Genomic DNA, 56,697 nt, shown 5'->3' on the forward strand with positions numbered 1-56,697 from the left:
AGTCTCTCCACTTGTGGGATTGACAAATGAGGATTTGATTGTTGGAGAGACAACCTTCAAAGTTGCTTCATGTAAAGTGGTCAAACATGAGAGAACGTGTTCTGACAATCAACATGCGTTTATACTTTTTGCATTTGACACATTGATTTCCTAACACCACATACTGTGAGCATTTTAAAAAGAGTTCAAAAAGTCATGCATAACAATGTGACGTCTCCAAAATCTCAAGATGTAGTGTTTAAGATGATTTATTTAGTGAGATAAGGATTCTTCCGTTTTATTTAGTGACTCAACATATTAATCTCTACAATTATATTAAAAAAATATTTCTGTTTTTTCTTTACTATGAAGATATTTTGCTGACACAAAAAAGTTTAAAAACTATATGTAAAACAAAAACCTTATCCAACAATTAAAAAGAAACACATGAAATAAATATAGAAAAATGTTAACATTCACCTTAATTTATATATTAAGGAAGTAAAAAATAAAAACAAGTTTCCTACCAAAAAAATGAAAATAAGTATTTTTTTACGCAATAAAAACAAGTATTTTTTTTTTTTTTTTTTTTTTTTTTTTTTTTTTAAACATTAAATTTATTTTAATATTAAAATGAAATTTAAAACCGACTTACCCATAAATATAAATATGCATCTCGTAATAGTTGTAATAATTAATTAATTGATTCATCAAAAAGTTGCAATATTCATAATATTCATTTTCATCTCACAAAAGTGCAGCATCAAAACTAGACTTCATCTCCTTCTCTGCGTTGGTGCATCTTCTCAATTCTCAAGGTTAGTCACACTACTACGTTCCATTATTTACTCATTTTATTGATTTCTGAATCAGTCTAATTGGGACTGTTTTGTGTTAGTTCTAGTTTTTCTCATTCTTAGAAATGAGTATTGGGTCTAACTCATCCTTACAAAATCGGCTTATAAGGTGAGAATTGCCTCTAGTTTATATACACTTAGCCAGACCATCTCTCAACCGATGTGGGACTTCTTAACACACCCCCTCGCATCCAGCGCTATTGGGCTTGGTACGCGGATATAAATAGTAGGTGGCCCGATATCGGGTGGCCCAACGGATCTTGGAGAGGCTCTGATACCATCTTAGAAATGAGTATTGGGCCTAACTCATCCTTACAAAACCGGCTTATAAGATGAGGATTGCCTCTAGTTTATAAACACTTAATCAGACCATCTCTCAACCAATGTGGGACTTCTTAACGCTCATGATTTCAGTTTCAACATATAAAGTTGTTAATCTAGTATCAAGTGAATTTAATTTTTGAGATTAATTTTTAAGCTAGAAGCTAATTAACCACTTAGTCAAAATTTGTTCGTTTTTGTTGCAATCAGTCATCGAGTGAGAGTGAAGTTGAGAGATTACTTGATTTTGGAAATTTTATGCCTGGACTCTAGAACTGTTGTTTGCATTCAATTTTCATTTTTAATTTTTGAAGATCATATATTTTGAACATTCTGAAAAATGCCCTATTATAAAACACTTGACTTGAAATTCAATTTTAAGTACCATTATCAAAATTCAATTGACCAAGTGATTAATGAGCTTCCACTTAGGATAAATTGTTTGGGAATCCGAGTTTAATTCTTAATAGCAGAGACGGATTTAGTGTGGGGCAGTGGGGTCAGTCGACACCACTTGCCTATTATATTTTTAGTTAATACTAATATTATTTATGCAATGTGACCTCATATATCTGGTATTATCGTTTTTATATAGTTAATTTATTACACTATAACAAATATAAAATTAATAAGACTAATTTATAATACTAATGAGTATCTTGAGTGTATTGACTAATAAACCAAAATAAGCAATTTTGTATAAGAAAATGTTAAAATTATATAAATAACAATTTATATTTTTTTACGTTATAATTTTGACCCCACTTACTAAAATTCCTGGATCCGTCCCTGCTTAATAGGAATGGTTATTGGACAGACCGTACTCTTTTTTTATGAAGTTGATCAGACTATAGAGTACGTTTTTTTAAGCTTTAAAAAAAATGATTTTGTTTTAAAATAATTTTGAGATTCCTTTTTAGAGATTTTTAGGGTCTGTTTGTTTAAGCTTTAAAAAAAATGATTTTTTTAGAGACTTCTAGATTTTTTTTGTAGAGATTTTGAAGAAAATCTAAACTTATTTTCCGTTTGTTTACAATAATAAAAATCTATTTTTTAAGAAAATGATTTACAAAAAAAATAGATTTTGAAGAAAGCTTTTCATTTTGAAGAAAAAAATAATTTTTTTATTAAAATGATTTTTGAAAAAATCTGAAACAAACACAAGTAAAATAAAAAAAAAATAAAAAAAAACAAATTTTGCTAAAAAATCTGAAACAAACATGACCATAGTTTGTTTACTATTATAAAAATCATTTTTTAAGAATATGAAGCTCCTACACAAGTTTCTTAGTTTTAAAAAAATAGATTCTAGAAGATTATTAGGATTAGCTTTTCATTTTGAAGTTAAAAATGATTTTGTAACAATCATTTTCTACAAAATCAACAAACACTATTAAAATGATAAAATAGATTTTTTTTAAGAAAAAATCTTAAACAAACGGACTCTAAATTAAACATATATGATTTCTTAATCAGTGTGCTAAACTCACTTGTAAGCTATGAATCACAGACACTCATTGGATTATCCATGCCCCGGAGTCGGTGTCCGACACCGACACTTGTGTTTACATTGAATTTGTCCTATTCTCAAATTATTATCGGTGTCAATGTGTCGGTGTATGTAATAGCTTGTAAGTATCCGTGTATGTATCCATGCTTCATAGCTTGTAAGTAATAACCTGCAACTCAATCAAATGAAACTAAAATTGAATTGAGAATTAATGTTTGTTTGGTTTTCGTTTTCAGAATTCAGACAAAGGACACACAGGAAAATCAATGTGCTCTGTCTCCAAGAACCATAAAATTGAATTGAGAATTAATGTTTGTTATGCCATTTTACCTTTTGAATAGACAAATGTTAGTGATTAGGTTAGATTCCAAGGTTTGAATCCCGGAACTCCTATTTGAACCTCCTTCAGTGTTGCATTTAACAAATTTTGACTAGCCAAGGAAGTACTATGGAGAATAGATCAAAATCAAAAGTCTTGATGAAAAGATATGAATTAGGAAGATTACTAGGCAAAGGAACATTTGGAAAAGTTTACTATGGAAGAAGTATAACAACTAACCAAAGTGTAGCTATTAAAATGATTGACAAGGATAAGGTTATAAAAAATGACCAAGCTGATAGCATAAAAAGGGAAATATCGGTCATGAGACTCGTAAAACATCCGAATATCATACAGCTTTTTGAGGTCATGGCTACAAAGAGTAAGATTTACATTGTTATTGAATATGCTAAAGGCGGCGAGCTTTCAAGAAACTAGCAAAAGGAAAGTTCAAAGAAGGTGTTGCACACAAATATTTCAAGCAGTTAATTAGTGCAGTTGATTATTGTCATAGTAGAGGTGTATACCATAGAGACATAAAGCCAGAAAACATTCTATTAGATGAGAATAAGAATCTGAAAGTATCAGATTTTGGTTTAAGTGCTTCTGCTGAATCAAAAAGGCACGACGGTTTATTGCATACAACTTGTGGAACACCTGCTTATCTTGCTCCTGAAGTCATCAAACGGAAGGGTTATGATGGTTCCAAAGCTGATATTTGGTCTTGTGGAGTTGTTCTTTTTGTTTTGCTTGCTGGTTATGTACCTTTTAATGACATCAATTTGATGGACATGTATAGGAAGATAAGTAATGCAGAGTTTAAGTGTCCTAATTGGTTTCCGAGAAATGTTAGGAAACTATTGTGTAAGATGTTGGATCCAAATCCTGACACTAGGATATGTATAGATAACATTAAGCAATGTTCTTGGTTTAAGCATGGACCAAATGGTAGACAGAAAAAACAAGTGGAAAACAATACTATCTCTTCCTTGGCTACAAACTCTGTAGCATCGACACATCTGATTGAAGGTGTGTCGGTGTCGGTGTCCGACACCGACATGACACCTACACATGTGACAAATCATTCTGATGAAAGGGACGAAACTGAAAAGCAAGAGTCGGTTGTACCTGTGAGCATAAATGCCTTTGATATTATCTCTCTTTCAACTGGTTTTAATCTATGTGGATTCTTTGAAGACAGTTTTAAGAAAAAGGAAGCTAGGTTTACTTCGAGAAAACCCGCATCGGTCATTATTTCGAGGATGGAAGAGATTGCTAAGAGACTGAAGATGAAAATAAAGAAAAGGGCTGCTGGTTTATTGAAATTAGAGGGAGTTGATGAAGGTAGGAAAGGGATCTTGTGTATTGATGCTGAGATTTTTGAGGTTACTCCATTTTTTCATTTGGTTGAAGTGAAAAAATCAAATGGAGATAGATTGGAATATCAGAAAATATTGAATGATGATATTAGGCCTGGTCTTCAAGATATTGTTTGGGTTTGGCAAGGTGAATTACAAGAACAATCTCAACAGTACGAGCAGCAGTAGCATCAGCATCAGCAACAAGCAAAGTCGGAAGAGCCTTAATTTTTTATTTTTTTTTTTGCATTTCATACCATGCCAATTTTTCAAAAATAATGTTGTTTCTGCTTATCTTTCATGTGTTTAAGGATGCCATGACCTTATTGTAACATAATGTATCTAATTTGGCTTGTAAATGTTGATTTTCGCGTATTATGTATAGTTTGATGGATAACAACCAGTCCTAGTGTCTTCTCATGTGTTAAAGACATCGAGGCTGCATCGGCCGCATTGGCCCATATTTTGCCACAATATTAAGGTTAACAGAATAACCACATCTACAGCCACAATTTAAAACTACGTTCATGTAGTTAGTACCAAAATATTTTTCCAGACAGTGATTATAGTATGTAACAGATTAACTAGACACTAGTTTTAAGTTCTCTATCAATCATTATCTTTATTTGACTTAGATTTAGAGATTGGAATCTAATTTTGTACCACTAATCTATCCCAATATAACATGCTGCCAAACCATGTACACAACTTTAGATGAAAACAATAAGAAAATGAGAGAGACACTATCTATAAACCATATTCAATACCAAATTTTAATAGAGGAAATAGTCTTATTGTAGTTATAAATATCATCACCCTATGAAAAGGAGAGTTGGGTTTGAGTTTCCAATATTACTAGCATATATCATGAGATGAAAAGTTCCTATAAACTTTGTGTCTGTCATGAATATCACAAAGGTATGAGATCAATTATTGCTTTGAAGGGGATTGGACCAGTTGCCTCCAAAGATAACGACCAGAAGCCATGTCAACAAATGTCCAAAATCCTGATTCTAATGCAACCTTAACCTGTTGTGAACACCAAACCAAAGCAGGATTTGGAAGGAACATTTTTATACAGAAAAATCTGATGCAGTAAAAGGGCTGAAGAGGAAGGAAGAAGAGCAAACCTTGGATTTGGAAGGTGCGTTTAAGGTTGGTTTAGAAGAATCCAAGGTTTCTGTTTCTGGTGTGTCTTCATTGTTTTGGTCCAACTGATCAGTGAGTTGAAGTTGAGATCTGAGGTTTCTGAGGACAAAGAAACAAGCAAGAGTAGCTGACAAGAATATAAGAATGAGTCTGAGAGGACACATTTTTTAAATTCTATGTATCTGAGGGATTAGTGTAGTTGTGGATAAATGGAATGTAAAGTGGGTGAAATGATGGAATATTAAAAAAGATAGTTGCAATATATGTTTACTTTGGATTGTGTGTGAACCTTGGACCTGGACAATGGATAAAAGAAAGTGGTTGGTGGTTTGTGCTGATCAACTTTTGTCATATTCTTTTCTTTGGTATAAGTTGATGTCTTCATGATCTTCAAAAGGAATATAAAATGAACATATGCTTCAAATTTTCTTCTTCAAGACTTCATAAGGTTTCTCAAGACTAATAAATATCATGCATTTTACCAATGATCAATTAGTGTAAGTGGTTAGAGTTTTATCTCCTTAAGTATGTGCTAAGAGGTTCGATTCCTAGTTCATGCATATGGAGAAAATTTGATTGGGAGGGGAGAACCCATCTTGTGTGCCCCACAGATTACTCGACGGAAATTAGTCATCGCTAACGACGGTGTAAACTTCGTACCAATATCATGGTAACCCCAAAAAAATGCATTTTTTACGAGTAGGAATCAAAACAAGTCACTCGACTGACCCGAGTTTATAACATTATTATATATGGAAAAAAAATGTCCCTATAATTTTTGACTGATCTATTAATAGAGATATCATATTATATATGCAAAAGTCGGAGTTCGAACTTAAATATTTCATTTATTCACCTTAAAATTGGTATTATACTCATTAGACTATTTAACAAAAAACATGAAAAATAAAGTTACGTTCTTCAATATAAAATAAATTAATAAAATTAACAAATCCTAATTTAGTCTCCAACTACAATATCTAGTGATCGAGCCCGTTTAGTTGTTTAGGCATTGTGTAACTTTGTTTTCTCGATTGATTTTATACTTAACGTATCTGTAAACTATTGTAGTCTCTTTCGGCACACTTTGTAATGAAGGGACTCTTTGATCGATTAATACATATCTCATTTTGACTTTTTAAAAAAAATAATAATAAATTAATAAAATTAACAAATCCTCCAAAATAATTTACTCAAACAAACGCTCACCTGCTAAAATCAAAAGCCGAATATCTAATATAGTTTTTTAAAAGAAATGTTTTTTTCAGCCCATATAGAATTAATTAACAGAAAATAAATAATCAGCCTTTCGTGTGTAGATTTGTTAAAAAATATAAAATATTCCGCAGCTGGGAGTCGAACCCAGAATTCAATGCAAGGAGAATTTAACCAATGAGCTACTGCGGATGTCATGAAAATATGGTGCATATTTAATTAATTAATTAATTATGCTGTAATATTATAGAAGGATGAAAAGTTATAAAATTTGAATCACTCGCAGGTTGAAAAGTTGTTAAGACCAACTAACATTCTTCTTTTCATAAATAAACTAGTCACCAACCCGTGCGATATAATAATAATTACAAAAAGAATAAATAAAAACAAATTAAAATATAGTGATGATAAAAATAATAATATCTTTTACTAGTAAAAGGAAGGTTGAGTTGCTCAAAAGCAAGCATTGTGATGATGTGGCATGCTTTAGAGAGCTTCTCATATCTATTTAAAATTTGTCCCACAATTTATTTTGTGTGTCCATTCATCCTCCAAAATAATTATCTATATGTTACAATAATAATGACTCCCAATAATAATGAAAGAAAGAAAAGAAAAAAAAGATCAAATTACAAAAGAACAATGAATAGATATATGTTCTTTCATATTTTACACTACCAAACATAAAATATAAATCATGCATGCGTAAATATGATTTGCAATTTGTAAAATTTTACTTTAAATAAATAAACCAAATAAAAAAATTACTCCTCAAAAAAATTCCATGCTTGACAAAATAAATAAATAAATTTTATGAAAAAAAATACTTTAGTTATATTGTTTATTAATTAATTACTATTGTGCTATTATTTAAAAAAAAATTAACTTTGTCACACCAACTTTTAAACTACCATTCTTTCGTATTCCTTAACTCTTATTCTTTAACTATGACAAATAAATTTATCAAACAATCCTTTAAAAGGAAGATTGAGTTGTTCACAGGCAAGCATTGTGATGATGTGACACTCTATAAAAAAAGTTTACAATCTCTATTAAAACCTTTTCATATTTTTTCATATAATAGAGTTACTCTAATAATAAATAATAAATAATAATAATATATTAAAAAAAACTAACACAATTTATTGTTGTTGAATTGAGACAAAAATGAATTGCAAGCAATGAAAGGTGGAATGATGCATCATGTTATTGTTTTAATTGCATTGCAATATATTATTAAAATATATATTGTATGTTACAATTCTCTATTAATGCAATTGAAAACAAAGAATTCTTGGAGACACTAATATTGAATATGTTAATTTAGCTAATTATCAAACACAAGCTCTATATAAAGTTAACCCAAAAGCTAATTATCATCACCACCATATCAGGAAGTCTACCTTCTATGTTTTAACAAAATTTTAATTTATCTATCTCATAGCAAAAACTCTATGGTTTCTTTGTCTAACATCTCCATGAGAAAAAGTTATGCTTCTTCACCTTCCATATGTTAAAGTTACACATTATAGTGTCTTGAATTGATTTAAAAGCTATTGTGTGCATATATATAGTTACATCATAAGTATATTGGTTTTGTCCTTGGTAGGTGATGGTGTCTAACCTCTTAGAGTATCAGGTATGTCTACATTTGATTGATTAAGAAATTGATATACATATATGTGATAGTTGCCTATTAATATGTTTGTAAATTGGAATTTTTCTATTACTCTGAGTTTAGAACATCTCTAATCATTTTTTATATTTCTTTTTTAGGTTGGATATTTTTTTAAATATCAACCGGTGTTTTGTTCGATGATTAATTAAACTTTGAGTTGAATCGATTAATATGAATATGACTATTTTTTCATGTGAAGGAGGAGAACAGGATAAAACATACTTCTATTTTTGCTTACGTTGCATCCTATGAATGTTTGTAAACCTATGAAATGGCACCTCATGTGAGGGTGTGTATTTAACTCTGATGGCAGTTTGTAAACCATCATTTTTTTTAATTGATATAATGTTTGTAATTAGACAACTTTCTTTTTTCATTTATTATTTTATTAGTCTAATGTTTTAGCTTATTTGTTTCTTATTTTCTTTTTCATTTATTATTTTATATAAGGTAAAAGATTTGTATAAAAAATTGTTGATTAATGGGAATATAATTAATTTTTTTTCATGTGAATAAGTTGAAGAGGATAAAAGAGACTTCTATTTATTGATTTTGAAGTCCCTTAAAATTTATATAGATCGAGGGTATATTGATGTTGGAGGCATTCAATTAAAAGAAGACAATCCAAATAATTTAGAAATATAAATATGTGTCTCATTTTTAAATACTATATTGTCTACAATGTGTAGGTAATCTACTTGATCTCAATCAAGAGAAATATAGAAATAATAACAAAGTAGAAATTAAAATAAATTTTTTTTTTTTGTAGTTGATACTCAAGTCATGTGGTTCTTATAATTGTAATACATGCAAGAAGTATATTGATTCAACTTGACTTAGAGGTTGTCCAAATATATAATCTTCATGCATTTATCGTATAACACTTGCCTAAATCTGGATGGTTCAATATGAATATATATGAATTTTAATAGATGGTCCTATTTTAATCTACGCATGACATCTTATTCTTACAACCATAAAATGAATCGATGAAAAGAATTGTGCTAAAAACATGTTAGTTTAGAAATTGTGCTAAATACTTTTTCCTCCCACTTAGAATTGTACTAAAAACTTTCTAAATTAAATTAAAAAAAGACAAAAATTATTAAATAAAAATTGTTGATGCTCATTTGTCAAAATAAATTTTAGAAATTATTAAAATCGTAGATGTTAAAATATATTTACATATATTTAGAAAATATAATCACACATATATTTAAACATATTTACACACAACTAAAATTCACCAATAATTCAAAAATTATTAATTTAATTTACGTAATAATATAACTTTTTGGATAAATTAATTACATATTCTAAAAGAATGTTTACGTTACGGCTGAAAATAAAATAGTGGAATATTTATAAGAATAAGATGACATTTTTTTTAAGCAAATAAGAAAATGACACATGTTAAATCTTAAATTCATCTATAAGACTTTCTTTACCTTAACCAAATAACTAAACCTAAATTCAAATATATAAAATCTTCGTCCAAAGTTATATATTGACAACAACAAATATTCAAGTTTATATAATATAATAAGAAAAATAAAATAAATGTTCAAGAAAATATTAAATAAGAGGGACAAAAACTAACAATAATTTTGAAGAGACACAAACCTCACCAAGAAAAAGAAAAACAAACCAAAAACAAAAGGACCAAGCAAAAAAAAATGTGAACCAAACAATAGACTAAAAAATTGGGACTAATAAAGTTGGAATAAAATTTCAACAAGTGAATAAGTGAGAATAAACTCCAAGAGAACGAGAGATGAGTAAGTAGATAAGCTATTTGGAACCTTAAATTGCATAGAACGTAGTAAGCAAATACGCTGTTTGAGACATAATTTTCAAAAAATGAGATCACGTGGAACAAATAGTCAAAGCCACCATATATGAATCATATTCTATAATCAAAACTTATTTTAACATTTCTCATGAGCAATATTGTCTACAAGTATAATTAGGTATGCCTCCAACTCTTATTGAAAATAATAAAATAAGGGATACATCAAAAATAAAAAAACAAAATGACATTTGACTATAAAATTGCAAATTTTTTTTTTAAAAGTTGATGGTTTATAAGTACCACCAACTTATTTACAAAGAAAATACTACAATTGCTGCTGCCAAGGATCGAACCCCTGACCAACAGCCTACACCCGCTCAGTCAGCAAGTGTCAACTGAGCTACCCCCACCCACCCCTAAATTGCAACTTATATAAAGAAAACTAAAATCTTATATGATTACACTAATAAAATAAAAAATGATACATCCTTTCAAACTTATGAAATATTATAAGAGATCTATTACATTAAAATATGAACAAACTACGATATAAATTAATAAAAAGTCTAATATTTCTAAGCAACTTTTTTTTTACCCATATACTAATATTAAATATAATCATATTTTAAAATAATATCTATTATTTAAATATATGTGATTATAATTATCACAATTATTATTTTTTATTTATAAAAATATTTTAATTATATATTTTAATCAAACCCGTGCAACGCACGGGGTTACCCCTAGTTCAGTATAAAGATAGATATAAATAAATAATTTACAAATTAATTATTAAACATTATAGAAAATTTCTTTGTAAACCACATTTTCAGTTTCGTCTGTGTCTTCCCTTTTTCATCGGTTATCAATATTTTCAAGCATTTCCTTGAAGTTACTCTTGACAGTGCAACATATAGTTGGCCATGGGAGAAAATTGACTGTGGAAGATATACACCAACATGTTTAATTGACTATGGAAAATTGATAGTCGTAGCAAATGAAACAACCATTTGAAACTGTCGACATTTAAACTTAAAAGATATTCTTTTATATGATAATCTAAGAATAAAAACTTTCTCACCAATATTGTTGCCGGTTATCACTCTCCCTTCAATGACATATGTTCCCATTTTTGTATTTATCAATCGGGTATCATTGCATAACCCTAAAGATTGTTCAATGTTTCTCAGCAACATTACCGACACTCCCACTTTTAATCTTAGTTTGTGATTCGGAATTCCATGAGATTTGATGGTGTTTAAGAATTTAGGGGTATGAATATCATCTGGTGTGTCAACATTTGAGTTGACGTGACACGGAGAATCACAACTCAAATAAGTTTTTTCTTCTGGATGAATTAAATCCAACACATAATCATTAATTGCATCAACAATTTAATTTTTAGGAGCTAATATAGCTCTATCTTGAAAAAAATTTGGATCATTCAAATTATGCAATAGATCTTGATAAGTGCCCTAAACAATAGATGAAAGAGGATCACCTAAGTTAGGAACCAACAGATCCGGTGGTATAAAAAAGGAAAAAAAAAACGGGTTTTCTATAAAAAATGTTAAAAAAATGCAGTAACATATTTGGTTTTGTAAATGAAAAAAAAAAAAGATTTTTGTTTTTAGAAAGAAAAATAAAACGTGTTAAGTTTAAAAAGTGTGCATTTAAATGATGTTGATTACTTGTTGGTTACAAAATTATTTCAACATAAGTGATATGGCTTAGTGGTAACTATATAAAGAAATATAACTAAAGGTCATGGTTTCAAATCTTAGTAACTTTTATATATATAAAGATAATGATAAATCTGGTTACATCTCTTTTTGGCTTCGGCCCTTGGCAATAAAAAAAAAATAGTTACATTCCTTTAGCATAATTTTAGTTAACATTTTAATCCATTATCTTTTTTCATAATATTTTTGTTCTTTTTTATGTGTGAATATGATTTTTTTTTCACCACTAGTATTTAGTTTACGAGACCGCATAATATAGTTTGAGGGTCAGTTCTAACATCAAGTGGTTTTAGCCCATTCTGATCGCAATTGCAGTGGATTGAAGTGTGGTCCTCTCTACCAAGTCTAATTCCAAAACATTCATCACTATACCAATTAACGATCGGTTGAATATGAATTTTAAGCTTTAAATTTATAGTTTTTTTTTCTTCTCTCACCTTTAATCATAAATATATTTTATAACCTAAACGAAAATCATAGCTATGAAGCTTGAAAAATCATATGCAAACATGAATTAAAGATAAAAAGGATAAAAATAACATAAAAACAAATAAAGAACAAGTTGTTACCTAAAATTAAGTTAAAGGAGTAAATATATAACTTTTCCATTAAAACTATATACCAACAAAAAAAAAACTAAATACATTATTGAAATCATATTGCACGATACTTATTTCATACACACTAGGTACATACCCGTGCATACGCACGGGACGCGCCTTCGGCGCGTTATATTGCGTCGGGGCGTTAGGTCGTAAGGAGTATTCGGCGGGTTGCACGCGCCTTCGGCGCGTTAAGAAGTTGGTTTCTCAACGAAGTTAATTTTATAATAAACAGAAAGAATTAGTTGATTTAAATTGTTGTGTTATAATTCATATTAATTTAAATAGGCCGGTCTATTAGGCTAAAAAACATTTTTAATAGTCTGCATCCTGACCTATTTAACTAAATAGACTTATAAAAATATCTTGGCCTGAGCCTATGCTAGGCCATAGGCCCGTGTAGGTATATTGAGGGCTTATATTAATTACGACATATTGTCAAATTTCTTTTTATATTATTAACTTATGTGTATATTAGTTTTTTTTAATTGTTTTATCAAGAACAAATTTTTTGTGTATAATAAATATTTTAAATTTTTTTAATAGTTAAAATTGTTAATTTCTTTATCGTAAAGCATGAAGGAGAAGGAGTGCAATGTGTTTTTTTTTAAGCAAGAAGTAGTGCAATGTTACCAGTTTTGTTTCTTCTTGTTGCATGAGAAATGAGTAGTAGCTACTGCAAAAGTGTTTTAGAGTGAGACTTTAACCGCAACAACTCAAATCATGCGATAAATTTTAATCTTATCATAAAAAGTCATCAGTATCCCTATTTTTTTCTTCTACTTATCAGTAAACGATTTTTTTGTCTTGTACTTAGCAGAGGGCATAAAAGGACCTATTTAACTAAATAGACTTATAAAAATATCTTGGCCTGAGCCTATGCTAGGCCATAGGCCCGTGTAGGTATATTGAGGGATTATATTAATTACGACATATTGTCAATTTTTTTTAATATTATAAAATAACTTTTTGTAAAATAATTCTTTCTTTTTATATTATTAACTTATGTGTATACTACTCATTTTTTAATTGTTTAATCAAGAACAAATTATTTGTGTATAATAAATATTTTAAATTTTTTTAAAAGTTAAAATTGTTAATTTCTTTATCGTAAAGCATGAATGAGAAAGAGTGCAATGTGTTTTTTTTTTTTTTAAGCAATAAGTAGTGCAATGTTACATGTTTTGTTTCTTCTTGTTGCATAAGAAATGAGTAGTAGCTACTGCAAAAGTGTTTTAGAGTGAGACTTTGACCGCAACAACTCAAATCATGCGATAAATTTTAATCTTATCATAAAAAGTCATTAGTATCCCTATTTTTTTCTTCTACTTATTAGTAAACATTTTTTTTTGTCTGGCACTTAGAAAAGGGCATAAAAGGACCTATTTAACTTAATAGACTTATAAAAATATCTTGGCCTGAGCCTATGCTAGGCCATAGGCCCGTGTAGGTATATTGAGGGATTATATTAATTACGACATATTGTCATTTTTTTTAATATTATAAAATAACTTTTTGTAAAATAATTCTTTCTTTTTATATTATTAACTTATGTGTATACTAATCCTTTTTTAATTGTTCAATCAAGAACAAATTATTTGTGTATAATAAATATTTTAAATTTTTTTAAAAGTTAAAATTGTTAATTTCTTTATCGTAAAGCATGAATGAGAAAGAGTGCAATGTGTTTTTTTTTTAAGCAATAAGTAGTGCAATGTTACATGTTTTGTTTCTTCTTGTTGCATAAGAAATGAGTAGTAGCTACTGCAAAAGTGTTTTAGAGTGAGACTTTGACCGCAACAACTCAAATCATGCGATAAATTTTAATCTTATCATAAAAAGTCATCAGTATCCCTATTTTTTTCTTCTACTTATTAGTAAACATTTTTTTTGTCTGGCACTTAGAAAAGTGCATAAAAGGACCTATTTAACTAAATAGACTTATAAAAATATCTTGGCCTGAGCCTATGCTAGGCCATAGGCCCGTGTAGGTATATTGAGGGATTATATTAATTACGACATATTGTCAATTTTTTTTAATATTATAAAATAACTTTTTGTAAAATAATTCTTTCTTTTTATATTATTAACTTATGTGTATACTACTCATTTTTTAATTGTTTAATCAAGAACAAATTATTTGTGTATAATAAATATTTTAAATTTTTTTAAAAGTTAAAATTGTTAATTTTTTATCGTAAAGCATGAATGAGAAAGAGTGCAATGTGTTTTTTTTTTAAGCAATAAGTAGTGCAATGTTACATGTTTTGTTTCTTCTTGTTGCATAAGAAATGAGTAGTAGCTACTGCAAAAGTGTTTTAGAGTGAGACTTTGACCGCAACAACTCAAATCATGCGATAAATTTTAATCTTATCATAAAAAGTCATCAGTATCCCTATTTTTTTCTTCTACTAATTAGTAAACGTTTTTTTTGTCTGGCACTTAGAAAAGGGCATAAAAGGACCTAGTTAACTAAATAGACTTATAAAAAGATCTTGGCCTGAGCATATGCTAGGCCATAGGCCCGTGTAGGTATATTGAGGGATTATATTAATTACGACATATTGTCAATTTTTTTTAATATTATAAAATAACTTTTTGTAAAATAATTCTTTCTTTTTATATTATTAACTTATGTGTATACTACTCATTTTTTAATTGTTTAATCAAGAACAAATTATTTGTGTATAATAAATATTTTAAATTTTTTTAAAAGTTAAAATTGTTAATTTCTTTATCGTAAAGCATGAATGAGAAAGAGTGCAATGTGTTTTTTTTTTTAAGCAATAAGTAGTGCAATGTTACATGTTTTGTTTCTTCTTGTTGCATAAGAAATGAGTAGTAGCTACTGCAAAAGTGTTTTAGAGTGAGACTTTGACCGCAACAACTCAAATCATGCGATAAATTTTAATCTTATCATAAAAAGTCATCAGTATCCCTATTTTTTTCTTCTACTTATTAGTAAACATTTTTTTTTGTCTGGCACTTAGAAAAGGGCATAAAAGGACCTATTTAACTTAATAGACTTATAAAAATATCTTGGCCTGAGCCTATGCTAGGCCATAGGCCCGTGTAGGTATATTGAGGGATTATATTAATTACGACATATTGTCATTTTTTTTTAATATTATAAAATAACTTTTTGTAAAATAATTCTTTCTTTTTATATTATTAACTTATGTGTATACTACTCCTTTTTTAATTGTTCAATCAAGAACAAATTATTTGTGTATAATAAATATTTTAAATTTTTTTAAAAGTTAAAATTGTTAATTTCTTTATCGTAAAGCATGAATGAGAAAGAGTGCAATGTGTTTTTTTTTTAAGCAATAAGTAGTGCAATGTTACATGTTTTGTTTCTTCTTGTTGCATAAGAAATGAGTAGTAGCTACTGCAAAAGTGTTTTAGAGTGAGACTTTGACCGCAACAACTCAAATCATGCGATAAATTTTAATCTTATCATAAAAAGTCATCAGTATCCCTATTTTTTTCTTCTACTTATTAGTAAACATTTTTTTTGTCTGCCACTTAGAAAAGTGCATAAAAGGACCTATTTAACTAAATAGACTTATAAAAATATCTTGGCCTGAGCCTATGCTAGGCCATAGGCCCGTGTAGGTATATTGAGGGATTATATTAATTACAACATATTGTCAATTTTTTTTAATATTATAAAATAACTTTTTGTAAAATAATTCTTTCTTTTTATTTTATTAACTTATGTGTATACTACTCATTTTTTAATTGTTTAATCAAGAACAAATTATTTGTGTATAATAAATATTTTAAATTTTTTTAAAAGTTAAAATTGTTAATTTTTTATCGTAAAGCATGAATGAGAAAGAGTGCAATGTGTTTTTTTTTTTTAAGCAGTAAGTAGTGCAATGTTACATGTTTTGTTTCTTCTTGTTGCACAAGAAATGAGTAGTAGCTACTGCAAAAGTGTTTTAGAGTGAGACTTTGATCGCAACAACTCAAATCATGCGATAAATTTTAATCTTATCATAAAAAGTCATCAGTATCCCTATTTTTTTCTTCTACTTATTAGTAAACGTTTTTTTTGTTTGGCATAAGAAATAATAAACAGGTTTCAATTTAAAAATCACATTCCAATGTACCTGTCTTTGATCAAGACAAGATGTTTACTTGTATTATTGTCCAAGAACTCAGTTGCATTAAATGCTATACAACTTTATCTGATTTTACTTTGGTAGATTGCAGGAAAATTTGAACTTGTATAGGAATAGGCAAGTATAGCAAGTTGGCGTGTGATCTCCATATTTCCATCCATCAAACCTCACAAACTTGTTATTATACACGATGGTAATATGCATTATTCAACAAATAAAAGTTAAAAGTTAAATTATAGGTTGAATAAGAAACTTTTATAATATGTTGGAGCTAATATATATTATTCATAAATTAAGGAGTTCTGTTTTTAAAATTAAATAATATGAAAACTTAGTGAAATTAACTTACTATAAATTAGTCAAAAATAAGTAGTAACCCTATGTAAATAAACTTTATTATACGTATTATGCCAATATTGGGTGGAATAAATTAAGGGAATATGAGAATTTAGACATAAGCATGTAAATAAAATTATTGGTTTACTCGCCTAATTCGGGAAAATCCATTTCGAGTAAAACAATCTGAAATGTGAATGGTGCACCTGGTTTAGTAGAAAGAGTGGGAATTTGTTACGGATATCTGCTCATCCAGTTGTTAGCCTTGGCTTTTCAAGATAACGATATGAAGAAACAACATTTAAGTATAAACTATCATAAATTTTCCATTCATGTTGTAGTTCATCACAAAAGTGATGTACAAAGAAATGATCAAGTTCTTCATATTGCTGAAAGTAAAACATATGATGAAGTTAATCCAATAGCTGATGAAAAATAACCGATAAGGAATGAGTTTGAGAGAAATGTTGAAAAGCTCGTCAAATGTTTGGTATGAACAGTAAGGAAAAAGGAATTTGCTTCCATGTACCAAGAATGTTGCTTATACATTAGAAATTGGCACAACACTTATATTTATAGATAGATACAACCAAAGAAGCTTTATTGAGTTTGAAGGATTTGGTAGGATGAATTTAATTGGAAGTTGCTGTGCAATAAATATTGGCAAGGTTGCATTAAATTAATGTTGAAATAGTATGAACCATATTATGACATAATAGTAAAAACAGGTATCAGTTAATAGCTTAAATATCACACACATAATATATCATACATCATCATCATACATAATAATAATCAAAGAAGATAAAGTGTGCCAAAATTTAACAGCACAACTTAAAATAGCAAAACATAGATGACACACATCAAATGTGTTGTTCATGTGTCACATATTTTGAACATCATAAAGTACTTCTCAAAAGGATAGTTAAAAGCAGTTAGTTCAAAAAAAAGGGACTGATAATAAGTTTTACAGTACATAACCCAACATGAGTCACTCAAGTTTGGGAATCTTCATCAGTTTAGTTGAAGACAATTTGACAACAATAACATATTTCTCTTCATCATTTTCCTCATTTGTAATAAGAATTTCCCCAATTCATTTTGCAGGTGTCTTCAAGTTAGCTACGGCAGGATCAATCTCATCAGTGTCGGATAAAGAAGCCTACAAAATATAAATATGATATAGTGTTGCCATAATATAGTGTTCATTAAGAAATATGTCAATGACTAAAAGAAATGTTTCCTCATCTCATTTTGCATATGCAAGTAAAAATTCAATTGTAGATATATGACCAAAATGTATATATAAGAACTAATTATAGATATCTGAGCTAATTGTGATAGAATAGCGTGCATCGTCTATGGCACATAAGATTATTACTAACCACACTGGTAAGTAGGAAAATTAAGGCATAATTTGACCTTCAACAAAGACATAATTGCATCAACACTTTTCTTAGATGAAGCTTATAATATTATAACCCTCTTTAACTTTATTGCTTGTTGAAACTCCTCCTTCTCAATGATTTTACAGATACATACATACACAAAAGATCAAAAAAGAAAACATATTGATTTGATTTGAGATTATAGAAGAGAACTTCTTTTAGCACTATAACTTGTGAATGTGAAAGAAAACAATCCCAAATGAGTTTTAAGCAAGAATACCTCAGACCCAACCACATAGTAAAGCTAAAAAATAATCTTGATGGTTCAAGGAAGGTTTCTCCAACACACCACTCACCTATCCAAAAAATGCAGCAAGTATACTTCCTCTCCATAAGATCGTCCATAGCTTCAGGATATACTTGAGGTTCGCCTAGACCGCACTAAAAATGTAATTAAATAATTATGTCATAGTGAGTTGGGAATTAAAAATTATTGAAAACAGAATCCATATTATTCTTAAATGAAACCTTTTCCATTTTCTCAATTATAGCGGTAGTCATGCCAAACAACTCATCAAGTGTATTATCCCAAAACACAAACTTTGCTTTCTCTAAGCTAGCCATCATAAACCTCAACATCCAACCTATACCTTTCATTGTTTTCCTTCTTTTCCAATGCATCATGATCAACCTGTTAATACAATATATCAGTTTAATATCTGATGAACTTAAAATAGGCATAGTTCAAAAGTATATGTACATAACAAAAAATATATAATTTGTAAGGTTGAGTCTAATATATGTAGGTTTGTACCATATTATGAAAACAAAAGAAAAATAAGGTTCAACACTCGGCTCAAAAGATAAATTAGAACTGCTCAAAAGATAAATTAACATGCTATAGATCTCAAGCTACCATTCAATGTTTGCACTGATAGCAGAACAAAAAATACACATACACTCTTTATAGTATCATATATTTTAAGCATTAAAGGTATAAAAGACGGATTTTATTGGGAGCTTTAAAGGTATACAAATCATACCTTTTACCTTTGACGAATGTGATGAAAGATTTTAAGCGTTTAAGGTTGAAAACATATATTTGAAGCGTTATGGCTAGAAAACTATGATTTTAATCGTCGTAAAACATACCAACAGATGAAAAATCAGACCTTTTTATCGTAAACGGCGACAATGAAAGATTGTTAACGTGAAAACATATATTTTAAGCGTTAAAGCTAGAAAACACAAATTTTAATCGTCGTAAAACTTACGAAAAGATTTAAAATCAGACATTTTTACCGTAAACGACGGCAATGAAAGATTGTAAGCGTGAAAACATAGATTTTAATATGGTGTCCATATCAATGTCTATACTTATAATCAATATAAGGACATAACTAAACATTAAAATGTAACATTTGAGTTAAAGATGTAGGTAAGAAAACTGATCAGTATGGACACAATGAAGGAAGAGCTACCAAGAACTTGTATGTATCATAGTTGGATATGAGAAAGATAATCATATTTTACCTTTTGTAACTCACTTTCCATGGAAGAGCTACCAAGATTCAACTTCATAGACATAAATTAAAAAATGTTAATTTCATATTGGAGAAAATATTTATATAAAAACCTGCATTAAAAGCAAACTTTGGTTAAATGTTGAACAAAAATGCATATGAAAAACAACCTCCTTATCTTCTTTAGCTCCATTTGCGCAAGCTTCATTCCAAAAAAAAATGAAAAGTTAAATTTTCAAGGTTTAAAATGACAAAGGAAAGAAGAATGAATGAAAGGGAGAGAAAGAAACCTTACCTAGTATTTGCAGATTTTTTTCCAAAGAACAACAACAACTAAATTCATGTTTGATAACCCTTTTCTAAAAGTCATTGATTTCTAGTATGTCTTCATTGATAAGCAGTCTTGTACCATTCCATCCATTTGATACTTGTACAGGATAATAATGCATATTAAGTGGAATAACATGTTCTCTTTACATTACATACTAATACCTTGCATTGTGCTTATCTTAGCACCTTGCATTTTTCTTCCCTCAATGGTGGCCAATTTAAATTTTTTTTGAAATGTTAGCAAACAAATTCCACAATAATAATCAATGAGTTTATCAAAGTACTCATAATTCAATAGTCATAAAAAGAACATGTTATAATATTGGGAAATCAATATAATCAATGCACTTAAATTTCAATCTCCAACATACAAAACAAAATGGAGGTGAAAAACAGAAAAAAATTATAACAAAATATGAGAGACAAAAGCAATGAAAAGAGATTTCACAAACCAAAGCAAACTCATAATAAAACTTAGGTAAAGTGGAACAAACTTCATTTTAATTATAACATATGTTCAAAGTTTAATCTTTGAAAACAAAGTTTAATCTTGAAAACAAAGTTTAATCTTGAAATCTAAACTCCAACTTTGAAAAATATGTTATGAAGTTAAGGGTTAAAAAAAAGTGTAATCTTTTAAAATAAAGCAAAACTTTCATTAAAAGTCTATTTCATGATGGATCTCAACGACACAACATAAATTTACCTTTTGCATCCCAATTTCCATCGAAGAAGTAGCTCCGTTCACCTTAAAAAATAAAAATAAACACTCTATTAATGAAACATTCCGCGTTCAAATAGCGATAACGAAACGCGCGTTAATGTATTGCAAAGTTAGTAAATAAACACGTAGGTGTAAGGAGGAACAACGAAAAAGAACAAAACATGTTGATCTTTAGCCTCCATTTCTTCAACCTGCATTCAAGTAAGAAAAAAGTTTCATTAACAGTAAAAATTTCATTTCTTCAACCTGTTGATTTTTGTTAGACATTTTATCAAACACATTGTGTGCTTGTATGAATCTGAAACAAACAACATAAAATTGTAATATGTAATTAAATTCTAACACACCAAATTCCAATAAGAAGAAATCACAAATTTTACACACACACACAAACAGAGATGATTTTATAGAAGAAAATGACTAACCCAATAGTTCTTCTTCCTTCCTTTGTATTATTCTTCTGCGGAGTTTCTTCTTTCTCCGTTCTTTCGCCGATGTTGTTTTCTTTCTCGGTCTCCGATTGACTCTGAGAGAAAGCAAAAGAAAAAATGAAGAATGAGAAAGAAAGAGAGGAAGAGAGAACACGTGAGAAGAAAGAGAGGAAGTGGATCTTGGATTTGACAAATCTAAAATTTGAAATTCAAAATAAAGTGAATGAGTTGGTGGGAGATGAAATATTATGTTGGGTAGTGTGAAACAAATTTGTGAAATACCATTCAAGGTCAATGTCTTACCTTTGAAACAAAAATGCCAATGTGATATGAGAGAAGGGCAATGAGGTAAATGCGCTTCAAGGTGGGGCCAGAAGCAATGAGAAAATTTGAGTCATCTAATACCAATATTGCCCTTATTTTTAGTAGTAACAAAAACGGAAAAAAAAAATGCCAAAAGGGCAATCTCGGTTTTTTAGTGGTATCTTATTTTCTTATATTTATAGTAGATTTTTGAAAAATTAAAAATATAGAAAAATATAATAATTTTAAAAGATTAACCTCATTGTTATGAAGAGTTTCACATTGAATAATAGATTGTGTGTATATATATATATATATATATATATATATGGGGTTTTCTAACTTAGACCCTAGTTAGGTCTAAGTTAGCAAGGTGCACCTTTTGAGTTGGACAAAAATACCCATTTTTTTTTTTTTGAAACAATAGAGCAACTAGGGCATGTATGTAATTTGCATCATAAAAATACCCTTTTTTTTTTTTTTGAAACAATAGAACAACTATTACATTTTTTAAATTTCTTCCAAATTTCGACCTCATTTTACGTGCGAATCGAACGCCGATTTCAAAAACTAATACCGGAAACCTTTGTAAAATTGAAAAACGATCAAAATCCATATAAGGAACGTCGAGTTTCGTTGAGTATTGAGGGAGATCGAACCGGGTCAAAAACCGGGTCGCACGACCCGTTTCTGCATAAAACGGGTGGGAGGGACGATGAACAGTGCGCGTCGCCCACGCCCACGCCCACTCTCACCGGCGGCGCGTGGGGGCGCGTGCGGCCTCAGGGAGGCTCTATTGTTTTTTTATTTTTTCATAATAAAATAGTAGATAATATTCTGGAAATTTTGGTATATTGTATGAAATTTTTGGAGACCCGAAACTATTTTTAGTTAATTAAATGAGTAAAAAGGTATTTAAAAATATTATAATTCCATAAAAAATTTCCAAAATTTTATGTAAAGTACTATGAATTATTTAGAACCCTCTTGTGTACCTCACTCTCCCTAGTTCAAGTCATGAAATTATTTTCACAAATTCCGCTGATTATTTAAAACCATTTAACAAATAATAATAATAATTTCATAGATTTGTACTCTGAAACCAATTGTTTTTTTATTTGTTTCTAATAAAATATTAGATAATATTCTGGAACTTTTGGTATATTTTATGAAATTTTTTGAGACCTGAAACTATTTTTCGTTAATTAAATGAGATAAAACGGTAATTAAAAACTATTGTTTGCTTCTGAAACCATTTAGCTGGAAGAATGGTTTCAGAGAGTTATACTGTGAAACCATTCTAGCAGTAAAATGGTTTCAGAAGCAAACAATTAAAAATCAACTCCCCTGAAACCATTCTATCAGTGAAATGGTTTCAAAGTACAACGCTCTGAAACCATTGTACCAGCTAAATGGTTTCAGAATGGTTTCAGAAGCAAACAATTAAGAAATTACTCACTGAAATCATTTTACCAGTAAAATGGTTTCAGAGAGTTATACTGTGAAACCATTCTACCAGCTAAATGGTTTCACAGTATTATATAAAGATAATTAAAGGTAGTGAAAAATTGAGTTTTTTTTTTTTGTCCAAATCAAACGAACCAAGTCTCTATTTGTAGACAAAAAAAAATTATGAATTTTGGTATAAAAATAAAAAAAATAAAAAATTAATTTACAACGAAATAATTGAGTTTAAAGTATTAAATGAAAAAAAAAACACGCCAACCAGCCAGCAGTTGACACGTGTCCTGCTTTTTTAAAATGAAATTTTCTCTCTCCAGGCGCAGATCTAGTGTGGTGCACGCGCTGGCTTATCATGGAGATGGATGATCTGGACTGTCTGATTGATCCGACAGCCATGATGTGATCATCTCTTGGCCGTCTGATGGAAATCAACGGTCTGTAACGGTGGTCCTGCGGTAGGCGCGCGACACTGGAACAGCGCCAATATGTTTTTTTTTTTTTTTAAAAAAAGAAAGGGTATTTTTGTCCAACTCAAAAGGTGCACCTTGCTAATTTAGACCCAACTGGGTCTAAATTAGCAGCCCCCTATATATATATATATATATATATATATATATATATATATATATATATATATATATATATATATATATATATATATATGTTTATAAATGGGATAATATGTTTATAAATGGGATAATACTTATTTTATAAGTTAATTTTATAGAATTGAGTTAGTTACAACCCAGAATTCTTATCAAACATAACTTTATTTATCATTATCTTAAATAGACACTATGGCATAAGGGATGAATGTGAAAGATGGTGTGAAGAAGTGAGGAAGTGTTTTTTAATTTCAAATCATCCTAATTTAAAAGTTTTATACGGAGAACACATCCAAAGTGTTGATGCAAAGATATAAATTAGGAAGATTATTAGGCCAATGAACTTTTAGAGAAGTTTACTGTGGGAGTTGTTCTGGATTGGGACAAGGCCCATGTCAACGGCCCAACTCTCGAAGTTTTTGCCACGTTTATGTTGCTTAGATTCAATAATTGTCGAGTCGATAATCAGATTTTACAATACAGATACAAAAGCTCACTCATTCCGGAATGGTCGAGTAGATCCATGTGAGAGGGCTTCACGGAAGACTCAAGCTACTTTAACTGCACATAGGATATCTCAGTAGACTAGCCCACAGACAGAGGATTGTGTCAATTTATGCGCGAATATGTATGGTGCCAATTTAAGCGGCACTCCACCTCTATCACATACTGACTTGAGCGTCGAAGTGCTAACCTCTTTTGTAGATAACAACTGACGTCGAACACGGGTCTCCATCATGCCTTGGATCTCTTTCCACTGTTCCAAAATCTTCTAGAGGCATACGCCGTCATCAGAGTCTTCTCCTTCTTACCCGCTCAGAGTAGAACTACAATAACTAACCAAAGAAAAAACATGAGTAGGAAAACAAGGTTATATCTTTTTTGGCTACAAACCCTACTACAGACACTTCTCATCGAAGGCATGTCGGACCACGCATGATGACCTGTGACTTAGTAAAAATGCATTTGATAATATCTATCATTATTCAAAGATGTTAAGAAAAGGGAAGCGAGGTTTACTTCAAGACAAGCCGAATCGATCATTGTTTCGGTTTGGCAAGGTGAATTACAAGAACAATGACACCAATCAGAACAACATCAGCTATAATCATAATACTAAGATCCTTCTTTTTGTGCATTTCATGCTATTAGTACAACTTTAGATGAAAACAATAAGAAAATGTGAGCAAAAAGAGTAGTAGGCAAACTCTTTCTATAAACTATAATATTCCATATGAAATTTTAATAGAACAAATAGTATTATTGCATTTATATAGCATTTGTGCCTGTGATGAATATCACAAAGGTATGAACATGTTGATCAACTATTACTTTGATGAGGATTTGACCATTTGCCTCCAAAGATAACGACCAGAAGCCATGTCAACAAATGTCCAAAACCCTGATTCTAATGCAACCTTAACCTGTTGTTAAACACAAATCAATCAAGGATATAATTAAAAGACAACATTTTTTTAAAGAAAAATCTGAATCAGTAAAAGGGTGTGTGAGAGGAAGAACAAACCTTGGATCTAGAAGGTGAATTTAAGGTTGGTTTAGAAGAATCCGAGGTTTCTGTTTCTGGGGTGTGTTCATTGCTTTGGTCCAATTCAGTGAGTTGAGGTTGAGATCTGAGGTTTTTGAGGACAAAGAAACCAGCTAGAGTAGCTGACAAGAATATGAGAATGAGTCTGAGGGGACACATTTTCAACTATGAATGTATCAGTGTGATTGTGACTATGTAGTAGTAGTGGATAAATGGAATTTAAATTAGGTAGTAAAGTGTTTGGAATATATTAAAGGAAAATGCTAAACAGTGCCCCCGGGGCACTAGTTAAGGATACAAATATAGAAGTTTTATCTCGTAAATTGTGCATTCAATGTTTTAATGATGTGAAAAGTTATTCTCTCTCATCATTAACTTTATCATTTGTTTCCTTTTTTAGTATGCTTAACTAGTGCCCCAGGGGCACTGTTTAGCATGACCCTATATTAAATGGAGTATTAAAGTGTAAATGTGTTTGGAATATATTAAATGGAGCATTTGCAATGCTTACTTTAGGTTGGGAATTGGATTCTTTATGTAAATGTGTGACGCATTTGCAATGCTTACTTTAGGTTGTCATAATTAGTAAGTTAATTTAAAATAATCATAACAATTGATTTAAGATCAGACCATTCAAATTAGTCGCAGCATCAAGGTATGAGCCAAATTGAGCAAAGGCGGCCACTTTGAGTGGCTTTCAAATAAAATCTGATCGCTACGGCTGGAGTCTTTCTTAGTGCAATACGTTCAACAACCCTTAAAGCGTGCGGGCGGCCCTAGCGTACAAAAAAGAAAGAAGTAGTCCTATTCGAAAACTAAATATTTCAGTCCTAATAGGTGCGATATTGAAGGCCTTCACCGGCTTACTTAGTGCTTGTGCTAAGGAGTTAAGGGCTAAGGGCTGGAGCGTAGGAAGCATTGACTATCAGAACCCCGGAGGAAACTAACTCATTTCTTGCATATTCATTTAAATCGTCTGATCAAAATTACTAGTCGATTAAGATCAATTACAACGTGTTGTGTGAAATTGCTACCGCAAACAGTTCAGGTTACCTCATGTGTGAGCATGGAAGTAGGAGTGGACCAAGACAATGCAAAAAAACAAAGTGGTTGGTGGCCGGTGCTCATCAACTTTTGTCATATTCATTTCTTTGGTATTTGGTAATTTGATGCCTTTGATGATGATCTTTAAAAGGATAGAGTGATTTGGGTGTTAAATTATTTATTTAAATAAAATGTTAACTAGGGTTTTTGGGATACTAGTTAAGGAGTAAGACTTTCATAGTCACGTGACTATATATAGACACACTCACATGATTTTTTGATTATTTATGAAATAATTAAAAGAATGAAATGAAAAAGTAAATGTTCTGAGTGTGACTTAGAGAATTATATTTGGTCATGTGACCATATAAAAATAATTTGTGGTAAAATGATTTTAGAAATGAGATATTTTTGCGGGGACTTTTTTTTTCGGTGATTAATATGTTTGTTCTTCCCTCCCAATTGAATTTTTTTCTTACGTAAAAATAAAATATTGAACATCTAATCACATTTTTAAGAGGTTCGAGACACTTTTATTTTATCATCCATTAATAGTTTTATATATATAGTCTTATAATAACATTTTAACCTAGTTTTTATTATTAGTTAAAGAGAATTTATCGATTGATACTTTTATTCTTGTACTCTAATTCCCATGGATGACTTCCCTTTCACCTATTCATTTTATTCCATCGTATGGTTATGGATGCTAATGCTATCAACCTCTTGATAAAAAGTAAAAGAAAAAAATCAACCTCGTCACTCTTTTGGTCCCTAATCCATATGGTCATGACTCATGAATATTAAACATATACTACGTAAACCATTCTTATTCACAACTTGTTGAGACATTTCAAAACATAGATAAAAAGGTATGAATGGAATTTTAGAAACTTCAAAAAATTCTACAAATCATTTTAGAAAGTTTAAGTCTCTTCTTGTCTTCCTCTCAAAGCTTCATTTCAACAACTCTCTTTGGTCCCTTACCTTATTTTATAAGTTCAATGTCTAATATTTTATGGACTAATTAAACAAATTTAGTTTTAATCCTTTGCAAGAAAAAATTTATAATTTTGTTTTCAACAAGCCAAAATGAGATATATTAACGAAAACGGTCTCCCCAGCACAAGGCGTACCGACATAGACTGCAAAGATTTACAAAGAGTCAGAGGGAAAACAAAACAAAATCATACAAAGCCAAACACAATAAATGACTAGACCACCAACTATAGTAGTTTGAAGTTAAGTTAACACTCGTAGACTTCAACCACCTGTATGAAAAAATATTGATCTTGTCCAACAAATGATGGGTAATGCCTGTTGAGCCTCTGAAAATTTTTATAAAATTAAAAGTTTTAATAAAATTAAATAAGGACTAAATTAAAATGTCCCCATTTTATAAGGATAAAAATCATATTTTTTCAAAACCAATTTACTCAAACCATCTAATATATTTTTGGAAAAGAAAACAAATTAACATAAAATACAATCTCAGCCCATTGCATATAGATTTGGGGGAGAAAAATGGAAAAGAAAATAAAATATTAACGGAAAATACATTTTCAGCCTATAGATGATTTGAAAAACAATTAAAATAAAATAAAAAATAGTTTCCGCAGCATGGAGTCGAACCCAAAATTCAACGCAACGATAATTTAACCAATGAGCTACTGCGGATGCTATGCTAATGTTGTTCATATTTAACTAATTATATTCATAATATTATAGAATTGCTTCAAATTAAAAATATTATAGAATAAGGTACGTACACTGGCGATTATGCCGTCTGGCAAGCCCAGCACATGCCTGGGCTGCCTTTTTTTTTGTAATAATAAGAAACAAGAAAAAATAAAAATAAAAGAAAAAAATGAATTTCGTAAAGGTACCGTACGAAACATATTTAGTCTCTAATGTTTATTTTAGGTTTCAATTTGGTCCCTTATTTTTTAAAAGTTTCAAGTTGGTTCCTTATGTTATTGATCTCAACATAAGTTGGTCGTTTTCGTTAAATTTTGAGTTAATTTTTTCTAACTTTTTGTTAAATTTTGAGTTAATTTTTCTAAAACATTCACATAGTACTCTCCTAAGTGGTCTACGTACGCAAATTCATTAGAAAAGTCGACGATTTAAACTAAAATTTGAGGAAAATGACCAACTTGAAACTTTTAAAAAATAAGGGACCAAATTGAAACCTAAAATAAACATAACAGATCAAATATGCAATTAATTCTAATTTTTAACAACCTAAAACCTTCTCAATCTATAATCTTTGTTTGATGACTTGATGGTGTTTTGAATTTTAAAATTTGTTAAGCTGTTTTGATTGTATAAATAAGTAGTTTAATATAATTATATACATCGATGTGGATTCAGTTTTCATTGTAGTCTCTTATTTAGTTGAGCCTTAATTATATTGGAAACATGGCTATACTCTTGCATGTTATTTCTTGTTTAAAAATTTCTTCCAAAATTAAATATTGAAAAACAGAGTTTAAATATTTCTATATTCGAAATTTAGGTTGATAAAATTCCCTCCAAAAATTTGCACAGGCTCCCTAACAATCCTGGAGTCGCCACTGGGTACGTAGCTATAAAACTTGAAACCATTTGCACCTGACTTATTTCAATTCATACATTTTATAAATAAAAAAATAATTATTATTTCATACAAATTTAGGAAAATTAAAAATGATAGAAAAATATACTCTTCGTTCTTTTTTAAGTGTCGCTGTTTGACCATGTACACTATTCACATAATTTACTTTAGCCATAATTTTTTATTAATTTATAAAAACAAATTAATATATAAAAACAAATGTTAGCATATAAGATATTGTTTAATTTATCTCGATCTTCTAGATATAAATTCTTCATAATTTTTTATAATAAATAATTAAAAGATATTGGTGATCAAAATTGTGTATTAACATGTGTACAGTTCCGGTAAAAAAATGACACTTAAAAAATAAATGAAGAGAGTAATAATTTTAAAAGATTAACCTTATTGTTAAAGAGTTTCCCATTGAATAATGGTCTAAATATATGTCTATATCAATGGAATAATCCTTATTTTATAAGTTGATATTATAGAGTTAAGCTTATTCAATTCAAACTCAAAATTCTTATCAAACATAACTTTATTTATCATTATTTTAAAAAGTCACTATGGTGCAATGGATGAAATGTGAAAGATCTGTAACAAGAAGTGAGGAAGTGTTGTTTCGTTTTAACTCATCCTAATTTTAAAACTTTTCTTTGGAGAATACATCCATAGTGTTGATGCAAAGACATAAATTAGGAAGATTATATAAGGCCAAGGACCTTTTAGAAAAGTGAAAAAAAAAATTTATACCCCAACAATTGTCAATCTTCCCCAACATTAATTTTGAATGGACGAATTTGCCCTCATATATAAACTAAAATCCTGAAGAAAAAAATTTGATTACCGAAACACTTTGGAAAAAAGTGTTATGATATGTAAATTTTTTTTTGGTTACCAGGACACTTTCAAAGTGTTCAGGTATATAAAATTTTTCTAATTTTTTTTTTACCTGAACACTTTGGAAAAAAGTGTGCAGGTATGTAAAATTTTTCTAAATTTATTTTGTTACCTACACACTTTGGAAAAAAGTGTTCAGGTATATAAAATTTTTCTAATTTTTTTTTCACCTGAACACTTTGGAAAAAAGTGTGCAAGTATGTAAAAATTTTCCAAATTTATTTTTTTACCTACACACTTTGAAAAAAAGTGTTCAGGTATGTAAAATTTTTCTATTTTTTTGTTGTTACCTGAACACTTTGAAAAAAAAGTGTGCAGGTATGTAAAATTTTTCTAAAAACTTGTGACTGTTCTCGGAAAACATGCACACTTTTTCCAAAGTGTTCCGGTAACAAAAAAAATTTAGAAAAATTTTATATACCTGAACACTTTTTTTCAAAGTGTTTCGGTGACCAAAAAAAAATTTACATATCAGAACACTTTTTTTCCAAAGTGTTCCGATAACCAAATTTTTTTCTTCAGGGTTTTAGTTTATATATGAGGGCAAATTCGTCCATTCAAAATTAATGTTGGGGTAGATTGACAATTGTTGGGGTAGAAAAAAAAATTCTAAAAAATTTACCATGGGAATTGTTCCGGATTAGACCAATCGGCGCCCCAATTCTCCAAAACCCACTTCGCCATATTTCTAAAAAAGTTTACCATGGGAATTGTTCCGTGAGCAATGCTAAGCACACACTCTCTAACACACTTTTTTAAACACACTCTCACCTATTGGGCCACATCATCAACTTTTTTAAATCTCTAACGTGCTACCGGTTATTCACCTTTAACACTTTCCTTTTTTTTTCTTCTTTTTTTTCCCTTTCTTTTCATTCTTTTGAAATTGAATCGTCATCATCATCTATTTGTCAAAACAAATCGTCATCCCCATAGCGAAATACGTCTTGTATATGAACACCTGATGTCAGTAATACATCTTGTATATGTTATCTCTTTCATTTTAAGAACATTACAAAACTCAATCTTTTTCTTAAAGATGTGCAGAGGAAAAATTGTCCCATGTAGACCCAGATCTCAACCTCTTTGTTCATCTCCAATAACACAAAAGTCGAAGGTTGAAAGTTAATGGGGTTTTGTTCATAGCCAAAGATCTGAAAATCTCTTTGGACCTCACGTTTTCCAGCAGAAATAGTAACAACTTCAAATGATTTTACAATCATTTTGTCAGTCCCCTCAACTATACTGATAGTGATGTTACTTTGATTTAACATTCTTGTTGAAGGATAATGCTAGATTGTGGGTACTAGGTAGTGGTGCTAGAGGAGGTTAGCGGTGATTGATAACTATAAAAGAAGAAAGAGAAAAATAAAAAATAAAAGTTGTTCAACTTGGGTAATAGGTTAACCGGTAATGGATTTAAAAAAATTGATGATGTGGCCCAATAAATGAGAGTGTGTTTGAAAGAGTGTGTCAAAGAGTGTGTGATTAGCATTGCTCTTGTTCCGGATTAGACCAATCGGCGCCCCAATTCTCCAAAACCCACTTTGCCATATTTATGTATTTCATGACGGACTCATGCGCTTTAATGGCATATAGGATATCTCTGTAGACCAGCCCACATACGGATGTGTCAATTTAAGCGAGAGGTAGAAAACATAAATATGGTGGTGATATTATTAGTAAATGAGAGGTACAAAATATAAATATTTTTTTTTTTAATATATAAATATTATTTGTTTGATTCAACTTCAATGTTGCAGAATTTATCAAAAACATTGAGAAATTATAAGTTTTAATTTTATTTTCTTCATTCTTCCTCTAAGTCTCCTAATAATATGAAGTTTGAATATGAATGTGAGAAGCGTAAGAAAAAAAAAAAATTTGATTAGTTAGCAAGTCCAGGAACTCTTGGTGTTGAGCATCTCTTTTATTGTCAGCTCCTCGAGCCCATTGCCTTCAGCAAACTTGGAACCATTCTAAAGCCCTTTCAATATAGTGTTATCAATTTTTGTCAAAGGTTCATCCTTCGTTTTCTTTATTGCATCCAAACGTATCAAGTGTCAACATACTTTGCTTGTCTTCTCGAGGCCGTGAATTGTGCAGTGAAACGCTGAAAAAGTTTTGAGCAAGAATGGATGAATTAGGATCACAAGTTCTTGAATTAGGCCGTACTAGATTTATGAGAGACAACATTATTTTACATGGTCTTTTGAACTTTTTCCAAAAGACCCACATCATCCGGTGTTATTAAGTCAAAAATGTGCTTTTATTTTAAAAAAAAAGTCAAAAAAGTCAAAACATCATTTGACAATTTTAAAGTATTTCTTGATATTAAAAAAAAAATTATTTCTTAATATTTGTAAAACCTTAAACAAAATTCCTTTCAAAACAAAAAAGAATACTATAAGTTTGAGTGCAAAAAATAAAATTGTTGATTCATTATCACATAATACATCATCATCACAATTATTATGCATTATGACTACTGTTGGTTGTATGATTCACTGTCATGGACCTAATAGAATAGAATAGAATAGAATAGAATAGAATAGAGCTCCTTCACTCATTATCATTAGTATGCTGATTGCTCATACATCTATCTATGTACAAACAAAAGAAATCCCAGCAAATTAACAAGCCATGTTATGTTAGGTATAACAAACAAACTATAGATTTGATTTTCTTTCTATTTATTATTAAAAAAAATAGAAAAAAGAAGTGTCATACAAAGAACATAGTATAAAGCTTTTGTTACGTCTTTTCTTTGTCTCATAATAATAAATGTAAAATGTTATAGTTACCAAAAAAAAATTATCGCAAAAATATTTGCCAGTTCAAACTTTTTATTATGTATATTTAATAGTTTATGTTTCAATTTTTTTTTCTTTAAAGTTTATGTTTCAATTGTATCATCGAATTATTGTTATATGTGCATCACCTCCAAATTATAATTTTCTATTTTGTATTTATCATAATAAAAATATACCAATAATTAATATGAGCAATTGAGTAAGATTATCTTCTCTTTCGTTTATTTATTTATTATCTTATAATGTGTAAAATGATGAATTGCAAAATTTATTTTAAGAGGGATAGTATATTTTATGAGTCATACTAATTAGTATTTTCAGGACAGTCGAATAACTAAATTTCACATTGAAACAAATATTTTTTATATTTAAAAAAAATAGGCTTAAATATCGTATGTTTCCATTTTTTTGGTTTTAGTTCCTATATGTTTTTTTTTTAAAATGTCTCTGCATATACAATTCCTTTTGGTTTTCGTCCCTCCCCTCTCAAAAATGTTGATGTGGCTAACGGCATGACATGTGGCATGTTGACGTGGCAAATGAAGGACCAAAATAAAAAAAAAATTAATGAAGGACCAAAACCAAAAAAACAAAATCCCTAAAATAATTTTTTTTTTTAAAGAAAAACAATTTTTTAACATTTTTTACTTTTAAAAAAACCAATTTTTTTTTCAAATAGAAAACAAATTTAAAATATATATATATATAAGAGTGCTAAAATTTAAAATCCATAAGCCTATAGTGTAAAAACTTGTTCCAGTGTGCTAAAATTTGTTTAGGACATGCTAAAAAATCTGGTTATAATGACAGTGTGCTTAAAATTGCACATCAACTTAGACCCCATTTGAATTAGCTTATTTTTAAGTTTATGCAAACAGCTTATGTAATTTTTATGTATTACTCCCTCCGTTTCAAATTACTTGACATTTTGGAAAAAAAAAATAATATTAAGAAAGTGTATTTTTGCATCTTATTTTCCTTTTATACCTTTATTTTAATTTACCAATAAGGAGTATTATAAGTTTGTCAAGGTAGTTTATGATAAAATAGCTTATAAAATACAATTTTCACTAGTGTGAACTTATAAAATAGCATAAAACCTAATTTATATTCTATAAGCTGTTTGAATAAGCTCAAAAATAAGCTAATCCAAACGGAACCTTAATATTGCACAAACTAATAACAAGTGACCATTAAGGCACTAAAAAGTTGTTAATAATATAACTTGTCTTACATAAAAGATTTTTTTATATTTTTAAAATTAAAAAACAGTTAAAGTAAAAACAATTTTTTTTTATTTTTTAAAATTTTAGGGATTTTAAATTTTATTTTTTGGTTTTGGTCCTTCAATAATAACTTTTTTTTATTTTGGTCCTTCATTTGCCATGTCAGCATGCCACATGTCATGCGGTTAGCCACATCAGCATTTTTGAGAGGGGATGGACGAAAACCAAAAGGAATTGGACATGCAGGGACTGTTTTAAAAAAAAAACATACAGGGACTAAAACCAAAAAACCGGAACATACATGGACTAATGTTATATTTAAGAAAAAAAAAATATATACAATTCCAAAATTTGGTTACGATATTTAATTCTTAACTAATTTTCCATATTTTATTAGGAACAACGTTGCATTATGCCCACATACACCAGAATCATGTTCCCTTTCCAACTAATACTACAACAATTCCAACTAATACTTATATACTAACAAAAAAAGTGTGTAATTTTTTTTTAATCTTTCGATTCTTAGAGGAATAATGACTTAGTAGTCCGGAGTTCGACTATGAGGAAAATAAAATTCGGAAAATAAATTATTCTATCCAAAAATTAAACTCGGGTTCTTTTGAACTATCCGTCTTTTGGTGAAGCTCGTTAACACATAAAAAGTGTGTAACTTTGTTAAGCCAAAAAGTGTGTAATACATATACTAATAAAGTAATAATCAATAAAAATAAATTGGAACAATTTATTCCTTACTTTGGATTTGATGTTTGGGCTGGCTGGGTAAATATATGACGTGAACCATGAACGGGTCAACTAGTTTGAATAGTATCTATCTTGTGAGATTCCATTCCATTTCCATGGCACATTTCTTGTATGATTTTTGCTTAGAATTTAAGTCAGCTAAAATATGTGGACACCAAATGTGAATACTTCTGTTGTACTAGTTTGAACTTTAGTGGGGAAAGAAAGTGACATTTTTTTATCGGCCACATAAAATATTAATATGGTTTAATGCTTATTAGTTCCGCATATATAGTTCCACCATACCTTGGCATGATAATGATATTTGAAATTGATGCTAAATAAAACCTCTTCATAAATTTATATTCACGGTTAGCTATCCCATCCGCACATAAGTTTACTCTGTAAGAAGAATTTTCTGCACAACTAGCACTAACACTCTGTGTTGTGTTGTATAATACTCTTGATGACTGATTCAGAATCAATACACACCTCAACAGCCCTAAAACCCTAATTCACCAACTCCAAACGCGATAGCAAGCCAAAGCTCAATAATCTTTCCACTGCAAATCACTTTTTAACTCTACACTGCATCTCACATTCAAATGAATCCATGTCTCTATCATATTACTGTTAAAATATTCATGTTTCATGGTATTTGGAACCACATTCATCCACAGAGCAAGTGCTTGTGAACAATCTCTTAGCAAATGCAGAATTGTTCCAATCAAGCACCAGTACCACAAATAATAAAGAATATGTGCTAGCAACTATAAAGTTACCGTACTAGCCTCCAAGCCACAAGATCTTGTCATCACCTAGCTCCGCCGGCGAGGGTAGAATAGAAATAATCTTACTGTAAATTTCATTGGCAATCACTCCAACATTTGATTTTTCCTGTCATATGCTGCAACTCCGGGGGTATAGCCTCCACTAATCCATAACTTTGCACCACAATGCATTATATGAACTTACAAACCAACTTCTATAACTTGGAATTTTTGTCTTGTCAAATAGTGTTTTAGGATCATCTCAGTCAAACAGAGGTAATAGAGAGACTATTCTCCCTTGATAAATTCAACCAGAGATAGTCAAATAAACAAACAGTTAAAAGTTATTGTGGTATCATTTTTTTTCTCAAAAGAATAAACTCAATAGATATTGTTTCTCAAACAAAAACCAAAATTAAACTGCATACATCCATTTATACCAGATACTTTCCACAAACAAATCAAGGCAACATTGTGCAGTACACAAACACCAAGCATGAAAAATCATATATATACACTAAATATTTTTGTTACAAACTATAACCTTAGTCACATTCGAGTACCATAACCATATTCACTTTAACAAAATTTCATCATGGTTTTTTTTTTTTTTTTAAAGTTTTTTTATCAGAGTAATTGAGCCAGAAAATTTATTCAGCAGAGACAGCCGCATGAGACTGAGTTTGGTCTTGTTGCGATGTCGTTGCATCACACAAGCGGGGTCTCAACTTATACTTCCACACTTCATCAAAAGCAACCTCGTCCCCACCAAACCTCTTCACGTCAACCACAACCACCTCAGCCAATAATCGGTAAATCTCAACCCCAATGACCAAACCCCCGTTTTGGGTCTCAATCTCCACCCCAAATTCCTTCTTCTTTCTCACCACTAACCCCTCTGCCTTTGCTGCCGCCACCACCTTCTCAACAACCTTCTCCAATGACTCCGTCAGCACGAATCTCTCCCCTTCCATATCCGTAAAAAACCCTGAAAGATCCAACCCTGAAGAGAAAAATGATATAATATCAAACGCATTCAAATCCATTGTTTTACTTTCTTCTTCCCCATTAACCTTCTCCCCAAGTCCGACCCCCTCTTCATGATACTTCACCTCCTTATACCCTTTTCTAAACCAAGGATCCCGGGTAATCTCCTCAACGGTTATCCTCGTCTCAGGTTTCGTATCCAACAACCGCGATAAAAACTGCCGTAGATCCGGTGAAAACCAACGTGGACACTTAAATTCTCCACTATATATCTTCCTATACATCACCATCAAATTTGGATCGTTAAATGGAAGATAACCAGCTACGAGAACAAATAGAATAATACCACACGACCAAACATCCACCTTAGCTCCATCATAACCTCTCTTCGCCAAAATCTCCGGTGCCACGTAAGCAGGTGTTCCGCAAAGCGTGTGTAACATTCCATCCACACGAATTTGCTCTTTCACTGCACTTAATCCGAAATCCGAAACCTTCAAATTCCCCTGCAATTAATTACAACATCCATAACAGAATAACAGTAATTAGTTACATAAAACATAACAGAATTGCAATTTGTTACAGAAACTTGTAATATAAGTGATAGATTATTCGTACAGAAAACTTATATAATTTCTACACGTGTACATGTTGCGAATAATATTCATGCCTAATCATTAATTTCCTGATAACAAACTAAAGTGATAGATTATTCTTGCAAGAAAACATAATAAACTAGATTCAGCCTTTGTTAATTCAATTGATAAAAATCAAGACACACAATCAAACAAAATGAACTAATTCATTTCAACTTTTGTCAAATAAATTGACAACATAAAAATGAACTATAATCGATTATTATCAATTATGAATTATACCTTATCATCAAGCAATAGATTTTCCGGTTTCAAATCACGATGAAAAACACCATGAGAATGACAATAACTAACAGCAGAAATCAGCTGTTGAAAAAGCCTCCTAGATAGATCTTCACTGAACCTTCCTTTACTCGCGATTTTCGCGAAAAGTTCACCACCTTTAGCAAATTCCATAACAAAATAGATCTTAGTTTTCGTAGCAAGAACTTCATGAAGCTTAACAATATTCGGATGACGAAGACGACTCATAATCGAGATTTCACGTTTCACGTTTCCAGCGAGACCAGTTGCTGTGACTTTCTTCTTGTTGATTACTTTCACAGCAACACTTTGTCCATTTTCCATGTTCCGCGCGTGATATACTTTCGCAAACGCGCCGCATCCGAGGAGTTTTCCGATCTCGTATTTTTCGAATAACGCGGTGGTTTCCGCCGGAGCTGGTGGTGCTTGTTCAATCTCCGACATTCCGGTGGTTTTGTATTGAGATCGAGCTCTCTGGTTAGAGAGCACGATCGATGGTTAACCTAATTGTGAAAATGTGAAGATTTTAAAAGTGATTATTGATTAACACTTTTTTTCTTTGTTTGGAAATGATTTTATGAGTTTCTTTTTAAACAGAATATGCGAAATTTCTTCCTATAAAATGCTGTTTTGTTTTTTTGTTGTTGAAGGTTTGGTTTAAGTTGAAAGTTGGAAGAAGAGTTTTTTGTTTTTGTTTTGTAGGTGTTTTAAGAAGTTTCAGGAAAGTGTTAAGGAATTGTTTGGCTATTTATTCGTCGTCAATTATTTGCTGCTGCGTTTGCGTTTGCGTTTGACGAAAAACTTAAAGAGCGACTTTTTTTGTTTACGCGTGAGAAATGAGGATTATTAGGTGAAGATTATTACTGTTGCTTTAGTTAAGTTATGTTGATTATTCAAGAAAAAAGAAATTAAGTTATCATTTTATTCATGAAAAAGAAATTAAGTTTTCCTTTGATAAAAAACAGAAGCTAAGTACTTTTTTTGGTGCAGAGAAGTTAAGTATTTTGAATAAAATAAAAGGAAGTTAAGTATCTTTCTTTTAGAAAAAAATATTCACATATGGTTGGTTCCACATTGTGAAACTTGATTTTTAAAGTGTAAATTTAATTTTCACTTCTTAATTATCATTTCTCACGTTGATGTATTCTCGATAGTTTTGAAGTTGAGGTGTGTCTTTCTAAAAATGAGATTATCAGTGGATCTTTATAGGTGGTGTCTTTTTGATAGAATTTTTTTTTGACAAAGATCAAAGGGAGATAATTGGTTTTAACTATTAGATGTAGAATACATTCTTTTTATGTACCATTTGGCCAAGTTTTTTCCTATTCTTTTTTCTTATAAGTAAGAAGTTAGGCTAAATAACAACTTTTAAAAGCTCTAGGGTCTGTTTGGTTAAAATAAGCTATAAGCTAACTGATAGCTGAAAAGCTAGTTAATTGAAATTAAAGTGTTTGGTAAAATTAGCTTTTAAAGTGATTAATAAATATAAAATGACATAATTGATAAAGTGTAAAAAGCTATAAGCTATAAGCTCAAACACTACTTGAAATAGCATCTGAAAAAGTTATAAACTAGTAAAAAAAGTTTGTTACCAAACACCTCTAGTTTTTATAAACAAGCTTATAAGCTCAAGCTTATTTGTGTTACAAAACACACTCCTAGTAAGAAGAAAAGACTTCTATATTTTAAGAAAAATTATAATATATTATCAAACATTTTTTTTTTGGTCAAGTAGTCTAGTGGCTAGAAAATTCACCTTTTTAAAGGTGAATAAGTGGAGTGTCCCGAATTTGAACCCGGGCTTCTGCACATATAGTGTGATGTCCCTATCAACTGAGCTAAGCTCACTGGGACATCAAACATATTTTTTAACCTTATTATAATAAAACAAAAAACAACTTTAAACCTTTTTTTTTTTTTAAAAAGTAAGATTTATCAAACAACTTTAATTTTAGTTTTAAAGCTATTATTTTCAGCTTTATGGTTAAAATAGCTTCTACACCTAAAAAAAAGTTGGGTTAAACAATACCTAAGTCTTAAAATAAAAAATAAAAATAGTCATTGTTTCCCAAATTATAAATAAAAAATAATAATTTCTTTTAAGAACTATTTTTGTTTATTCATATGAAATTAAATTTAAACTGCATTTAATTTACTCATTCTTATTTCCTTCATAACAAATAATCACAAAAAAAATATTTTAACACATTTTCATACAACTTATTTCAAAGTAAATACAAAAAATAAACATACTCCAACTTATTATGTTTTTAGTTGTGATTTTTTGTTTTGTCTAAAGGAGTATATTCTATTATTTATTTATTTTTTTGTTAAATAGGCTAATGACTAAAAATTCATATTTTGAGATGAATAAGTTAGAGATTATGGTAGTTGTCAAAAAGAAAGTTAGAGATTTCGGTTTGTACCTCAACTCTACATATATCTCTATCAGTTGAGATATGATCATGTCTCCAAATGTGTAACTCAATGACAAAAAGTTGGAATATTGAAGGAGTTTTAAAAGGAGGTTCAGCGTTCAATCACTAAATTTTAATAATTTAACTTGAAATTAAGGATAGTGTAAATTTTGTGTCTAACGTAAATGTATTTAAACATAAGCCTTTTACATTAAATTCACTTTTAATTAATTTTTTTTTGTCGTATTATCAAACATGCCTAAAGCAAGTAATTAAATTTAAATGGTTAAAAAAATCTACCTAACGGCGAATAATTAAAGAAAACTCAACCAAGCGTTGCCCTTTCTTCCATGCTAGAAATGAAAGCTCAGCCAATTTCTTGGAGAATCTATAGTTTCTGGTGTTTGGCGACCATGGGGAGAAAACTCCACTCCCTGCTTCAACCATTCTTCTCCCACTGACATAGAAGGCGCAAACTTATCTCAGCCATTTTGGAGGAGCAGTTAATTCTGCAATTTCTAATCTTCATCTCTGTGGTGTTTCATCCATCTTAGGTTCTATCAATTTAATAACAATTACCTCAGACATGAGTGGACCTGGAATGACTATAATCATCCATTGCATAATTCTTAATTGAGGAGATATGAAATTATACTGGAGTAATAATTAAGTATTACTTAAAAATTTATTGAGCAGTGTAACATTACTCAAATTTTCTCGATTAAACTTTATATTTACTTATCAACTGAACTCTTACGGTAATTATTAAGATCCAAAAATTAACATCAAACAAAACATACGCTTGTTTTTATTTACTTTTTTTTGGTATGTACTCGTGAATGACCAAAAAAGTATTTAAATTTTCGTTTTTAAATAAATTAGTGTTAATAACAAATTCAGACCGCACAAGTGTCTATTGCTTATTGGTAGTTGGAGTTGACCGTGCAATAATATATTGCCACGACGGTGCCGACGTTGAAAATAATATTGATCCGTCGTTATGTATTTATATTTTTTCTGCATTTATCTCGTGTTGAGGCAATTGATGTTTTCAGAGATTATTGCTTCTTGCATTAAGCAAAACATGATTTTTCAGCCTCATATTTAATGAAGGATTTTTGACCATACAAGTGTGATATTTTATCCAAAAAAGGCAACATGTATATAGGACCATTTATTATTTCAGATTTTTTTTTGCATGAATGAGATACTATTGTTGGTATTTTAAATATGAGTTGAATTTCATATCGGATAGTTAAATGATTTTTTTTTTTTTTGGTGTAATAGTTAAATGAATTTTGAATTGTTTATAAATGAGAGGACCCATAAATTTAACACTTTAAAATTTTAGGTAAAAATATGATATTTAACTCATTTGTGTAGTTGTTCAAGACTTGATGTGTGGTTTTGCGCTTATAATGAATGATAAAACTCTTTTTCAAGAAGTTTTACAAACGATGAAAATTGACACACAACATTTTCAACACCTCTTAAATAATGATATTGTTACAACAAAACATTTTCTCACAAAACTTGAAGCTAAGTTTGACAACACCATTGGACAATTATCAACGACAAAAAAGCGCACCTTGAGTATTCAATAATGGGAAAAGAGTAACCACCACTAGATTGATCATCAATGGAAAGAAAAATTACCACAAATATGATCCATAAGTAGAAAAAGTGTCAATACCGGATTGATCGTCGATGGGAAGAAATGTCACCACAAGATTGACCATCTCGTGTGTGTAGGACACTAGGATGGTTCTGAGGAGGAGGTTGTAGTGATATTTTGGTTGCTATAAGGCTTGTTGGGGTTGATGGCGGCAAAAGACGTAGGCAAAAATTGAAATAAAAAAAGTGGTGTTGCCGGCTGTTAAGAGTCTCACATCGGTTGAGAGATGACCTGACTAAATATTTATATACTAGAGGCAATCCTCACCTTACAAGCCGGTTTTTTAAGGTTGAGTTAGGCCCAATACTCATTTCTAAGATGGTATCAGAGCCTCTCCACGATCCGTTGGGACACTAGGATGGTTCTGAGGAGGAGGTTGTAGTGATATTTTGGTTGCTATAAGGCTTGTTGGGGTTGATGGTGGCAAAAGACGTAGGCGAAAATTGAAATAAATAAAAAGTGGTGTTGCCGGCGACAAATGCAGCCGCGACAGCGGTAGTGAAGCACAATTACAAAACATTACTATAAGCAATTTTATAGCAAGTATAATATGACAATACAGTCCCCATAATCACTACTTGACCTTCCACTATTTCATTGGTCTATTTTGGTGTTGGTAAAATAATAAAGAGGTAAAATAAAATTTAATAATGGTTGGTATGTTTTACGTGATTTTTATCGGATTTGATTCGGAGTTTGATTTAAGTTGACTATTGATTTATCTTTGCCCAAAATATGTTTCGAATGAATATACTATGACAAATTCGGTAATGAAATAGTATATCCAAGTCACAATCCTCTCATGTGATTTATTATACAAAAAACTTATGTTCAAGATCAGTTTTTTTCAATAAGTTTTTATTTTAAGAGCTATTTCAAGGAATGAGTTAAAGATATTGTTAATCAATGATAATAAAGAAAATACTAATGTAACTTTAAATGTGGATCATAAAGAAGTTTTTTGAAATGTATAAACACATATTTGATGGTATTTATATCATTTTTTTTTACAATGAAGATGAAGTTCGAACCTATAACCTTTAGCATATTACTCAAACCCCTTACTACTAAATCAAAGTAAATTATATCTATATGATATTTAGATAACTTTTTATTGTTACTACTATATTATTTTAAATATACCTTATTGTTTTTCAATTTTAAATTTACAAACATTTTTTTGTCATTATATTATAAGACCCTTCATCACACGCGGGTAAATAAGCTCATATATATGGGAAAACTAGAGGCAAAATCTAGGATATTACATAGTAACATAAAGATCCTCTCAATTGACAAGTCAATTATCTGCACATAGATTATCTTCATGATAACTGTACTCAAACTTTAACTCTAGTGCAGGCAATAGAAAGATGATTCCATAATCAATGAACCTAACTCCACCAAGCCCTATCTATAGTGCAGTCAACAAATCCCACAATCGAGCTTCATACGGAGTTCCCTGACCCACACCGGATCCGGCGGATCCAAAGCCTTTAATTTCACTCATTTACGTCTATCATTGCATGCCTATTAAGCCACTACATCGTTTGGCCGGTTTTTTTGAGCTAATGCAAACAACTTATGCAATATAAATTAGGTTTCATGCTATTTTATAACTTCACACTAGTGAAAATTGTAATTTTATAAGCTATTTTATCATAAACTATCTTGACAAACTTATAATAATATATAAAAATTGCATCAGCTATTTGCATAATCTCTAAAAAAAGTCGTGCCAAACGAGCCCTAATTATTTTTGACTTTAAACAATGTCAAAAATCAATATATATTAAGATGACTGAAATAAAATAAAAGTTTGTCTTAATTTTTATTTTTTTTTACAATTTGTCGTAAAATATTTGATCTACTCATTTTTTAATACAATATTTTATATTTTATATCTCCACCAATTAGAGATGGCAAGGGCGCCCATGAGTGCGGGTTTGACACTTACCAAACCCACACCCGAAATCATCACCCAAACCCAAACCCAAAGGCTGTTCGGGTGGCAAAACAACACCCACGCCCACACCCATTGGGTTCGGGTTTTTTCCACCCCAAACCCGCAGCACATTTGAAAATTTAAGAAATTAAATTTCAACATAGACTTTGAATTAAATTACAACTAAAATTAAGGTCTTCCAAGAAAATTCAAACATAGACTTTCAAGAAATTACAACATAGACTTTCAAGAAATTAAATTACAACTAAAATTTAAGGTCTTCCAAGGAAATTGAGGGAGACTATGGGGGTAATTAGGTAATTATAAAATATTCCGGGTGGGTGTATGGGTTTCGGGTGTGGGTTTGACTGATACCAAACCCACACCCATATTATCGGGTGTAACCCGAACCCAAACTCAAACCCAGTCAAATCGGGTTTCGCCCGTTAACTTGGGTTTGGGTTCGGGTGGGTCTCTCGGGTTTGGGTTTTTTTGACATCCCTACCATCAGTCTTAAATTATATATAAGGAAAAAATTACACTTATTAAGAAATCAAAAAATAATAATCTGGAGTTTTTTTTTTCTTTGAAATAAGTTGCATGAGGTAAAAATAATTTTTATTTGTTATGAAAAATTAAGAGAGGGGAAATTAAATGCAGCTTGCATTTAATTTCATGAGTATAAATATAAACAAAAACAAAAATTATTAAAAACTATAACTGTTTTTTCTCCTTATAATTTAATTTGGGACAAGGAAAATAAATTTTTTTCTCTAATATTTTAAGAAGGAGGAAGTACAACTATATCCTAAAGTTATTAGAGCATATCCAATGATGATATCACTTTGAGTGTCATATATTATTAATATGATATCCCTCAAATGTCATGTAATATTTATGCAATTCATATAAAATTTACTCCAATGATATAAAATTATGCGATCCTTAAGCAACTCAGAGAAATTATTTAAACTGATTCACTAAATAAGTCAATATTATGTACCAAAAACAAAGTTAATATTAAATTGGTGATACGATACCTTAAATGAGTTACTTGAATCATTTTTGTATATCCACTATACCATCATGGTTGCTCCATTGATAAAAAAAAGTATGGATCATTAGCCAATGAAACACATTTAGATACCCTTAATAAAGATGTTTTTAGTACTTTCACGACTCCAATCATCAATATTAGGGAGTACTCCCTCTGGTCACTATTATAAGGAAAAAAAAATCATTTTTTAGATTCATTGAAAAATTAATGTATCTGACCTATATTATGAACTAGATACACACTAGTACAAATATGACATATTACACATCATGTTTACATCTGACGAGCATATGTCAGATGTAAAAGGCTATATGGAGTAGCCTTTTCATCTGGCTTCAATATCCACAGATGTGAAAAATAAATAGAAAAGACTTTTTACATCTGACTTCAATGTACCAGAAGCATAACTAAACGCGGTGGCAATACTGTAATTATCTTGAAAATTGTCTAAAATAAATATATATCTGGGCAAATATATCCTCAGATGTAACAAGTCAGGTTGAGTAAATAAAAAAAAAAAAAAATTGGAACCAAATAATTGATTCAAGTGCAAAACACTCTCAGACGCGTACCTACCCTCAAATATAACACTCTCTCTCTCTCGATGTCAAGAACAAAACCGAAGAACAAACCCAAACTCTCGATTCGTCTCGATTCCTCTCTCGATTCGACAATCTCTCACTCTCACTGTCACTCGTCCTCTCTCACTCATTCTCTCGATCTCGATTTCGTCCTCTCTCTCACAGTGGTTCCCTCGATCTGGATCTCGAACCCTAAGCCCCAAATCGAAGCTCAGTGAAACAAATTGAAGCTTCTCTCAGATTGTTATCGTTCCTCTCCCTACAACTGAAAACACAAACAGGTACTGATTCTATTCTCAAATTTTTTAATTTCTTTTTGTTTGGTTAAAGACTGAATTCTAATTATTATCATTATATATCTTTGATGATGATTATTATCATAATAATATGTAATTTTTGGGGTTTTATGTCCTGCTGATGTGCGTTTTTTGTTTGGTTTTATGTGCGTTTTTTTGGGGTTTTTATCTTTTTGTTCTGCTTTTGGTTTGTGGGCGTGTTGCCCTGGTAGTCTCTTTTTTATGTTTGTTTCCTATTGTAATGTGTTGATAGAACAAATCTAACGGGTTTGTTGCTTTAGTTTCTCCCTGACTATTGCTTTGTAGTTTCTATTTCAACCAAGCACTGCTTGTACTTGTGTCTTTAATAAAATTTTGCCTCATTCAAAAAAATTTTGGGGTTTTATGTTGTACTCTACTGTTGGATATCACATGGATGATGATTTCATGAATTTGAATGCACAAGAATAATATCTTATTATCATCTTAGTTTATTCCATGTTCTGTCTAGAGTTTTTATTCGATAATCATCTTGTCATTATTACTATTATTATTTGTTTTGGCTGTGGTGTTCTGTTTGTTTTCATTGTGTAGTAGTTTTGTTGTTTATTGCTTCTTTAGGAGAAGTAGAACTTGATGGAATTAACTTGATATGTATGTTAAATTTCGATTTTTATGGTGAGTTTTTTTGTCTGGTATATAGTGGTAATTGGTAAAGTTTAAGTGGTTCATTTGAAATCTGATTCATTTAAAGTTTCAATGATTTTTGTTTTGTCTGCTATATAGTGGTAAATTTAACACAATATATTATTTATGTTGAGGAGTGTCCGAACACCGTTTACTTCAATCTGTTGGTGTATATATTGAACTTGGTTTTCATTATGGTTTGAAGTTTGCTTCTTACCAAAACAAAAATAAGACCCATTTCTCCATCTAAAATTGTGACACTAAAACCAAACAACCATGTATGCTTTGTTGCGTTAATCTTCATTAGTAGTTCAATCTAAGTTGAAATTCATTGGTTTTTGAAAATGTTGTTGCAGATGGTTCCAAGGAATTTTGTTGAGAGATATTGGAAAGATGTATCAAATCCAATTTCCCTTAGACTTCCAAATGAGTCTGTTTGTAAAATGTTTTGGGTGCAATTTGGTGACGAGATTTGGCTTCAGGATTGGAAAAGGTTTGCACGGTCGCTTAGATGCGGAGATCTTAAAGTTTTTCAATACAAAGGAGGATCAGATTTTCATGTCATTATACTTGATGATAGTAAACTAGAAATTGACTATTCAAGTATGATTTGCAACGATAAACAAGAAGCTAAAGAGAGTGATGATGATGGCTATGTTGAGATTACAAATGAGGCTGATAATACCAAACAATCCCTCAAGAAAAAGAAAATCAACTCAAATGATAGTGATACCACTACTGCTACAACTCAAGTGACAAACATTGTCAATAGAAAAATTAATACAAAGGCAACCCAGCAAAAAGTCTCAGGCAAGTTAATATACATCCTTTTACTTATATAGCTATTCATCGGTAAAATATGTTTTTATTTGGTCCCTATATCTCAAATTTTGTTTTTAGCCTTTCTATCCATTTTTCAATCTATATAGCTTACAAGTTTTTAGGCTGGAACTAATTTACTTATTTTCAAGATGTGATCTTTATTTTGTACCTTAAAAGTTTTATAGAGGCTAATGGAACCAGAGGAGGCAGCGGTAAGAAAGCTAAGAAATGCTCAAAAACTGTAGATGCAAATAAGAGAAGCTGCACTGATGCTCATCCTAATGAGAATCCCTATTTCACTCTTAAATTATCGCCATCTTATGCGGAAGCTGATAAATTAATCTTGGTATGTTTCCTATACTTTTTTTAGTAAATACTAGTAAATTTGGTACTTAAATGTGTGAGAGACTTTCATTTCACTATAGGAACTGAATGTATTGAAATTACAAACAAATCCCCAAATTTTCTTTTCCTTTTTCAGGTGTGAGGGTCTGCAGCTTTTTTCTGTTTTTTTAGTTAGTTTTAGACTCTCTTTTTTTTTTTTTACAAAAGAGTTAGTTTTAGACTTTTAGTAGTCACAATTTGTTGAATTCTGTTTTTGGTGAGTTTATCATGAAATTCTGTTTGCATGTTCTTTGTTGAATTCATATGAGAATTCCATTCCAATATCAATTTCTACAGCTTCCTCATTGCTTATATTTTTCCTCTTTGATTGCTTCCTAGACAGTATATGGACTATGTATATCTTAAATGATGTTTTAGGCAACTACAAGATACTGTTTTTATTTTACAAAATGAATTTATATGGACTTTCATTGATGTTGTTTTCAGGATTTTTAAACCTTGTTGAAGGAGAAAAACAAATTCAAACCTGGATGTTTTCAAGAAGGAGAAAGACAAATTCAAACCTGGATCTAAGGTAGAAGAAAATTAAGGGTTGTTTAAGAACAAGTGGAGTGGCAGCAAAAGCTGCGTTTCTGTTACTAAACAGCTCGTCTAGTGAGAAGCATCATCGCCTAGCGACGACAGCAGCGTGCTCTGCCTCTGTATGTTGTTCTTTCCCCTATCCAACCATTCTTGATCGTAGGTAAGCAAACTCAAGCTCTTTTCCTTCTCTCTAGGATTATTCTATTCTTTTGGTGTTACAAATATCACTAATCTCATTCTTGGTAATTATATGTGGCTTGTTTGGAGAAAGAGGCTGTGATTGAAGTATTTGGAGCTGAGAATTGAATGAAAATGGAAGGACATGGCCATTTGGAGAAAGGTATGAAATTGGAGATTGGTGATTGTTAGAGGAGTTTCATGGAAACTCGTAAGTACGAGTTTTGCTACCTTAGTTTCCCATAATTAATAAATGCACGACAACAATAGGATTTTATGGAATTTAGAGTGAGTTAAATTAAAAACCCAAATTTAACTCTACTGTAATTATAGTATATGATATAATGTCTATAGCTAATGAAATCTGTAGGTGGTTAAATTATCAATTTTTGCAGAAAAACGCAGATTATGATGTTGCCGATGATGAGGCTTAGGAGCTAGCTAGGTTATGAATTGCGAAACAGCTGGGTAACTTGTTTTCTTGACCTATACAATCCCGAGGTAGATTATGATGTTGCCGATGATGAGGCTTAGGAGCTAGCTAGGTTAATTTGTGTGATGTTACAATGGATTCACATTAATTATGATGTTTTGAATTGTAATAACTTGTATTTTGCTTGAAAGTTATAACATTTTGGATGAATGAGTTGGTATTTTGCTTGAATTGTAATGACTTGGTATTTTATTTGAATTGTAATGACTTGGTTGAATGTAATTGTATTTTGGTTGAATGTTGAATTGTAATGCTATTTTAGTTTTTTTTAATTACAAAATAGGATTTAAAATATAAAAAAAAACGCAGGATTTTGAAAAAAAAATAAATAAATAAAGTTACTATTTCACATCTGGTGACTTGGTCAGATGTAAAAGGTCCAATTTAATTAAAAAAAAACAAAATTGGTCAGCTGAAACACGAGAACAGAGGTAAAAGGGGATACTTTTACATCTGGCGAATGTCAGATGTAAAAAGCATAAACTTACTACTTCTCGTACGTCTACCTCTGACTTGGGCCAGATGTAAAAGGGGGTTTTGGCCAGATGTAAAAAGTGTTTTCTTTACTAGTGACATCAATTTTTCAATAAACTTAAAAGTGATTTTTTGCTTATAATCGTGACCGGAAGGAGTATATATGAAGTCTAGAGATTAATCTCTAGGTACTCCCTCCTCCATCAAAATTTACTATCAGCAAAAAAAAAAAAAACTTTCTTTGTTTAATTTATAAGTAAAAAACTCATCTTTTATCATTTTTTAAATTTACTTTTACTTATTCTTATGGAGGAATTAAATGCAAATTTTATTTAATTTATTTCCATAAAAATTATTTTAAAAAAAACAAATACTATACTACAAAATTACCATATTTTGTTTTTTTAATAAGTGTGAATATTTAATTTGAGAAAATGTATTAATTATTAACGATAAATTTATAGGAGGTTGATGGATAATTTTCGCAAGTGAACGAATTACCACGTAGTAATAAAAATATCGATCCACAGGGATTGTGTGATTAAACTAGTCTAATAGTGTTCATAAACATTATGCAAGAAATACACATAAATTGGGGGTATGTTGAGTGATGAATTGTTAGAAAACGTGCTTTGATATAATGGAAAAGCGAGGTAGAATCATCGGAATCACCTAGTCTATAGCTAAACCACATGCAATCTACTACATCATAGGAATCTACTCAAGTGTTCACAACTGGATCGACAAAGTAGTGAATCGCAATCTCTTGTCAAAATCCACTCTATTCGTTGTCGATACTCCCCCGATCTCTCGGGCGGAAGCTACCTACAACGAATGATATGAGAGCGCGTCGATCATTCGCTACACTCTATGTCTCAATCTCTCGACCGGAAACACTCGAGTGCTCAATGCAATTCAGTTCAGAAATTAAATCAATACTCTCGCACGTGACTTAACTCGAAATCATACACTAATGAAGGATTATAAAGCATTAAGAATAGATTTGCATTGAGTAAACACTTGAACAGAGTACATTCTTACATATAGCAGATCACAATTGATTCATCTACATCCTAGACTATCCTAGATCCTACCTCCAAAAGAAGCTTAGCTCCTCATGTTGCTTCGTTCGCGTCCTCGCTTCAACTTGATGGCTTGAGAATCCATGCTATTGAGGTGCTCGGAGCTATCCTATGGAGTCCTTGATCTGGATCTTGATGCTTCCAAAATCAGAGAATAGATGAATATTGCAGAATTTTCCAACCCCGTAACAGAAAAATGCAGAATCCTTATATAATGAACGCAACCACGCCGCGCGCCAGATCTATCACGCCGCGCGTGGTTGCAAATCCTTCAACTACGCCGCGCGTGTAACGGTATCACGCGGCGCGTGATCAAATCTGAGGTCTCTGATCTTCAACTCTGCCATCTTCACGCCGCGCGTGATAGCTCCACGCCCCCGGCGTAGTTGTTCCTCTTCTCTTCACGCCGCGCGTGGTCAAGTGCTACGCCGCGCGTGATCAAGTCAGAGAGCAATCCAATTCCTGAACAAAGCTTCACGTCGCGCGTGGTCAGGTATCACGCCGCGCGTGATCAAAGTGAAAACTTGGCTCCCTGTGATCTCCATCACGCGGCGCGTGATGGGCTACGCCCCCAGCGTAGTGAAAATCAGCAATTTCCTGCGATTTTTCCTGTTTTCTTGCAAAACAAGTAATCAAGCTTATGATTAGATTTCTCTTACATTTATTGCTTAAAACCTACTAAAATGCATTTAATGTTGCTAAAATAGGCATGGATTAGAGAGTGTGACGATCCGTCATCACAACCCCAAACTTAAACCTTTCCTTGTCCTCAAGGAAACAACTTTTACCTCAAGCTTTTGTGTCAAGACCTTGGCATTTTCCTTAAATTCACTCGAATCATACATACGTGAGAATCACCTGATGATCAATGATCCACCTGCAAACAATGCTCAATTGCACAATCGTTCCCGCAAGACATTTTCAAGTAATTCACACTTTTCAACCAAGGCTCTAAGATCCCATCACACTACTCACATACACTCTTCAGTTTTGGTAATTCACTCAAATCAACACATCAATGCAAGTCAACAATAATTTTGCAAATAGTCTAAGAATTCATTCGGTTCACTTTGTGCACACACTTTAGAGGTCTTTTAGGGTTATAACGTGGCTTGGCTAGGGTGGATGGTGACATTTTTGGGATAAGTAGTAGAAAAACTTGGAGTTAGATCTCCCTAAGGTCAAAAATTCATAAACCAAACCCTTATTCTTTTAAACATAGTGGACTAGAGAACATTTACATTTCATCAAGTAAAGTTTGTAATACTTTTGAACTCAAGGCTATCACTTCTTTTTGTACTTCTTTTCCAATATTTCTTTTCTTACTTTTGTTTTTCATGTTTTTTTTTCTTTTCTTTTCTTTCATAATGACTAAAGCCTTGCAACTTTTGAAATTTTTCTCAATTTTTCAAATCAAAACTTTTTTGTAAGTTCTCTAGTACCCTCACCCCAAACTTAATTTGTTGCTAATTCCAAAGAGCAACCCCAAACTTAGTGGTGAGCAATGCGCATCAACCACTAATTAGGTGCCTAACCTCCAAGAAAGTCATTCCTTTTTTCATCAAAATTTTCTTAAGGTTGTGCAAAATAACATTTTCTTTTTCAGCTCAAATTGGTTAAGCAAAGGATAATTATATGTAAGGGTGGATAGAAAAGCTCAAAGGTACCAAGGAACATGCCTCGTGTGTGCTACAAAAGTACCAATCAAATAAAAAGACGACAAGCAAAATCGAGAGACAATACATGAGTGGATATCACACATAGAAGAAAAAGGAGTGTTTGGCTCAATACCTCTCGGTTGGGTCGAATCAAAGAACCGGTCAAAAAGTGTGCGTTCCCTTCCTTTGCCTCTTGATCACATGAGTGCAACAAGCTATTGCACTGCAAGTTTCACAAAGTACACACGGAGAAAATCATGCAATTGATACTCAAGTAACTAGAAGGAACATGTCAAAGTATTGAAACAAATTCCAAAGGTAAAAACCATTCCACAATCAAACAAGACAAAGTTCAAATTCAAAGTTAAAATAGTACAATCCAGCCAAATCCAAGCAACATCAAATTATTATTACAAACCAACGAAAGTAAAGTAAACGAAAGTAAAAGTAAAGATAGAGTAGCAGAGTATCAGCAGCAGAAAATCATAGACCCTTACTTCACAGTTGTGAAATTCCTTACCAATCAAAAGCGCATAATCATTGTATTAAAGAAATGAAGGTTTACTGAATTCACTTGCACTGATTTTAGGCTTCACATTGCACTTAAGAACTTAGTGAAATTGATAGATCTGAAGCCTAAAACCAAGCAGATGAATCTGAATCTTGATGAATGGTGAGTCTTTAGTTAGAAATTGAGGGTTTAAATAGTCAGAACAAGGTCACCTGATTACGCCGCGCGTGATGTATTTCAAATTTCCTATTTCGACCCAAAATCCAACGGTCATGTTGACCAAATTCAAACGGTCAGGTTGACTTGACGACGCCGCGCGTAGTCCTACTCACGCCGCGCGTGACCACTTTAGCAAAACCACTTTCCTCTCTGCCTTGTTTACGCAGCGCGTGACAGATACCACGCCGCGCGTGATAACTAGTCAGAGAGCTAACTTAACCATTTCCATCGTCACGCCGCGCGTAGGAGGCCCTCACGCCACGCGTGACCGGTATTCCAGTGACACCCCTTTCACCAATTTGCACTACGCCGCGCGTGACTTTAGTTGCGCCCCCAGCGTAGTTTACTTCAACTGTCCTCTATTTTTGCTCTGTTTGCTGCTCCTACCTACATCTTGCAAAACAAAACAAACTAAAACATTAGAAACCGTTGGGTTGCCTCCCAACCAGCGCTTGTTTAACGTCCCGATGCTTGACGTTCCATGCCCCTAAGGGTTATGGAGAAAAAGTGCCACTATGTGGCAAGTAGTGTGCATTCCAAGGTAACTTAAGAGCATCCTTAACAATATGATCATAAACCTGGATTTTAAAGCATTGTGGGTCTCCATCATCACACTTCATCTTACCAAAGACATTGAATGTAACCTGCTGATCATCGGTCCTTAGCATGAGTTCACCCATTTCCACATCGATCAAAGCTCGGCTAGTTGCTAGGAAGGGTCTACCAAGGAGCAAGGGCTCCCAATCCCTAGTTTCTTCCATGTCTAAAACCACAAAATCTGCGGGAAAAACAAACCCAGCAACCTTAACCAACACATCATGGAGAATACCCTCCGGATGCACAATCGATCTATCCGCAAAAGAGAGACTCATCTTTGTCGGTTGTGCTATTGCTCCCGGTATCTTTTTCATCATTGATAACGGCATCAGATTAATGCTAGCACCCAAATCACACAAAGCCTTTTCAATAGTGAGAGTTCCAATGGAACATGGAATTGTAAAGCTCCCCGGATCTTTCTTTTTCTGAGGTAGCTTCCTTTGGATGAGGGCGCTGCACTCTTCCGTCATACTTACCATTTCATCATCTAACGGTTTTCTTTTCTTTGTAAGCAGCTCCTTCAAAAACTTTGCATAACTTGGCATTTGCTCCAATGCCTCAACCAATGGTATAGCCATCTCAAGCTTGTTCAACACCTTCATAAACTTCTTGAACTCCTTCTCTCGCTCAAGATTCTTAACTTTCTTTCTCTTAGGATAAGGCATCCTAGCATATGGCGATTCATCAACTCCTTTACCTTTCTCAACTTTCTTGCTCTCCTTTTCTTTTATCTCCCTCTGTTTTTCAACTTCTTCTTCCTCATCCTCACTAATCTCCACTTCCTTAGACATATTTTTATTTTCGACTTCTTCCTCATGTCTCTCATTTTCAACTACAACCTCTTGCTTATTTTCAACCTCTCCCTCAATGACTTTCTTTTTCAAAGGCTTCTCCACAGCTGGCCTTTCCGGTATCTCTCTACTCCTCAAAGCGATTCCATTGCAAGTTTCATTTTTCGGATTATCATGAGTGTTTCCACCGAAACCTCCTTGATTTTGTAGCATTGAAAATTGCCTTGACAGCTGACCCATTTGCACCTCAAGATTCTTAATAGAAGCTTCATGATTCTTGTTAGAGGTTGCTTGACTCGATTTCATCGCTTCAAAGTTGCTTTGGGTCATGAGCATGAACTGATTTAGAGTCTCTTCCATCCTTGATGGAGGCCTTTGCTGCTGTTGCGGTGCACCTTGACCTTGCATATTGTTCCCCCACCCGGATCCGTTGTTATTGTTGTTGTACGGCTTCCGGAAATTGGCTAAATAGCGAGCTTCCTCTGAACCCTCCGGGAAACATCCGCCATTTGGGTGGTCCTGCAAACAAAAATCACAACGCACATTGTCAATTTTACCTATTGGAGAAGTTTGAACTTGTGGATTAGACAGCAGCTTCATCATTGCTTCCATTTGGCTAGTCATTAGCTTTTGCTGTGCTAATAGGGCGGTTTGAGTATCCAATTCCAACACTCCGCCTCTCTTTTTGGCTCCTCTATCATTAGTAGCTCTATACTCGTTTTGAGCCATACTTTCCACCAACTCTCTCGCTTCAGTTTCGTCACGGTTCTTCAACGAACCACCGGCTGATGCGTCAAGTATCATTCGCGTTTGAGCCCTCAAACCTTGGGTAAACATTTGCATCTGATTGTGGCCATCGAAACCGTGATTCGGACACCTTTTAAGACAAACTTTGAACCTCTCCCAAGCATCATAAAGCGTCTCTCCATCCATTTGTTCGAAGTTACTAATCTCAGCCCTTCTTTCTAGAAACTTGTGGATGGGAAAGTAACGATCTAAGAACTTCCGCTCAAGTTGTCTCCAAGTCTCAATCGTTCCGGCGGGTATCGTGTCCAACCAATCTTTAGCACGGCCGGTGAGAGAATGCTTGAATAACCTCAGTCTTTTGTCCGATTCACTCACCCCCGGTGGATCGGTATAGTCGCAAGCTTCATAGAAGTGAGACAAGTGTAGGTTCGGGCATTGAGCTTCCGATCCGGAATAAGGATTCTCTTTTAGGGCGGAGAGGACCGTGTTCTTGATGTCAAATGAGACAGGATTCGCCGGTTGAAAGCCTTGATTCGCCAACGCGTCGTTGTCTCTTCTCCCATAATCACCAAGAGTACGTCTTTGTGGTTGAGGAACCGGTGGAACGTGGACCGGTGGATCCTGCTCTTCTTCCATTGTAGCTGAACTCTGTCCTTGACAGTCCGGTGTACCACCTAGCAAAGCTCTTCCTCTTGAAGCTTGAGCTTCCCTTGTTGCCTTCCGAATTGCGCGAGCTGTCTTTTCAATTTCTGGATCGAACTGCAGCTCAATGGGACCTGTTCTCCGCATGCACAAGGAAACACACAAGTAGAACGCTCTGGTAGAAAAATATAAAACAGAAAAATAAGGAAAACACAGAAAATATGAACACTATTGCCTTGTCGAATCAATCACAATCCCCGGCAACGGCGCCAAAAACTTGATGGATAATTTTCGCAAGTGAACGAATTACCACGTAGTAATAAAAATATCGATCCACAGGGATTGTGTGATTAAACTAGTCTAATAGTGTTCATAAACATTATGCAAGAAATACACATAAATTGGGGGTATGTTGAGTGATGAATTGTTAGAAAACGTGCTTTGATATAATGGAAAAGCGAGGTAGAATCATCGGAATCACCTAGTCTATAGCTAAACCACATGCAATCTACTACATCATAGGAATCTACTCAAGTGTTCACAACTGGATCGACAAAGTAGTGAATCGCAATCTCTTGTCAAAATCCACTCTATTCGTTGTCGATACTCCCCCGATCTCTCGGGCGGAAGCTACCTACAATGAATGATATGAGAGCGCGTCGATCGTTCGCTACACTCTATGTCTCAATCTCTCGACCGGAAACACTCGAGTGCTCAATGCAATTCAGTTCAAAAATTAAATCAATACTCTCGCACGTGACTTAACTCGAAATCATTACAACACTAATGAAGGATTATAAAGCATTAAGAATAGATTTGCATTGAGTAAACACTTGAACAGAGTACATTCTTACATATAGCAGATCACAATTGATTCATCTACATCCTAGACTATCCTAGATCCTACCTCCAAAAGAAGCTTAGCTCCTCATGTTGCTTCGTTCGCGTCCTCGCTTCAACTTGATGGCTTGAGAATCCATGCTATTGAGGTGCTCGGAGCTATCCTATGGAGTCCTTGATCTGGATCTTGATGCTTCCAAAATCAGAGAATAGATGAATATTGCAGAATTTTCCAACCCCGTAACAGAAAAATGCAGAATCCTTATATAATGAACGCAACCACGCCGCGCGCCAGATCTATCACGCCGCGCGTGGTTGCAAATCCTTCAACTACGCCGCGCGTGTAACGGTATCACGCGGCGCGTGATCAAATCTGAGGTCTCTGATCTTCAACTCTGCCATCTTCACGCCGCGCGTGATAGCTCCACGCCCCCGGCGTAGTTGTTCCTCTTCTCTTCACGCCGCGCGTGGTCAAGTGCTACGCCGCGCGTGATCAAGTCAGAGAGCAATCCAATTCCTGAACAAAGCTTCACGCCGCGCGTGGTCAGGTATCACGCCGCGCGTGATCAAAGTGAAAACTTGGCTCCCTGTGATCTCCATCACGCGGCGCGTGATGGGCTACGCCCCCAGCGTAGTGAAAATCAGCAATTTCCTGCAATTTTTCCTGTTTTCTTGCAAAACAAGTAATCAAGCTTATGATTAGATTTATCTTACATTTATTGCTTAAAACCTACTAAAATGGATTTAATGTTGCTAAAATAGGCATGGATTAGAGAGTGTGACGATCCGTCAT

The 56,697-nt window shown here is 31.8% G+C and overlaps 4 protein-coding genes, 1 long non-coding RNA gene, 1 other non-coding gene and 1 pseudogene across 12 annotated transcripts; 3 read left to right on the plus strand and 4 right to left on the minus strand.

Moving 5' to 3' along the window:
• Positions 1-740: 740 nt before the first annotated feature.
• Positions 741-4,718, plus strand: LOC123923986 (annotated as a pseudogene).
• Positions 4,719-4,805: 87 nt separating this feature from the next.
• On the minus strand, positions 4,806-5,697 carry LOC123923987. Its single transcript, XM_045976740.1, has 2 exons — positions 5,475-5,697; positions 4,806-5,373 (listed from the first exon to the last, which is right to left on the minus strand). Exons 1-2 carry the CDS (start codon positions 5,655-5,657, stop codon positions 5,275-5,277), a joined length of 282 nt encoding a protein of 93 aa, XP_045832696.1. The 5' UTR covers positions 5,658-5,697; the 3' UTR covers positions 4,806-5,274.
• A 12,048-nt stretch (positions 5,698-17,745) lies between these two features.
• On the minus strand, positions 17,746-21,868 carry LOC123923989. 3 transcript variants are annotated; one of them, XR_006814553.1, is made up of 10 exons: positions 21,691-21,868; positions 21,382-21,480; positions 21,103-21,147; positions 20,939-20,980; positions 20,198-20,429; positions 20,073-20,104; positions 19,913-19,954; positions 18,908-19,070; positions 18,736-18,820; positions 17,746-18,153 (listed from the first exon to the last, which is right to left on the minus strand). It is a non-coding gene; the product is annotated as an uncharacterized LOC123923989 (long non-coding RNA). The 3 variants fall into 3 exon arrangements; XR_006814552.1 differs by having other exon boundaries at positions 19,927-19,954; positions 20,939-21,147; XR_006814551.1 differs by having other exon boundaries at positions 20,939-21,147.
• A 2,981-nt stretch (positions 21,869-24,849) lies between these two features.
• Positions 24,850-25,532, minus strand: LOC123923988. Its single transcript, XM_045976741.1, has 2 exons — positions 25,285-25,532; positions 24,850-25,183 (listed from the first exon to the last, which is right to left on the minus strand). Exons 1-2 carry the CDS (start codon positions 25,462-25,464, stop codon positions 25,088-25,090), a joined length of 276 nt encoding a protein of 91 aa, XP_045832697.1. The 5' UTR covers positions 25,465-25,532; the 3' UTR covers positions 24,850-25,087.
• A 10,366-nt stretch (positions 25,533-35,898) lies between these two features.
• Positions 35,899-38,134, minus strand: LOC123921421 (CBL-interacting serine/threonine-protein kinase 11-like). The gene is made up of 2 exons (XM_045973960.1): positions 37,267-38,134; positions 35,899-36,894 (listed from the first exon to the last, which is right to left on the minus strand). Exons 1-2 carry the CDS (start codon positions 37,729-37,731, stop codon positions 36,052-36,054), a joined length of 1,308 nt encoding a protein of 435 aa, XP_045829916.1. The 5' UTR covers positions 37,732-38,134; the 3' UTR covers positions 35,899-36,051.
• Positions 38,135-44,925: 6,791 nt separating this feature from the next.
• Positions 44,926-48,565, plus strand: LOC123881531. 5 transcript variants are annotated; one of them, XR_006799502.1, is made up of 5 exons: positions 44,926-45,243; positions 46,281-46,734; positions 46,932-47,092; positions 47,578-47,833; positions 47,941-48,013. XR_006799502.1 is itself a non-coding variant. In XM_045930241.1 (4 exons), the coding sequence occupies exons 2-4, from the start codon at positions 46,281-46,283 to the stop codon at positions 47,584-47,586; spliced, it is 624 nt and encodes a 207-aa protein (XP_045786197.1). In that variant the 5' UTR covers positions 44,926-45,243; the 3' UTR covers positions 47,587-48,013. The 5 variants fall into 5 exon arrangements, 1 of the variants encoding a protein (XP_045786197.1); XR_006799501.1 differs by having other exon boundaries at positions 47,945-48,013; XR_006799503.1 differs by having other exon boundaries at positions 47,578-47,829.
• Positions 48,566-54,534: 5,969 nt separating this feature from the next.
• LOC123882518 lies at positions 54,535-54,640 on the plus strand. The gene has a single exon (XR_006799846.1). It is a non-coding gene; the product is annotated as a small nucleolar RNA R71 (small nucleolar RNA).
• Positions 54,641-56,697: the final 2,057 nt, after the last annotated feature.

The sequence above is a fragment of the Trifolium pratense genome, linkage group LG4, assembly GCF_020283565.1.
Source record: "Trifolium pratense cultivar HEN17-A07 linkage group LG4, ARS_RC_1.1, whole genome shotgun sequence".
NCBI classification, from domain to species: domain Eukaryota; kingdom Viridiplantae; phylum Streptophyta; class Magnoliopsida; order Fabales; family Fabaceae; genus Trifolium; species Trifolium pratense.

Excerpts from the sequence above, each read along its gene's own strand:
- LOC123923988 (XM_045976741.1), bottom strand. The coding sequence starts at position 25,464 with ATGTGTCCCCTCAGACTCATTCTCATATTCTTGTCAGCTACTCTAGCT. Across the intron at positions 25,184-25,284 it reads ATTCACCTTCTAGATCCAAG|GTTAAGGTTGCATTAGAATC; the intron begins GTTTGTTCTTCC and ends GTTTAACAACAG.
- LOC123881531 (XM_045930241.1), top strand. The coding sequence starts at position 46,281 with ATGGTTCCAAGGAATTTTGTTGAGAGATATTGGAAAGATGTATCAAAT. Across the intron at positions 46,735-46,931 it reads AACCCAGCAAAAAGTCTCAG|AGGCTAATGGAACCAGAGGA; the intron begins GCAAGTTAATAT and ends AAAGTTTTATAG.
- LOC123923987 (XM_045976740.1), bottom strand. The coding sequence starts at position 5,657 with ATGTGTCCTCTCAGACTCATTCTTATATTCTTGTCAGCTACTCTTGCT. Across the intron at positions 5,374-5,474 it reads ACGCACCTTCCAAATCCAAG|GTTAAGGTTGCATTAGAATC; the intron begins GTTTGCTCTTCT and ends TGTTCACAACAG.
- LOC123921421 (XM_045973960.1), bottom strand. The coding sequence starts at position 37,731 with ATGTCGGAGATTGAACAAGCACCACCAGCTCCGGCGGAAACCACCGCG. Across the intron at positions 36,895-37,266 it reads ATCTATTGCTTGATGATAAG|GGGAATTTGAAGGTTTCGGA; the intron begins GTATAATTCATA and ends AATTAATTGCAG.